Source organism: Symphodus melops (assembly GCF_947650265.1).
Source record: "Symphodus melops genome assembly, chromosome: 3".
In the NCBI taxonomy this organism is placed as follows: Eukaryota; Metazoa; Chordata; class Actinopteri; order Labriformes; family Labridae; genus Symphodus; species Symphodus melops.
In genome coordinates, this window is record NC_136693.1 from 27,450,717 (window position 1) to 27,522,290 (window position 71,574).

Here is a 71,574-nt window from a genome sequence, read left to right on the forward strand (position 1 = left end):
CCGTGCACTCAATCACTTAACAGGTGATGTCAATTGAGTCAGTTTCAGATTTTATGCGGAGGACGTCGAGATTCAGCCTCCCACTTCCTTTCAGCCACTGTGGCTGCCACTTGCTCTGACCCTGTTCCTTGCTCTGTTGTGGATCAGTTTTACATTATATTGTCTATATGACCTAATTTGTATTGCCCAGAGCAAACACTGCGATAATAAAGCTGTGGGCACAGCGGAGGATTACTGAGTTGATTTGCTCTCGATCTGACGGGAAATCCCAGCCAGAGGTTAGACAGTACCAGTGGTCAGCTCGGCTTATGTGTCAGTGTGAGTGGTTTACAAATTTCACATTTCCCCACTTTCATCAGTGAATAGACATATTCCAGTTGTTTTTATGGTGTCAAACTACATATTTAAGATCCCGTGCTTGATTTCTTGATTGGTGCGAGAGGTGAAACGGGAAGGATCATTTCAGTTGTAATACCTTGTTGCTGTCTGATTGTCGAACAAGAATGTTACGAGCACGGGTCAAGGAGAAGTGAAAGCCAACAATGGGAATCTGATGCAAGGCACTTACAAAATGAGTTCAGATTTTAAAGTTGCTGAGTATTTGAACAGCCCTCTCCCATTTTGACTCCCTATATTCTGCTCTCCTGCTTGTCTCACTCGTTCTAGACTCCCTCCATCCCTCCTCTTTCTGTCTCTCACACCTCTTTTTGTCCCTTCATTCTCCCTCCCATTTACGCTTTCTTTCCCATCATCTCTGAATTATTCTTACCTTCCCTCCTGCTTCTCCTATAGCCGTCCTTCCTCTCACTGTTAAGACGTGATCATCTGTGCTGAAACAGTGTGACAAGCTGCTAGAATAACATGCTGCTTGTTTTCCTCTTTCTCTCCCTCTGTCCTCTCTCACTTCCTCTCTCACCCTCTCCTCGGTGCCTCTCCTCCTCTTTTTCTTTCTGGCAAAAATCTGCCATAATCCATATCATCATCATAGTAATTGTCAGCATTCACCCTCACAATGCAGATTGCAAATTGAAAAAAAAAATGTGTGTGTGGATAAAGTTTAAGTGTGTAATAGCAATATTTATAAAATGTGGATGTGTCAGTTCACACACCCGCAAAATGTCTCTGCTCCTAGTTTATCTCATTGTTTGAACAGGGTTGCTTTAATTAGGACAGGCCTGTCTATCCATATGTGTGTGTGTGTGTGTGTGTGTGTGTTTGGGTGTGTGCATGTGCAAAAGTGGATAAAGTATGTAAGTGTGTGGGGATGTTACCATAGTGCCCCCATGTGGAGGATCGTGGAAAAGCCTTGATTCTATAGTCTTGTTTTCAACACACACACTCACACACTCCAATGACACGGTGTTATATTTGGAAACACAATTTCATGCTATCAGTACTGGCTAGCTATTCCATTTAGATACCAGCCGTCTATATGTGTGTTTGTACGTATGGCTGTGCGTGCGTGAGGTTGTGGGTCTGTATGCTGCATCTGTGTCGTTGACTGCACCGGCTGCCTGAGTGCTTCACACAAATTAGTCCTTTCCCAAGTTTATTGAAATTAAAAGTTGGGTTGTCATGGTAACATCCGGGATTCTCGGTAATTATGTTGATTAAAAATGTGAAAATTAATTAAAAAGTCAGGAAAATGATCTCACAGCAGATGATCAGCGAAACATCAAAATGATTCAGATCTCTCTCTCTCTCTCTCTCTCTCTCTCTCTCTCTCTCTCCCTCCCTCGCCCTCTCTCTCTCTCTCATTCAAACACGCACACACACTGGTCTCACCCTCTTTCTGTCTTTCTCTGTCACACTTCAGAAGTCATTTTTTGCCACGCAACACTGAATTATCTGCATTCATCTCTCTCACACACACACACTCTTTGTCTCAGCTCGTTTCTTCCTTCCTTTCACATTCATACACACGATTGATGACATGATGAGACTTGTCTTCGTGTCTAACAAACAAGATAATAGCAAAAATAACTGACACACAAGCCCCACCACCACAAGCAGCACTCCTCATACTGTATCTTCCTCTGTTTCATTCAATCACTAAACTCATTCTGCCCTTGTTAACAGGCATGACAAGGCTTGTCTCCCCCCGCCGGAGTAGACGCATCAGCGGCAAAAAGTAACACAAAACAATAGCAGCCTCGCAGTCTCACTTCTCTCTCAGCCTCTCCATTATGCCGGTTTTCTCATTCTCACAGTCCGTCTCCTTTTTCTCGCTCTCTTTCTCTCTGACAGAACGAATAAACAGGCTCAGCAAAGTGTAATCTCTTTCTTTTATTAGCAACAGCAAACATAGAAACAACAAATTTACCCTCCTCCTCTCCGTCAGTCCCCACGTCTGCTTTTCTCCTCTCATCAGCTTTAATGAAACACAAATCTCATCAGCCATCTTTTCATCAGCTCTGCCATCACTTCTCCTTCCTGACCCACTGCTCAGATCTGTGTGTATCTGCTTTTGGCTGATGACCAGGAGAACTGTGCATAATTGATATTTAGCTGGAAGCTAGAGCGCATATAGATTTTACCCATATCTGTTGGTGCTTTAAGTTGGAGTCAATATTCAGCAGAATTCAGTTCAGACAGTTGTCAGCAGCAGTGTCGTTGTGACTCTGCTGCTCCATGCCTCCGGTTTTACTAAGTGGTGATTCATTGCAAGCTGATCTTCAGCAATATCTCACCATGGTGATGTTAAAGAGAACTGTGTGATATATTTGCATATAGGTTGAGGTGTGAGCATTATAACTCCTTTGTTCACTTTCTCTCTGTACCAGCAGTGTAACGTGTTCCCTCTGATAGTTAGCGTCCCTTCAGAATAGAGAGCTGAGAATAAAGTGTGAACTCTCCTCTTGTTGGATGTGGCAGTGATCCGGGGCCTGTGTTGTTTTGTGCATCAACATCCCAAAAAAATACACGAAAGGACTAAAATCTTCCCGAACATGGTGAAACAGTCAAACACATGTCATAATGTCTTCAGACTCTTGACATGGCTCGGCCCCGCCGTCTTCAAAGGGTGACAGGGGTGTGAGGGGTTAATGAGAAAATTCTTGTCATGGCCTTTAAAAGCATAACACGTTGAACACCATCAAAAATAATCAATGTTGAATGTGTTTGATGTTTATGTTGAAAGAAAGTGAATTAAGTTGTATTTCTTTATGAATCAGTCTCTGTTACATCAGCTGTGATACATTTATTTAAGCCAGACACGCATAACATTTTTTCTGAATGTGTACACACTCCGTCCATAGAAAGAACACTTTGAATCCAGGGTTGAATTTGAATACATTTTATTTTTCATTCAATGTCTTTTCCTACATTTTTGAATTCAGTTCATTTCAACTGCATCAAACTCATGTCTGAATAAATTATTTTCTGATAAGAACTAGCTTCTCTTTTTTGTCTGCATACAATGACATCTTAGTTGTATATCTTCTTCACTTCTTTTCATAAATCTCTAATCTCTAATTTTCAGCTCAGTTAATTTAATGATTTATTTTTTTCTTCACGATAACAAATAACAGACTGTGTGGACTACATGTGTTTGAGCACGTTTCTTCCTCCCTGTTCATTGTCATGCTTTCTACTTCCTCCTCGTGGGAGTGGGGCTCTTCATTCCTCGTCCTGCTGCAGCCTTAGGAGGGGCGGGGCTAGGAGAGGAGGGGGCAGGGCTGGGAGTAGGCTGGGTCTTGGGCTGAGGGATCTCAATGGGGAGTTTGGGTGGGATGATTGTTTTGGGGGTCAGTGTGGGTTTGGCCTCAGGAAGTTTCTCTCCGTGGCGGTAAGCGCTGACCTGAGGAGGTAAAAAAGGGACAGAAAGTTCAGAGAATTCAAGGAGCCACATGCAACTCGGACACCTGGCAATGAAAGTAGGTACTGCAGTTTAATTCTTAAAGATTGAAGAGAGTGGTCTTCGCATACCCCCTCCTCCCTAGAGTTGATGCGCATGCAGGTTGTTATATCACGGACACAGGAGTTGGATTGTTTAACCAACCCTGCATGGGTCATGAAATCTTTCTGCGTTCTAAGCTCTACCCATTTATTCTATTTTTACTCAGTTATATCTGAAGCCAACTTCCATCGCTGCAACATCGCTGGTTTGCAGTTTTTCTGACAAATTGAGGGATGTCCAAAACAGATGTGTGAAGGTGCCATTAAATCACCAACTTTCTCTGGTCAAAACCAAAAGAGACTTACCGACCAGAGTCTAAACTTAGAAACAAGGACATACTGGCTGTTGCCTTAATGTCTGATGATACCATTAGGTCATCTGCAAAAGTTTAGGTCATAATTTAATTTAGTAAATATTTGACATATTGTAAAATTGTGTGCACATTGTAACCACTAATCTTTATTTATACATTTTTGTGTGTGGGTGTGTGTGCGCTCAGTGGGTGTGTGTAGATAACCTGCTATGTTTGTTACAGACATATTTTGTATTACAATTTGATGTTTTAATTATAACCGAGGGACTGCAGATGTAAACTAGCTCTGAGCTATCTCTGGTGCAATACATCAAATGGCAACATGTATTTAATATTGTACATGGTCCCTTTACAAATAAAGTTAATAATAATAATAATAACATATTGCTCCTTTAATCTGATAAACAATTTCCATATTTGCATTTTCCTTTTGTCAACTACGAAGCACACACGTTCAAAAACAGCAAAGATCTTAGACGCATCATTTTGGTTTTGAATAAAAAATATCCCACTTAAAGATGAACAATAAAACAGAACAAATCATTGGCAGGCAAGCATCCCAAGGTCAAGTATCAGCTTTGTGGCAGCTCTGAGTTTCACATCACAAACACATCTCACTATCAGGCCCCCATGAAAAGACGAGATTTGTGCCGCAGATGGTCGGAAACATTTCATGGCTCTGAGTAAATCCTGTAATTTGTGGTACACAGCAGGGACACTCACCACTATATCCACAGACTCTCCTCCGTATTTGTTCTGGACAATCATGGTATATCTGCCGGAATCCTCCATGGAAACACCTTTGATCGTCAGACTGGCAAACTTGCCCTGGTCCAGGGAGACCACGTACTGAAATATCAAATCAAAAGGTACAAAAAGTGAGGGAGGCAGCACAGGGATTTTTAGCATGATTGAACATTAAAACTCCTGTCACTCAAACAGTTCTTAAAAAGAAAAGTTTAACCTTTAACTCAAAGGAGCAGTTTTAACTGTAAATATTCCCCGAAGCAGAAGTAGAGCATAGCAACTGTCTGATGATCCAATCAGGTCTACTGTCTCCACAACTCCACTCAGCCCTGTTAGCTCAACTCAAACGTGACCAAATGACAATTATAACGTAAGCAATCAATACTTCTTCAGACCGCAAAATGAGACGTTAAAGCCTTCAAAGCTCAAGCACACTTTTCGTCTTCCTTCTTCAGACACCTGTGACATGTTAATTTGGTTGAATTGTTCCATGTGAGTGGTGTCAGCATGAATACGATCTCCGCTCTCATACCTGCCCACTCATTGCAAGGTCTGGGCATCAGTAGAGTTTTATGAAGTGGCACTTGTTGCAGGGTAATTACATTTCAATTTAAAAAAAAACAAAATTGCTTTAATTATGAGATATTAACAGCCGGCGTACAAAATCACACGGGCAAAAAAAAAAGGGAAGCCATTTGCAATTAATGGCCCTTTGCTAATTAACATGTTATAGGGTGTCGGATCCATCTATAGGAACACTCTCAGCTGAGTTTCATTACTACATTTTCAAAGCTTTGACAGATGAAAGTCAGACACTGTATTTGAAAGAAACAGTATCATCATATTATAATTATTTGGTGAGTAATATTGACAATTAGTCATTTCTGATCTGCTTCTACAAGAAACGCCTGCTCCTATTCTCTTTATTGCACTATTCCCTTTATCTGTTACTGTTTGTTTTCCTGTTCATATCTTCAGTTAGCCTCCGTGATAACTTTGTAGGGGAGACTTACTCCTGAGGTTTGGAAAACACATCACCAAGGACATCTGTTCTTGTTTTCGACAGATTATTAGCAGGTGAGGGGATGAATAAAGGAGAGGGCAAACTTCAACACATATTCCACCTGGACCGAGGTTTCTCAAACTTCAATCTTCAAAGCTGTGAGGAGCCGCAGGACACTGATGCTCTTTAAAGAGCCGTCACAGACTGGGGGAAGACTGTAGACTTATGCTGGTTGGCAAGTAGGTCAATGACTTATGAGAGAAGGATTTGTTCCATTACCGACCCAGCAGGTTGCTAATAATAATATTGACCTCACCTAAAGGCTGTGGATGTCTCCTGTGAGGGATTGAAGCTGGTGATTAAGTGTCAACAAGAGCACATAGAGGCCTCTTGATTCCCTTTAACCTGACCATCTCATCGTATATACGGAGGCTTTATGGAGATTTCCAGCCGTGCAATCAGTCAGCTTCCAACAAGAAACTAAACAGTGTCATTCGGGATCCATTTAATTAAGTCTGAGTACTAATTAAAACTGAATTGAGAGCATACAATAGCTTGTGTATCTCCACCTCGATAGATCCTCCAGTATTTCCTGCTTTTCTCAGTGCAGTGTTATTTTCTACAGCTATATACGTGTGCAACATTTAAAAGGTAAGACTCCAAAGTATGTGCAGAATATTTAAACACAGTCAAGGCCATTTCAGAGTAACAACAGAATCCAGCAGACATGCACTGAGTCTGGAAAGCCCTCAGTAGCACAAGACTGTAGTTCATAAATACACAGTGTTGCAACTGCATCAGATTAATAAGGTCATTAATCACGAGGAAGAAAGCAGGGACTGCAGGGCTTTCACTTGGTCTTGATAAGACCAAGTGAAGGCTTTAACAGTAGGGCTCGGCAGATGTGGAATTTTTGGGGCCAATGTTGATATAAGGGAGAGAAAACAATTCTCATTCCGATATATCGGCTGATACATTTCCTAGCTCTATGTCCAATCTGCAGAGATGGATAGATATAGATACACATTTATTGCGTCGATCACTCAAATGTGGATAAAGTGTATGTGCATCACTGCTCACCTGGACGGGCCAAGTAAATTTTATTCTTTCTTTACTTATTTATAATATCTCTACATGTGAGCGAGTGCAAGACAGAGTGCACGCGTGTGCGAGGCTCTGTGCAACATATTAACTCCTGTTTTTCAAAGAAATCCCTCTCGCCTTCTGCGATGAGATGAGATAAAGCAAAGCCATACACCCCTCTTGTAAATGCACCTTTCTTCAATCAAAACTGAAGTGCCTCATGGCTTGGTGTTAATAATGTTAATTTACTGATGCTGATGCTGATTCAGTGCAAAAAAGTGAAATTCATTTAGAGGGGAAAACACATTTGATCTAAATACAAACCTATTATTCAAATATTCCCTAAAATAAGAGTAAGAAGAAGAAAAAAAAGTTTGTTGATCGATCCCCTGCGTCTGTTACCTGATCGTCAGGTTCCACCTCTGAGCCGTTCTTCAGCCATGAGACCTGAGGCTTTGGATCTCCACATACTGTACAAGTTAAACTCAGGGTCTACAGGAGGAACAAAGATAGACAACTTAGACCCTCACATGAACACTCACAGAAGCTAGAATCACTCAGTCACACAGAGTAAACTGACCTTCTTCTCCATGATGGTGACCACATCAGGCAGTCCTCCAATCACCTTACCACGGTCTGAAACAAACCAGAGTGAGTTTAAGCCATCTTTCCTCTTGCTCAGTTATTGATGGTAAACTTTTTGCAAACTTCAAAAGAACAAATAGAAGCAACCGAGAGAAAAGTTCTCAGTTGATTTAGTTCAATTCCCAAAGTTTTTCAAACTATAATTGAATCCTCACAAGATTTTGAAACTTCTAAAGGGTTTAGAAAAGAGCCACTCTATTTGTTACCATTTGGCATTTGTTGACACGTTAAGGCAAATGACTCAGGGCTATGTTCTAAAAATGTCAAGAACTATTTGTTTTATGAATCTTTTTGAAAAAAAAAATTTTTTGTATAATGTTAAAAATAAGCTTCTGAAGAGTTTCTGCTTTTCTTAGAAATAGAACTGCTGTTGTAGATATTCAATAACAGTTCAAACATAAGCGATGCTGGAAAATGAGAGTTGAAGATGTAGAACAGAATTTTTTGCTTTAATGTCAAGCATCTGGACCAGCTGTGCTTTACACAGAGTCAAAGGAAAATGATACAACATGAACAATTCTAAAGGAGGCTGGAGAGAAATGCTCTCAGTAGTACACAGGTTTCTACTCGGCTCTACAGGATTAGGTGGGCTTGCTGAGCGATAGCCTGTGTAGGACATGTCAGGTGGAAACAGGAACTTTTGTACATGGGGGGGTGAAACATTGTTAACCCACTTTGAGAAAGGTACCAGAGTTCATAGGGAAGTCGGCAGTTTTAACATACAGTATGAGGAGACCAGACATGAACGTCCAGTACAACAAAACATGACTCTGCAGTGATGAAGGAAGCGGAGGTCACAGCTACCAGAGGGATAGCTAGACTCAATGATGAATGTGAGAACTGTCGGAGGTTATAATCCCACTTTCTCACTCATTGCCTTGACAAGTTCTAGGAATGTGCCGATGCAAATCAAGAAAAAAAAATGTACAAAAAGCTAAGGAGAAGGTAAAGACAAACTTACTTTTCTCAGCATAGGCCTCGGCTCTGAAACGCACAGAACGAGAAGTCAGAAGCCTCTCTCACTTTGTCATTCAGCAAAACAAAACAGTAAGATAATCATGTGTCATACAGTACGTGTCCGTCCTCGTCAACACATAATAATTCCAATATTTTTAAATGCAATCCTCTATTGTAATGCCAGGTTTGTTCCTGGTCTGTTTCCACTACCTGGCTCTGCTCACTGACCACACACAAAATGTTTGTTCCATTTTTGTGTGCATGGCAGTGGTCAGATGGTTTGGACACAAGGCATTCTGGGTTTAGAGCCAAGCCACATTACACAGTAGTTCAGTCAGGAGTTAACAGAATCTTTTCTATGGGAAAAAAAAAGATTTTGCTTTGTAATAACTGGGTGAGGTCTGTCAGAGCAGCATGAGAGGAGCAGAGGTCAGCCACAGGACCAGATGGCCAGGGGAACTCTGCTCTCCTCCTGGCATGTTGATGCTCAATCAAAAAGGGCAACAGCGTGTCACTTGTTCCAATGTGTTTGGAAAATCTTGTGCTTAAATGTCTCTCTTTGAATGTTAATTAGAAGTGGGATTTGGACCGTTTCCACTCTGCATGCAGTGTTTAGTGTTCAGAGCTTCAATCGATTTTTTTCTAAATGGATTTGTAAAATTCAGTGTGTGGAGTTTTCACTTTTGCCCAATTAGCCACAGGATCAAACAGTATCTCTGCTACCTGACAGATTCTATTTTTAACATTGATTTCTATTTCAGAGGACAGCAAGCATGAGGGGTTTTGGATTCACTTCTTTTTTATGTCCTGAGAGGCTGACGTTTTAGACAGAGAGGATCCTTAAGCTGATCTAGTATTAGTTCAGTTGTAGCTCTATATTCTGGAAAGGTTTCAAAATCATTAAATGCAAATGTACAGCAAAAAAAGTTAGTATGAATATTTTTTCATCTAGACTAGGCTCTCAAAGTCTTTGGAGATATAGAGGAGGATTAGCAAAGTTTAATGTCTTGATCCTTCAAATTGATTACTTGAAAAAAGGTGTGTTGGGCAAGCTTGCATCATGCAGTATATAAGGTAAAGGTAAGTTGTGCGTGCAGAATTTCAATTTTTGAGCTGGTCTGTGGGCTTTACTTTATTAATGTCTGTCTAACCGGACCTAGATTCAAATATTGGGATACAATTGTAAATCTATTTTATTTCTAAAACCGATTATTACCACGCCATAAATATTGTCTCAGTAAATGCTACTGAAATTATTGTGGGAAATCATGAAGATTATTTTGAGTCACTTAATATGAAACATGAAGGAAGAGAGTGGTGTACGTTTTGTGAGTCTCTGAATAGACATTTAATCAAATAACTGATGAAATAAGATGATTAATACGAGTGTAGTCTTACTTGAGCTTCTGGAACTCAGCGTAGGCCTTCTCATATACTGTAAATGAAACAAAGAGAATTTTACGTCTCAGTGTTCAGTAACTTTATTGTCATTTATGCACTTTTTTGAGTAAAAAAACAATCTTAAAGGTCACATATTATACTGCTTTTCAGGAAATTTAAATACGTCTCAGAGGTCCCCAAAACATTTCTATCAAGTTTCTAGCAAAAGATTAACGCTGATCCCGTATTTAATCATGTCTATAAACCCCTCTATTTCAGCCCTGCTCAGAACAGGTTCTTTCTGTGTCTGTAGCTTTAAATATGTAAATGAGCTCTGTCTGACCACGCCCCTCTCTGGAAGGGCTCGGGTGGCTCGGGCTTTCTCGCTCCATGTCTTATAGTTTATGGTAAGAAGGCAGATTTAGAAGGCAGAACAAACACCTAGCTGTTGGAGTGTCACCCATCTGGGGGAGGAGCTACTGCCCTTTGTGATGTCATGAAGGAAAAATCTCCAAACAGCTTGTCTTAACAGGCAAAAGAAAGAAAATATGGACTTATCTCATAATTGGAGCGTTTCTAGACGGTTAGGAACACTTTTTAGTTTTAGAAAACCATAGGAAAATGTATTATGTTTAATATGTGACCTTTGACAACAGCTTTCAAAATCCAATCTCTCTCTTTGTCAAGAGAAACCCAATTTGGACTGAACATAATATAGACTGGTGTTGTTTCAATCCTTACTTTAACTGTTTAGTCTAAAATAAATAAGGAGGCGAGGGAAGATACTGACCGTCACCGCTGAGGTCCAGTGTGCGTTTATGTGAGTTTTCAGGGTCGGTGATCACGATTGAGTACGCTCCTTTATCCTTCTCGGTTGGTTCAATTACCTGTGAATCAATAAACCAAATTCATATGCACCAGTTGAATTGTGAAAACATTTATCAGTTGAGGCCTCTTTACTGAACTTCTGTTTTTTGCCAGTTTAGGCGCCCCCTTGTGGACAAAGTAGTATCTGTTATGTCTCTGTACAAGAGTAGGTAATGTTATCTAACTTAACATATAATCTGTAACAGTTAAACTTATCCCTTTGAATTGTTGCCATGGGAACTGTGAACAGAGTCTGTTCTTGCAGGGTGCCTGTCACCGAGCACTTGGCAACAGTTACAGAAAAATAAGTTAATAGAAATGATCCATTTTCTTGCTGATGGTCTCGTTTGCTCTTGTGGGGCATACGTATTCATTTCAGTCTGTTTTATATCCAACTTTATTACTCCTCACAGGAGCTTTTATATACACGTTAATACAGTTGAAAGCTTCTTTTGTTATAAAAGTTAAAGGAAGATAATATATTGCTTTTTTTAAAATTAAGTTTCTCAACTTTAAAATGTTTCCTGCTATTATTTCTTGGCTCCGTCTTCTTATCTATTTAGTTGGACTGTAAGTTGCCCTGGTATCATCTCTCGAAAGGCACTGGGGGAACTTTAAAGTGACACTGATGAGAAAACAGTGCCACTGCTTCTTAAATGTCACACATTCAGCCACATACGACCCGCCTCAGAGACATACAAAACTGTGCAGGACAACACAATACCTCCATTGTTGCCATAGAAGGGGTTCCTCCAATCGCAGTCTTGTCACTGTGGGCGAGTTTAGCCTCACTGAGAAGAAGAGTGCAGAGCGGAGGTTAATGGTTACTGTGTGTTTGTTTCTGTTTATGTGAGTGTGTGACGCTTCAGAGGTAATGGGAATTCATGTTTACATGCCCATTTAATGTTACACATGGGATATCAATTTCTCTCCTTCTGTGGCTCTCTCTCTCTCTCTCTCTCTGCCCCCCCATCTCTCTCTCTCTCTCTCTCTCTCTCTCTCTCTCTCTGCCCCCCCATCTCTCTCTCTCTCTCTCTCTCTCTCTCTCTCTCTCTCTCTCTCTCTCTCTCTCTCTCTCTCTCTCTCATACACACACACACAAACAGAAAGGGAGACATGGTGAGGTTAAAAATGTAATCTCCATAATTTTTGTTCTTTGAATAATTGAATAACACAAAACTCTCCGCTCACCCCTGTCATACTTCTCTCTTTCTCTCTTCATTGTCTCCCCCCCCCCCCCCCCCCCCCCCCCCCCCCACACACACACACACACACACACACAATTTTAATCTCTGGGGTGTGGCAGAGTGCCTGTAAGTGCAGGAGAACCTTGCTTCTTTACAGAAAATGATAGGGGTGTGATTTTGTCACAAAGCAGGGCAATTTTACTGCAATAACCAGGATAATGAAAACACTTGCCAAAAGCCATCACCAGTTTTATTATGTGGCTTATTGTTTTTGTCTTTCCTGGCGATTTAGCTCAGGAGAAGAGCACAATGATGTGTTTTTGTGGTCAGCATTTCATAACATGACTTAAAGATACTCCTTTTCCTCTTGAGAAATACAGCTAAGACTAAACGTTAAAGTTGTTGTCATTCTTATTCCCTTCTTCGTCTTGGCAGTTGTTCTTGTTATAGAAGTAGCGGTTGTGTTATTTGAGATATAAATATCATTTCTCACCCACGATACCAGACGATGTTCATCTCTGAAGTGTAGTACTTCATGTGACACTGCAGTTGAATGCCCGTTGCCGTGCAGTTAATCACCAGCTCGGCTGCACTGGCTCCTGGAGGAGGGGATGGAGGTGATAGAGGTTGAGGAGTGCACATTTGAAATCAGAATCAGATACATATTTTCCATCTGCACCTGGATAACTGGCATCTCTCTCTGTGACTGCAGATCAAATGTAATCCATTTCAAGTAAAAATGTTCAAAGATCAATGGTTGGAAAAAGACTAACAAACCAAGTGTTAAGCATTGGATTACACACAAGATAATTACTTTTCCTTAAGACAAAGTGACTCAGATAAGAAAGGAAAAGTGATGTGTTGCAGGATGTTGGTTTAAGGTTACAGGGACTTTTGTAAAACGACTTGTTTATTCAATGTGAGGACGAGTGAGTGTTCTTTGATGGAAACTTCGCAACATGGTTATATCGAGATCAACTTTGTGGAGATTATAAAACACACTTCCTGAGGGTGAAACAATGAAAGGACTCCGACAAAAGTCTAATTTCACGAATCTGTGAGTTTGTTCAGAAGATGGCTGAAAGCTGCACTATGTAGATTTGGAAGTGAAATTTGGAGAAGTGAAACAATCCTATACATTATATATGTTCTGAAATAAATAGACAAACTTTATTCAAAGGAAAAATGGGTATAGAGTCATAAACATATACCACAGAATCTGTACATTTTTCCAACTTTTTATGTCAGTCTAGGCTACTGTTTGAAGAAGAAAAAGGAGAAACGGGTATTTTGATCAGATTTCATATTCCGAATTTAAATTTGTAATAAATCTGGTCTTAATCTCCCAAGATGATTTTTGGGGATTTTGCAGAGCAGCACTCCATTCATCATCACTAAATGAATTATTAAGGTCAGTCTCCCATGTCTGTTTAAGGCTCCCCGTGTGATCTCCCAACCTCTGAAAAGCAGAGTAGTATTTTGAAGCTTCCTTACAGAGAGAGAGTCTGGTTGAGTAGCTGTCTTATTTGGAGGTATTGCCAGAATTGATTCTGTGAAATACCATATTATTCATTCAGAGAACTAAAGGATGTAAGTACAAATCCATCATACATATCTCCCAAACTCATATCTAGCCCTTCTTCACGTCTTCTCTGCAGATGAGTAATAATGGGATGATTTTTAGACTCAGATTTCATATTCAGAGATTCCCCGTCACTGGTTGCACTGGAGCTATTTCTAATACTAGTGTCAGCATCAGAACAATACTTAGTTTACAAAGAAAACACTTCTCTCTTCATGCTCCCTACAGCTAGCTTTGAAAGCAGAATAGTAAAAATGAACCACAGAGCAGACTCTGTACTCTGCATTCAATGAAATGCTTCAAACATCAGAGGCTTTAATGATTTTTTTTTCCAAAGCTGTTATAGCTAAAAAAAGGGGTTTCACACTCCACTATGTCTGTGTGGGACTTTGCTCACTGCACATTACAAGTGTACAAGTGTGTCATGCACCTGGTCACATCAGCATGGTTTCCCATTATCACAGTGATGAACCCTCTTCTCCTGTGCTGTAGCAGTTTCTGCAGAGCTGTCAAGTGAGTGTCTCTTAAAATAGGAGTAAGATGCTCCTCCACACTGTCTCTGTGACAGCGCCATGGAATTTTAAAGTGATTTCTCCACATGATGGCATGATGGCCAAACGCTTCCAGCATGACATCTTCTGACACATGCTGATAAGTGTGTGTGTGTGTGTGTGTGTGTGTGTGTGTGTGTGTGTGTGTGTGTGTGTGTGTGTGTACGGCAGTGGGATTTTAAAACAGAAATATATCAGCCTGTTGATGGATCTAAACGTCTTATCACTGCAGCGTGAATGTCCCATGTTTTAATTTGGACAGTTTGGACTCCATCCCTTCAGTGGGTATAGCAGATGATGAGGGGTAATGTTTAGGGCCGTTTTAAATGTGGACGTCTGTTAGTGAGATATCGATGTATGTGTATTCACCTCCTTGTATGTGTGTAGGCGTTTGTGTGTGTATGTGTAGAAGGCAGAAACCCACCAGCCAGCTGGCTGATCTTGTTGATGGCATCCTCAAAGACTAGAAGAAGAAGAAGAAGAAGAAGAAGAGAGAAACATGAGGTCAGGGAAAAAGCCAGGAGGTATACTGCAATGCTGCCCTCTGGTGGCTGCATTTAACGTTTAGAAATGAAAGGCTTCGATTAAAATGACATTTTTGTCATTCCCACTCTGAGTGCGACAGAGGTAAGGAGGATTTATTGGCATAAACAAATTAATCATGCATCACTACAGCTAATACTGCTTTTAATATGTGGCAATGAGTGTATGAACAATAAACTGCAGGAAGATGTGAGGTGCTGTATCTGTAAGCTGTCTTTACCTTCCCTTTTGAATAAATACTTAATTAGCTCTTTCACCGTAGTGGTAGAAGATGATTTAAAAAGGAGTGTAATTCTCAGCTCTTCCATTTAAAAACACTCTGAAGCGCACACTTGAACGGCTGCAGAGTTCAAGCTTACAGTGCAGCACATTTCACACAAACTTTTCCAAGATGTTAAAGTGCATTTTCTGTGGAAAGAAACACATCCAGGAGGTGAGCTAGCTGGCACATGACAAGAACTATTTTTTATTCAAGAGTTGGAAAAACAAGGTTGGGGTTAGGAAGTTTGTTAAATATTCATCAGTTTACCATGTGCTGCTTATGAATTTAGATCTTATATTTTTCTCCCTGTCTCGTACTTTTTTAATGAGCATCAAGCTCTTTTCAGATTAAACTCTGAGACCTAGCGAACTGCTCCTGCAAAGGAAAGTCTTTATGATGAACGTAAAATAAATGTTTACCTTTTCCGGAGATGTCAATTTGGCTCATATCTTTTCCTCTGTCATCACTAATGGTGGCCTTGTATATTCCTGCTGTCTTCAGTGAAAACTAGAGAAGAAACCACAGATGATATCAATTATGTAGCATAGGGAACCTAAGGAGCACAAACTTGTTGAATTAATTAAAAAAGTAATTATTTTTTTAACAGGATGTTCTTGTTGTTGGATCTTTAGAGATGCACTAACATTTGTATAACAAATAAAATCCCACCTGGCCCGGACATGGTGGAGTAATTCTTGCAATTCTTGGTATGTACTTTTAAGCGTTGAAATAAAAGAACTGTACACAATGTTAAAGCATGCAGAAGATTCAAACTACGAAAGTCTAATTACCAGTTTAATTGGCAGTTTGCAGACTCCTGATCCCAGGTCAGGCTTCACATCAGGGATGATCTCCGTGTCTTCTTTGAACCAATGGAAAGCTGATTCCTTCTTCAGGTTGGCAACCTGCAATAAAAAAAGGAATCCCCAACATTGTTGAAACATGTCAAATAATCATCATTAACAAGATAGTCTTTTGTAGCTTCTTGAATAGATCATCAAATCCTGATGGTTGCCAGACATACAGTCTGAAATGGACCCAGGCCAAAAGTTGTATTTTGCAGCCTCACTATCAATTACTCTTTAAAAGTTACTTATCAGTTCTGAGCTTTGATGTGTTGCAGCTTATCTTTTCATTGCAACCGGGGCTCTAAACCAGTTGAAGTGTAACAGATCCATTAGAGATGTTCTGTGGGTAATACCACCTGGATAAATTGACTTCAGTTCAACCTTAAAGAAACTCAAAATGAATGCCATTAATAGAGACTTTTTTTTGGTAAATCTTGTAATGGGTTTTAAAATGTGTGCTATGCAACAAGCCGGTGGTGTGTGTGAAGTTACATTTATGAAATGGTTCATTTAAGGTCGCATATTATGCAAAATACATTTCACCATCTCGTTTCTGCTTTTTGCGGATGATGATGTGGTCACGTTGGCTGGAATGAGGATCGACACATCTAAATCTGAGGACAAGGTTCCCGACCAGAAAAAGGGGGTTTGCCCTCTCTTCTGGTGAAGAGGGAGCTAAGAGGGATACGAGCGGCTGAAATCGGCTTCTTCCGCAGGGTGGCTGGGTGCACCCTTAGAGATAGGGTGAGGGGCTCAGAGTCGAGCCACTACTCCTTCACATTGAGAGGAGTCAGCTGAGGTGGCTTGGGCATCTGGAACAGATGCCCCCTGGACGCCTCCCTCGGGAGGTGTTAGGGGCATGTCCCTCCGGGAGGAGGCCTCAGGGTAGACCTAGGACACGCTGGAGCGACACTGTCTCTCGGCTGATCTGGGAACGCCTCGGGGTCCCACCAGAAGGGCGAGGGAACTCTGGGTGTCTCTGCTAAGATTGCTGCCCCCACAACCCGGCCCAGATAAGTGGATGGATAGATGGCACTTCACCATGTTTTTTTTACTACTAATGGTTCCCTAGTCTATCTACAAACCTCAATATTTTCTCAAAAGTCCATCCTCTCTGTCTTTTGCCTGCTCCACTTTTCACAAAATGGAGATTTTCCCTTTATGACATCACACTGAACAGTAACCCCCCCGACATTCCCACAGCTGTGAGTGTTTGTTCTGCCCTCTGAGTCTGCCTGCTCACCGTAAAGAATAGGACATGTTGCAAGAAAGCCTGAGCCACCCGAGCCCTTCCAGAGAGGGGGCGTGGTCAGACAGCTCATTTAAAGCTACAGACACAGAAACAGCCTGTTCTGAGCTGGGCTGAAATAGAGGGGTTTATAGTCATGATCAAATACAGGATCAGAGTGGATTTAGAACGAGCCACTTCACACACATGTTTTAGGGAGCTCTGAGATGTGTGACCTTAATGATTCAAGCTTCAAGACTTACCAATAAAGCAAAGTTGTTCCGCAATGATTTTTTAGAATAGAAAATAAGAAAGGCTGTTGTCTTTCACATCACTAACACTAACTACAAATGGAGTCTTGGCTGCGAAATGAGTTATGCTTGATTGCCTTCAACGTTCAAGCACTTAATTTACCCAATATGTTTGTTGTATCTACATCATTCTTACTAACAAACAGCTTAAACAGCTTCAGATCTTCTCAAGGGATATGCACAATATTTTGATTTTGAAATGGCTTAATCATATACTTTATGCCAACAGAGCCTGGATAAAATCCTGACAGTGTCATTCTGTTTTTTTTTTAAGAGAGGCAAATTGTCACAAAGCCTCAAAAGAACTGCTAATTATCTGCCCAGAGGACGGCCTCCTGTTTGTTTTTCGAGCGTAAATATTCAATAACTATTGAGCTTGTCTGTGTTTACCTTGCAGACCAAAGTGACAGAGCAGTCATCTCCGATCTGCAGTGACAGGAACTCACTGAAGTGGGGACCTGTGGTGGACAAAGGAAGGACATGAGCGCAACACAAACTCATGATAAATTTTAATGTATGAGCACCTTTTCAAATTCATCATGCAAAATACCACTGCAGCCTTCATGTGCACCTACAGTAGCTGCTTTAGACTCGTCTAAATTTTACACTGATTGCGTCATGAATTCATCTATTTGAAGTTAGTTTTGAATGTAAGTTGAGTTTAAGTGATGCTGTTGTGTTGGGCGCTAGCCAAGTCGTGTTAAGCTCATACAAGTTTTCAAGTTGATGGTGTTTTGTGTTTCCTACCCTCCTTGACTCTGATGTACTCTCTCCTCTGGTATTCAGCTTCAGCCAGCGCTGCCTTGAAAGCTGCAAACACATAGACAGAAATACATCACACACACACAAATACATAAAACCAGAAGATAATTGAAGATCAAAGTGTTGCTAGTAGATTCTTTAAGTAAGCTAATTGTCTCCTGCATGAGAAAATAATGTATGAAAACAAAGATGTACATTTTCCTATGTTCTACTGTATCCTCATTTCTAACATACACACATAACTAAGAACTATACTTTCTATTCAATATTTCTCCATGGGAACTTGTTCTTCCAGCTTCCCACTGAAAAGTAAGGACCAAAAATAAGGAAGTGAGTCCTGCACATAGCTTTTTTTCCTAATTGTTTTAATCACTGTTGAATTTGTAGTGCCACAAAAATGTGGAAGTGGATAAACTTTTTTTTTTTTTTTTTCAATTGTTCACTATTCGCACAGGGACAGATTGTGGTCATTTTCAGCAGGGTTTGCAGGTTTTTTTCGCCCCGTTTAGAGACAGACTGAGGATAAAAATAGTGTGAATTTCAACCTGGCCTCTCTTACCGTCTCCAATCAGAACCAGTGAGCTCTGTCCTTTGCCTCCTCCGTCTGTGATCTGGCAGGTAAATGTTCCCTCATTCTCATCAGTGAAATGGTCCATGATGAACTCAATGATGCCGGTAGTGACATCATGACCCATCTTGTTTGGCTGCAGAGAAATAGAGTTAAATGCTGTAAAAAGGCTTAAAAAAGAAGCTTTGTGAGAATGGGTGAAAAAGTTTCTTTTCTTTAGCTGTGATTATAGAATTAATATTGCAGCATACAGCTGACTGAGTCATGCACAGTGTAAACCGACGGTAGACAGACAATTATTTCTGCTTGAAGCCAGAAAATCCATTTTAGTCCATGCTTTAAACTAGTATATCTTACATCAGCTCCAGACAGTTCCTTGTTGTTGGCAAAGAATTTGTAGGTGACTTTGGGAGAAATCTCTTCAGCCTGCAGCCAGAACCTCATTCTTCCTCTCTCCAAAATCTTATAGGCCAGCTCTGATTTCAGCGGTATGACTAGAGGTGAGACGTGAAGAGGAGAGGAGGCAAACGAACAGAAGACATGAATATTGGTTAGGCAGGTGATGCAAAAGCAGGTAAGACCTTTTTTGGATCAAATAAAAAGAGAAATGTACGTCTAAAAGAAGAAAGAAATCTGAAGGGTTCAAAGCGAGTCAGAACAAAGCAAAATGAGGCGCAAAAGGGAGAAAGCAAGAAGAGGAGAGAGTGGGTGAGACAGATTAAAGAGGCAGCAGAGAAAAAGTACAAGAGAGGGGAGATTAAAAGGGACAAAGAGAGAGATTATGAGAGAAGGAAAGAGTCAGCCAGAGGTACCTACTTGGGTGTCTGATATCATAGCTCAATGCGAGCATCTTTGCCAACTCTGAAACAAAAAGAGACAACGTATTCCTATCAGCCACGGGCACAAACAAGACACTAACATGAGTTGAACACTGCACATAGATGTCAATTTATCATCTCATTTGATTGTACCGATTCGAAGCTGGAGAAGTCACTACTGTACCTATGTTTAATCAGAAGAGGCTGATATTTTCCGAGACATGTTATGAGGGAAGACATTATTAATCTTTAGAGCCTAAATCTGGACCCATTTTGGAACTGCATTTTGGTATACAATACATTGACAGAGCCCTTTTGAAGACCTGTGATCTAGGAGAAAAAGATGAAGCTTTGTATTCTGGGAGTTGTCTTTTTTTCTTTTTTTCAGTTGGGCAGAAAAATCTGTAGGCCAAATGGGAAGCAATCAGTGAGAGGCGCATTGAATAACGTATTATAGCCTTGTAGCATAGTGGTGCAATAGCAGGAAAAGTATTGTGTAACTCTGACAGAAAGCCCTTTTACCATGTCGATGTGGCTTTAAAACACACACACAAACACACACACACACACACACACACACACACACACACACACACACACACACACACACTGCCCTGAGCTTGGAGAAATGACAATGTACTGTATTCATCAGATGAGCGGTGAAACAGTTTTTTGCCCATATAACAAATGTGTTTTGAAAGCATGTTCTCATTGCTTTCATCATATTTCAGCCTTCATACTGCCTACGGTTTTCTCAGTGCTGCAAACACTCTTAGTGCGTGAATTTGTCTAATTTCTCATAACAGAAAATATCTTATTGCTCTTATCATAAGCTACATTCACCTGACAAGTCCAGATGAACCCTTGTTTATTTTATTTCAACATATTAAAAGCTAAAAAAAGGAAACACATTGAACTTAAGTATCTTGAAATGTGTTATTCTAAGTCATTTAGATGCAGACAACTCATCTTAAAACACTAAATAAGGAAGTTTTGATGTCCTCGCTGCATGAGCAGATCGTTTTTACTTATTACGAGCAATTCAGGCTTTAGTTTTTCCTTTTCATATTTTGAAATAAGATCTACACCCAGACTTGTTATGCAGTGTTTGTTACCAATACTGGATTATAAGAATACATTTTAAACACATCTTCATCCTCTTAATGTTATTTACAATAGCCTCTGCAGATTCTTTTTAAGGTGTGAAACTCTCCACTGCACCATGTATGAAACCCTTCAACTGTTTACCTCGCATGCAAGAAGACTTTACGAATAGCTCCAATATATTTCCACATGTATCCTCTTCAATTTTCCCTTTTATTTAAAACAATATTTAAGATCATACAATTCCTCATATTCTTTAAGACAAACTCAGCAGCCTGTTTTTCTTGTTCCAGAATCCAAAAAAGAAATCAGCAGACAAACATTTAAGTATAACGCTCCCTCTGACTGGAACAACCTACCGATAAACATAACAACACTGCACCTTTTAAAGAAATCACTGCTACCTTTTCTCACAAAATCACACAGCTGCTTCTAATAGTAATGTCCTCTTGCCTCTTTGATATCATATCTTGCATTTTCTTGATGGCAGAATATTGTCACAAAGTCTGTCTGCCTCTGATGGTTTTGTGAGGGATATGTGGGTGGATGGGTGTGTGAGAGCCTTTATGTATGTATGTATGTTGTGTGTGACTGTTAGAAGTATCACACTGTACTGTTGTGTTTTTTTGCCTTTTCTGTAAGTTTCAACTGTGAAAACATGCACAAAAAAGATTTATCAATCACAAATTGTTGATTGATGGTTTATTAGTTATAGAAAGACGTGTTGGCATTCCTCACATTTTGAAAACTGGAGTCTGGCTGGGGGGCTGAGCACCAAGGACAGACAGCGATTGTAAATGTTACCTTCAGCAGTGATGGTATAGCTGGATGACACTCCTGTTGTTTTGGTGACAGAAACAGAGTATGTCCCGAAGTCCTCTTTCTCTGCATTCTTAAATATCAGTCTAGACCTATGATGCAGGGGGAGAGAGAGGCAGAAGGACAAAGACAGACAGATTTTTTTTTTTTTTTTTTTCAAAATGCACAATTGTATTTGTTTGAATGTTTGTGAGGTCTTACTGGCTGCCTTCCGTCTTTATTTCAATTCCTTTGGAGAAGTCTGTGATTTCTTTGTAATCTTTCTTCCAGATGAACTGAGAGCCCTCGCTCATTTGGCAGGATTCAAATGACAGAACAATGTCCCCAGACTTTGCATCCACAACACAGGACACCTCCTGGGAACCTTGAATCCGCAGAGAAAAACACACACAAGTAGGAAGTCATTTTTTTAATTTGAAAGACCCTGAAGAGACATATTTTGTTTTCAGATTTTCTCCCTTTCCACCTCTAGAATTTTCAAAATGAATTCATCACTTAAACTAAATAAAGACATGTGTTGACAAGTCTTTTTCTAGTCATGAGGTTCCTTGTATGATTTTTTCAGAAACTGAATTGAAGAAGACGGAAAGGGTGACAGAAATCTCCCACTGTCTGTGAGTAGATGTTACCTTCAGGGGCCTTGGCAGTCACGGGGTCAGAGGGCATTGAAGCCATGCCCACTCCTGCAGCGTTGACACCACGCACTCTGAACACGTAGCTGGTGCCCTCCTTAAGACCCGTTACCTAGGAAACACATTAACATAAAAAGAAAAACAGTGTCACTGTATGGCCTGTTGGGTTCGTTAAACTTGGCATCGTTGTGTATTTCTACTGCATCCTGAGGACATTTTTACTATCTCTATGGTGATAACATAATTGATCCAAATTCACATTAGGTCATAAAACCACAACTATTTTGCAACCAACCAGTATTTTATTGATCTTTAGTCACTAAACATGAATCAATCCCAAACATTGGATTTTTCTGATAACTCTTTCTCTAATATTGCATCTCCCAATTTTTGCGATTTTCATCAATCTTTGGAAGTCTTTAAGTCAGCTGTAGCTGTAACTGGGTACCTTTTAATATTAACCACTAGATGTCAGTGTCAAACAGTTCCATGTCAGAGTATTACTGCATTGTACATTAGTGTGAATGAATAAAGGACCATAAGCTGGTAGAGAAAGCAGAAAGCAGGCGTTTTAATGGGTGTAAAACACATTACAGTGAATAGGAGTCAACAGAAATCTTTGTGGAGACTCATTCAAAATTAACACATGCTCATTTCCATCAAGAGGAAGTGAGCATGTTCCTCTGGCTGAAGCTGATGCATTAAACTTAATAGTTTTTTTCTTGCTGATTGTGATTTAAAAACGTGAGGAGCGCCGTGTAGCCTAGCGTTTATGTGACACTGTCCATGTACAGAGGCTGTAGTCCTCATCGCGGTGCCATGGGTTCAAATCAGATCTTGAACCTTTTCTGCATCATAATCCCCCATCCTCCCCTCTCAACATTTCCTCTCTCTTCAGCGTTAGAAAAGAGGATTTATTTTGTTTTTGTTTTAAAAAGAACACACAAGATATAAAATATGGAATATTCATGATCAATATTTTTTCAACAAATTATCGTTTAGATATAAGCAACTTTTACAAAAAAATTCAATCAATCAGTCAATCTGTTTGTATTAGTAAAGCTTCATTCATGTTGAATGTTATCTGAAGACACTGCCAGCTCAGATCGAGCTCTTTATATTACATACAGAGACAACAACATTAACTCAGTGTGAGTGAAGCACATAGCAATAACTGCATTCCAAGTTGAGTTTTCCATTTGCCTTGCATCTTATATGCAATAATATATGGCATTGCATTCAGATACAAACAAATCATTGGTAATCCTGGAATGAATGAACCCCAGTATCCTGACCCCATATTAAAAAGGCTCTCACCTTGAAGAAGCGATGACTGACAGCATTCTCATTGGCTGTGGTCCAATCAGAAGAGCCCTTCTTGGCGTACTCTACATGATAGCCTGTGATTGGTCCAGAACCTGTGTAGACAGGTTTCTGCCACTCGACCACCACAGAATCATCTCTCACTTCACAGAAGGTCAGGTCATATGCAGGGCCTACACAACAGACAGAAAGACAGATTAGTACATCTGATTATGGGAACATTTTAATGAAAACATTCATCCTTCAATCCTCATACTTACGACTTTTAGGGTGCAGACATGTTTAGGACATATTTTTGTGTACATTTCAAAGTTTGTCAATGATGAGGACCAAATCAGTCAGAAGATCAACTAACCAGGCTCGGGCATATTCCAAGCCTCACAGGTGAAGTCAGCTGAGTGTGTGGAGGCTGGTCCAAGGCCAGCCAGGTTGGCTGCGTACACTTGGAACTGATAGATAGCTCCCTCTGTCAAGCCCTCCACCTGTGACACAACACACCAGTCATCCCTGTGTTAAACAAACTGGGCAAACATAGGAATAAGGACGCTATTTTGGCTGCATTTGGAGCGGAAGCGGTTTGATGCAAATAGGCGTCGAGGGGTAAAAAACGACTTTTTGTGTGTTTGTGCTTTATACCTTGTAGAGTCTTTCTGTGACTGGTGGGATGTTAATCTCCCTCCACATGGTTGTTCCACTGCGTCTCTTGTCCACATAATACTCCTTGATGTTTGCTCCTCCAGAGAGAAGAGGCTTCTTCCAGTTCAGAACCATCGAATGTCCGTCACAGTTGAGCAGTGCGACGTCGTATGGAGCAGAGGGGTTGGCTAAAATGGCAGGGCTGAATTTTAATACTTATCTGCACAATACCAATACAGCAGCAAAGACAAAACAGGATCACAGTCCAGCACAGGATATTAAGAAAGTAGGTAATGTTCATGAATCAGTATTATCATCAGTAAATGAAAACCATTACTGACTCAAGGCAGCTTTAACAGTCAGAGGTGCAGACTCCTGGGATTCATCACTCAGACCCAGCTCATTGATAGCCTGAACACGGAACATATAGGTTTCTCCTGTTGTCAGACCGCTTACCACAAACCTGTGGAAACACAGTTTTTAAAAACGTAGCATCAAGTTATAACACAGGCTTTCTCATGAGACTTTGCAGGTTGAGATCACGTTCTTTGTAGTGTCTATAACCGAGAGAATGGTTTCCACCTGCTATCAATCAAATGGTTTTTGAACAGATGCAAACACACCTGGTGCTCTTGTGTGGTTTGTGATTGGCTGAGGTCCAGTCCTTGGACCCCTTCACACACTGGTCAATGTAATAGCCAATTAGGTTGTTCGGTTCTTTTGGAGGAGCCCATTGGATGAGGACAGAGGTGTCTGTTTCTCTGGTCGAAATCACCTGACCGGGAGCAGATGGCACACCTGAAGACAGGATTAAAAGCATTTCGTAAAAAAAAAGAACAAATCATCTATTGATCTGTGCAATAGTAAAAGTAAAGGGCAGAAACAGACCTTTAAGTTCGAGAGTGTGGATAACTCCAGTCGGCTTGGATGGCTCACTGGTTCCGTAGATATTGGCAGACAAAACTCTGAACTGATACTCTTTGCCCTCTGCCAGGTCAAAGACAGCGTAACGGGGAGATCGGATCGGGACCTGAGTGTTAACACGCTGCCACGCACCACTGCCTGCCATGCTCTGTGGGGGGGAGAGAGAAGCAGGCCGTCTGCAACTTCACATCCACACATGATGAGCTTGGATCTATTGCTGAGCTTTGGTAAAGTCTGTTCCCAATATTCTGATCTGAAGCAGATCTTTAGGACGTTTGTAAGAAAACCTTTTAAACACACACCAATGTTATTTAATCTACAGTTGACAGATGTTAGTGGTAAATATGGATCAGTGTGTATAGCAATGGCAAGAAAAGTATGTAATGTGTTAGGCTACTGGTAAGCAAGATTGAGCATGCACATTGTGATCCATGATTCAATTCTACTTCTGTTTCTTTGTCTTTTTTGTCCTTTAAAACAAAAAGAATTCAGTGTAAATGTAATCAATCAAACTTTTTTTTAGTTTTCCCATCTTTGAGTAGTGTGACTGGATTAAGCAGGCAGATGACAGTATGTAATGATTTGTTACCTTCTCCATGTAGTACCACATGGGAGCAGTGCTGGCGTATGCAGGGGCTTTCCAGCTCAGAACCACATATGTCCTGTCTATTTCTGAGGCATACATCCCTGATGGAGTACCTGGAGGTTTTCCATCAGCTAGACACAAACACAAAGTGAGATGACGTACAAATACACTCCTGACTGTTGAAGATATGAAGTAGTGTTCATGTTTGAAATAACTTACCTTCCACTTCATCATGGTAAGACACCACATCCAGTTTTCCTCCAAGTTTTATGGCTAAAGGAAAATAAAACAGAATTAAGTTTGAAAGTTTCTTTTTTTGTTTTTCCAATGGTTCCATCAATCCATCAAATCACAGGACACACTTCTTAAAGTCTTCACATGATGAATGACATGTCTCAACACTAATCCAGTTCAACCTACAATGGAGCCTCTCAAACTCAGTTGGGTCCAGTGCAGCGATGGGATCAGACATGCGGGAGGGTTTGCTGATTCCTTTCGAGTTGACTGCTCTGACTCTAAAGTAGTAGGAGTGTCCTTCAAACAGCCCAGACACGGGGTATTTACAGATCTTGATGGGGTGGTCATTGCATTGGGTCCAGTTTTCAGTTCCAACCTCACATCTAAAAATAGTGAACATGAAGAGATTTGAACAATTGTGTTGAGAAAATGTCCAAGAAGCATACAGATAAACACACAATATGTTAGTATGCATGAACTACACAGGATTATCAACTTTTATTTTTTTAACTCTTGGTTTTATGACTTCATGGTCTCATCTCGTGTTGCGATGACCCCACTAAGACACACCTGAGACCAGTGCTGGTGCTCTGAGACTGAGACAAGACCAAAGCATTTTGGGTCAAGACCAAGAAAACACACCAAGACCATAATATCACTGAAAACTTATCATCATGTGTGCAGCAGACATGTCACCTAATTAGACCGTAACTCAGGTCTGCAGCCGTAACCATGGGACAACAATCAAATGATGAATCAATTGAAGATGGTTTTTTGTTTTGTTTTGGGGTTTTTTAGATTCACAGTAATGTTGTTGAAAAATAACTTTTCAGTGGTCTTGATTTAAAAATGAAAGTCCAACAGTCTGAGACCGAGAGAAGACTGAGAACTGAGAGACTGAGAACTACAAAACGTCTTGGATTTCTTGGACTACAAAACTAGTTTTTACGCGTCAATTAGGTACACAAGTGACATAAGTTTGCATAAAAATCACAACCTAATAGATTATTGACTGAAAAGAAGAAGTTAAAGTTGTGTCCAAATTTGCCCCTGGAGATTTATTTTTTTATGAAAAGAAACATTAACAAAGGTGTTTTATTTCAGTATGTGATGGGTAAAAAGTGCCCTCTTTTGTTACGTCATCACCACAGTGTTATCTATCACTTTGTCCTTATGTATACTGTTTATATCAGAAACCCCTACTTGTCCACAAAGTATCCCAGGATTGGTCCCTCTGTGGTGGTGTTTGGGGGCTTCCATGACACAATCACGTAGTCTCTGTTGGCATCGTGGATCTTGATGTCCATAGGAGCACCAGGTGCCAGGGGGACCGGGGGAGGACCATCTGCACAGAACACAGTGGCACTTTTACATTTTATTGATCACAAGAGTAAAGCAGCAAAGTAATATCTGTCAAATTGTTTCAAATGGCTTGGTGCTACATTGACAACAAGCCAGTACAGGTTGTCTTTGAATTTGACGATACAGTTATTTGGCTCACTTCACCTGAGACAGAGACAAATGCACTGTGCTCTGCGGAGCCTCCTTTAGTGACCATGCGCAGTGTGTAGAGGCCCTCATCGTCTTTGTAGAGGTTAGGAAGAGTCAAGGTGGAGATTCCTCTGCCAGTTTCAATCTTCACCCATTTGGAGTCAAACAGACGTGTGTCTGGAAGTGAAAAAAGATCCTGAATTCAGGGACGCGTTTTGCATAACTCTTATAATCCTGCATTCAGAATGACAGCTGAACTATATCTCTGTAAATTATACATGAGGTCTCACTGACTGCATAGTGATTTGGATATATTAGAGTAACCTTACAATTAGCTTTCATACCTTTTAGATTACATTACACCGTTGTGCCATGCATACAAAGGTCAGACACACACACCAGGTAAAAGCACTTAAACATTGGGGTTGTATCATTAACTCAGTTCACTATAATTTATTAGCAATTAGAAAAATGTCACAAGCACATCAACATTTTTGCTCTACTTTGCCTCCAGCTACACGACTTTATTACAAGCCATTATAGAGTGATTACGTAGTCGTAAAATTCTGCTTTATAACAATTACCATCTCTATACCACTGAGCTTCAGGCTGCAGGTTTGCCAGGTTGGGGCTCAGAGTCATGGTAGCAGACAGGGTGGCAGATCCTCCCTCAGTAGAAAACACAGGGCCAAACTTCTCCAGGAAAGTGATGTGGATTTTAGTGTAGTGGATCTTGGGAAGCATTGCAGCTAATAGATTAAAGAAAAGACAAGAAACACTCAGAATGGGAGAGATACTGTGAAAGGGGAGCGATCTTGTTGTTACTGGACCTTAGAGAGATGTAATCTTGATGCTTACCCTCGTAAGGCAGCCACGCATATGGGCAAGACTCATCCTCCAACTTGAACCCTAGGTGGTTGAAAAAGAAAGGATGTAAAAAGTGGAAAACTGACAGCATATTGTGTGCAGTCATAGATGATGATGATAAATAATTGAATCTGTCGTGATTTTTTTCGTGTTACATTTTTTGTATTTTGTTTGCTTAACTGTTTGTTTCCCTTGTGTGAATTTTTTATTGCTGTTTTTACACGTTTTGTCTTTAGTGTTTCTTTGATGTATTTTGTTATTTCTTATCCTCCTTGTTCTCTTTGTCCTCTGTGTTGTACTGTCACATTCTTCAGTCTCTGTGTCTTTAGTTTCTGGCTTATTTTGGAGTTCTTGTCCTCTGTGTTTCTTGTCTTACTTCCTCTCGCTGGTTTCCATCCGTTCTGATTGTTCTGATTGTTCTGATTGTCTTCACCTGAATCATGCGTCTCACCTGTGTCTGATTACCCCTGTCTGTTCATTTTCAGATTCCCTACCCTCCTTTTGTCAGTTCATTGTCAGATCTTTCCCCTCTTTGCTGATTTTCCTTGTGGTGTTTTTTTCTTCTTCTTCCCTTCCGTTTTTGGGTCTTTTGATGGATCTTTTGTTTTCAACCCTTTTCATGTTTTGTTCAATGAATAGTTTTGCTACACTGCACTGGGTTTTAAACTTGAGACTTATGAAATAACATTTTGAAATGGTAATGACATAAAACCAGCTCATTGCTTAAGCTGCAGCATGGCCCCTTGGCCCTCTTCAAGAAGTTTATATTCTCGTTCAGTCACTGTAGGAGTTTTATAACTGGATATAGAACTGACTGAGATCAATACTAATGTCTTTATATGACCTAAAACATCATCAAGATCGCCAGCATAAGGATTGGGTTTTATTCCCAAAAATGAAATTGCAATATGTCCATAGATAGATCTTGCACAATACTATCGGAGTGATTGATTTAATCACACAAAAAGAAAAGTCTGCTGCTTATAAACACAATAGTTACAAGCCTATACATTGATGCACCAACTGTAGCAGCCATGTTGGATTTTAAACTCGGGCGAGTGAATGTTCTCTACGATTAGACATTTTACTGTCAGATTCCCACTTCCTGATGTATCAGACTGGCTACTTGATATTTCAGATTTCCAAGATTAAACGGATCGCAGCGTTACTCACAGGAGCTTTAAGTTCTACCATTCCATAATACATTGTGCATCCGAACGTTTAGTGTTTAACAATCAAGACCCAATTGAAAATGTTCAAAGTTATGTAGGACTAACTGCTCTCTGTAGTGAAAGCCAGGACTTAAGGTATTTAGATTGACCAATCATCACTACAATAAATACAAGCCAATCAGAGAGCAGGACTTACTCTTGACGATGATGGAGGCCTGACTGGAGGCCTGTCCATGGAGGTTAACAGCCACTGCTGTGTACTGGGCCGTGTCATCAGTAGTGCATCTATGAATACACATTGATAAACATGTGAACCAAACAAACATTTTCTCAGCAAAGATGTTTTTGATTATCAAACCTTGATGTGATCAGAAATAAAACAAGTCTATATTCACTGATTAAAAGTCATAAACGTGTAAAAAGACCACAAACAGATAGACTGTATACCCACATAGATCTTTAGTAATGGGTCTAAATATGGGTTTATGTGAGGCATTGGAAGCAGGGCCTGGTTTTCACACGTGTGTAATCTACTGCGCTGAATTAGCGTCTATTTCCCACAAGAATGTTTTATGTTGTCAGAGATTATCAGAAGCTGGGAGAGCACTGTAAAGATTGAGCAAAACCCTGCTCACATTTACAGCAGAATGTTAAACGGTGAGCGCAGGGATGTGGGATCCTTTTGTTGAATTTAGCAGTGCATGAAACAAAAACTTTGGATAGATGTGGTAATACTCTGAACAGACTTGGAATTAGACTTTTCTTTTGGAGACCGAGCCACAAAGCTGTGACATAATCCTTTCTTCTTTGTGAATGTTTCAGTTATTTCTAGTCAAAAAAAGAAATAATACTATGAGGACATACTCACAGGCCATCTTATTTACACTGCTGAAACATGTATGTCCAGATTAAGTTGCAGAATGTTATAAATCACAGTCTGTGTCTCTTTTGATAAGCATACTTGTTCTAAGTCATATTTATTCCCTTGTTTGTTGCCTTTAGAGCATTCAGCTGGGGCCAAGATAAAACCAAATTATTTACAAACTTCAGTGCACGAGGTCACACATTCTTGACTTAACGTGTGAGGACTTCTGTTCTGCATGTTTTAACGCTGTCTTTCAGACTGAAAGACAGCGTTAAAACAGATTTTGGGACGGTTCAAGTTTACTTCGGGACGGTTGAAATTGTTTTTGGGGACATTTCTGGGACGGTGGTGAAAAATGTTAGTCTGGAGCCCTGCTTTAAGTCCCTCTCTTTATCTCTGCCTCACCCTGATGCTCCCCTCTCTCTCTTTTCTAAGACCTCATGTAACACTACTTAGTCATATTACATAAAGAATTTCTGCCTGTGCAGACGCTGTAGGCTGATGTACAGTAGGCGTAAAAAGATCACTTGAACTATACTGAGCGAAAGAGACTCCAGTGAGAAAGCACACAATTATTTTTGAATATTTTTGAATAGATCTCAGTAAATCCTCAAATGCAGCGACAGTCCAACTGTGTGTTTGTGTATTTATGTGTGTGTATGTGCATGTGTATATGTAATAATGTGTGGTAGATGAGTGTGTATACAGGAATGCCATGGTGTAAGGATTTAAGAACCAGCTGGGGGGGGGGATTCTGCCTAAGTTATGAGCCCATCATAAAAATATGACAAGCTGCTTGTAATTTGAAATTCAAAGGAGCTTTTTCTCTCAGACCTGTCAGCCTATTTTTGTAACTTGGATACTTCCTTAGTATCAATCCCTGACAGGCTTCCCACTTCAGATTCAAAGCATTCACTTAAGGAGATTTCAGAGAGTGAAAGAGTGTTTTTCTACAAGGAGTAAAGGCTGTTGGCTGAAGTGTGTGTTTGTAACAGACAGATGGAGCTAAAGTTGACTGGAATCCAAAGAGACTGATGACTTTAAGAATCCAGGGGTATCAGGTAGCACTGAGGTCAGCACTCAAACAGCTGAGCTTCCTAGGACTGAAGGCAGAGCAGGATATGTCCACCCCGTCCCTTCCCCCTCGTTTCTGTAAGTATGCAGCCAGTCAGCCGACTCTGACGTTATGACTCTAGTTGGAATTTGTGTGATGATCCCGAGGGGACCGACAAGAAATCAGATGGTTCAAGATCATGGTCGTAACCAGCTACAAGGTCAACGAGGTCTAGACGTCTGTTGGATGCTCCACTCTGATCACCCCACCCTTGATTTGGGACGGAAGTGTCAGACCATTCACTGTACAATGAGGTAAAAAAAAATGAAGTAAAAAAAAAAAGTGTGAGTTTGTATCGATTTGGTGTGTAGCTTGAGTTAAACTTTAAGGTATTATTTATACATTAATTAGCGTGCCCTGAAATGCCCTGTTAAACCGTGGTTACGGCCCGACTCAAAATGATCAGAAGCCCAAGTTGACAAAGTGTAACAGTGAGAAATGCATTAAAGTTAACTGTAAGAGTGAAAAACATACCATTTTTACTCAAATGTAAATGAAGTGCTCCGACTGCTGTAGTGTTTACATTAGCATCGATGCATTGCTTTCTTTAGTCGAGCATGACACTCTCACAAATAGTTTCTGCTGTACATATAAATGTGTTTATGTTTCCTGCAAGATCTCATTTGCACGTTTTTTTTTATTTTGCACAAATACAGTTCAAGAGCATCTGAAAGAGAATCCCAAAAAATGTCAAAAAAATGAATGCAGCAGAGAATGAAATTCATTTGTCCCTTCTACGTACCTTCAGAAATGTTCTGCATGAAAGCTGCTCTTTCATTTTTCTGCCTGTCAAAAGGTCATATTTTAAAATTCCTATTTGAAGTTGGATGAATATTTTGTCTTTAGTATTTTTATTTACCCTCCTCCACACTTACAGTCACACATGAAATTTTCCAAATGTTTTGTATGACGTAACTTAAAACTGCGTTTTGCTAAAACTGTCTTCTGGCCTCTACAAGATTTTTTTTTTTTTCTTTAACTTATTGTACCTTGGGATCTCCAGAGAATGGACTCCACCTTTGGATTCAACCAGGTACTTTCCAGAGGACAAATTCAGGATGACATCATCTTTATACCTAAAATATGAAAATGACGTGAACACCATCAATACATGTCGAACATTGATAAACAACAATTCCAGAAACCTTCCCAATATCACTAACAAGATCTGCTGTCATCTCATTGTCTTATCTATGAGATAACAGGTGAAAGACCAATATAAATATACAGTTGACATACTCACACTAACCTTATTTTGACAAGACCTGATTTACTTGTGGAAAGGAAAAGACGTTTTTAGTTCAGACTGACCATTTCACCGTAGGCGAGGGGAAGCCCTCAACAGTGCACAAGATCTTGACCGAGCTGTTTTCAAACACAGTGTGGGATCTGAGTCTGGCCAGGAAATGTGGTCCCCTGATCATGGGCTGCTCACGCACATATTTGTCCAACATCTTCGCCGCAATCTAGAAAAGAAACCCAGAATAGCAATAAATAAAGGACACTTCAAAAGATTCACTTTCACACTCCAGCATTTCATTCATTTATTGTATTACTATAGTATTTCATATCACAAAGCCACACTTTTTTCCTCCAGTTTCAAGTCTGCATAGAGAAAGTTGTCCACAGATTCTTACCATCTCTTGGATGTGAACACGTGTTTTGTGCTCATATCTTTCCTCCTTCGACTCAGAGCTAAAGACAAACAGTGAGTCAGTTCCACTAACAGATTCAAACAAAGAAAGAGTTGATGAATGAAAAAAAAAAAACGTTTTGTCACAATCCCATCTCCATGAGCAAAGACAGCAGCTGCAAGCCAGCTCACTTTTCTCTTGGGATGCATCGATAGTAATCACAGTCTGATACTGATCCAAACATCGGATTGTGACAGTGGGGTCAATTCTGTCAATTATGTCAACATACATGCAATACATCTGGTGTACAGTAAGCAACTACATGTAGCAACTTATATATATATATATATATATATATATATTTGAATCTCTGAATGTATGTATTAGATTTTGTTTTACGAAGTAAATTTGTCATTAAGTCAAGAGTGATCGATGCCTCTTCATCAAAGTGAGGCATAAAAAACACTAGTATTCAGTTTCTACTTGTATATTGAAATAGGGACCTCAGTCAAATGGTGCAGCCCTACTTTTATCTGCCAAGCAGTTAAGCAGTTAACCGAAATGAACAGAAACAATAAAATCAATCGTGATTTGATCCATCACTTTCATACAGTATTTGTTTGAACATGGTTTGTTGAACCCCAACCGGCATTCATGAAGACTAAAGAAGTGGTACAGTGACAACTTAAAAGGGAACCTGGCTCACTCTGGTATACACTGCAGACCTAAATCACATAGAGACATGGGCATGGATAACAATGATGGGAGTTTAGTATTTCTATAGATCAATATTTTACTTGCAAGTTGTGATTAATGTCACTATGTGAGTGACATTAATGTGAGCGACACAGCTGTTACAAATATAGGACACTAGAAATAAAAGATGTCTCTAAAACACAAAAAGTCGAATCTATAATATATATATAATATATATATAATATATATAACGCCGTCTGGGAGCTGTGGATTGGCCTTTTGGCTGGAAGCTAGAGATTGTCAGCAGGAGATACACAGCCAGCCGTGAAAGGCTTTGAGTGTGTGTCTGTCATCACTGTTCATTCATAAAGCCTTCAGGCCTGAAGTCTTTCCACCACCAGAAAATAAAGTCGAGTGTCCTGCAGTCCAGAGAGTCGTAGGGATCTTGAAAGCTGGCTGCAACAGACAAAACAGTTTAAGACCGCTGTGACGAGAATGAGGCAGGAGGGGCAGGAGAGGTTCAGTACGAAGGGACTTGTTGCATGTGTAGGGGGAAAATGCTTTAAATAATAAGGTTTTGGTTTACAAGTGGATGGCTGGTTGGGGTACAACAACCATTTACCATTTACACAGCATCTGGGATCTGTGGTTTCAACCTTAATGACAAAGACACAAAAAGCTGATGTCAGCTGTGGAGGACCATATTTAAAGTGCAGGAGAATGTATCCCCACTGCTCCTGAAATGTCCAGGACATTTTAGACATGTCCCTCAGTGGGAAGTTTTCCCTGTCAAACTGGGTGTTGGGGGGGAGACAAGATGTTTTAAGTGAGCTGAAAGAAAAACTTCCCAATGGATTTGTGGCCAACTGTTCCGCCCGCCTTGACCATTTCAGGACATCTTCAAGAGTTGTGTGCTTTTGTGAATAGATTGTAAAAAATCTATATCAAATCCATGATAGCTCAGAACATATAAAAACAAACAAGCTTCATATGTGAAGAATCAGTTAGGACAATACAATCCTGAAGAGCATAAAAAGTATGAGTAAGAAGAATTGTTATTGAACCCTCTGTTAATGATTACGTAGTCTTCAAGACTTGTCCGGGTGCTGGTTTGCAAGTTATGAGCAAGAAGACTTTAAGTGGTCAGTATAGACATGAAACACAGCAGCAAGAAGCCTGTAAGTAATCACACAAAAACAAAGACATATATTAAAATAAATGTGGATGGTTCTTCTCCCTCTGTGTCCTACGTAGACATTACATCCATCTGGAGTTGTCTTGGTTTGTCTTAACTTGATTCCAAATCAATCAAACATGTTCTACTTTTTCGCCTGGATATACTGTGTGGCTTTCAAAGAGTATGGATGAGACATCCCTCATGACAACTGAATTCAAGATTAGCCTGAGTTAGTTTGTTTTTCAGGAGAGCTTAATGTTGAACTAGGGCTGGGAAATATGTTGAGTCTTTAAGACATATCGATATACTTTCTAACAAGATACAAGGTAAAAGACTATTGTTCATTTTGATATAGTTTATGCTGCATAAAAATAACGTCATAGGTTTCTTCTGCAGAGACACACCAGTGGGTTGTTTTCTCGTCCTTCCTCTGCTCCTCCTCTCTTCCTCTGAGCACGGCTCAAAAAACACTACTATATAAAAAGACAGAACTCTATGTGTTATGTTATGCAGACAAAGAACATGTATGTATCTGTTTTATTGGAGTTAAGGAGCAGCATTCTTTTTATTTGACAAATGAGTAGTTTATTTTGATATAATTTGTCATGTAAGTATTGACGTACTGTGGGACATTTGGCCTAAAACTGACTTTCTTTTTGTTGTTTCTTAACAAGAAAAACATATGGAGATATATATTGGTAAATAGCCATTCATCTTAATTATATCAAGGGGTAATGTAGTGCTCCATATCGCCTAGCTCTATGTTAAACTGTTCCTACGTTAACCTTGTCTTGGTTTTTAAACAGGGTTGGTTGCACATTAGTTTGCGTTTGAAGCACAGCAAAGGTTACTACTGTAACACATCTACTGTTAGCTTTATGTTTAAGCGCAGGATTAATGTATGACATGTACCTGCTGTATTCTTTAACCACATAGCGGCTCTGCTTGTGGTGGTATTCATGGTCGTAAGTCCCAGGTTTGATCCTTTGTGACATGGTGACACTGTAGACACACACAGGCACAGACTGACATGGTAACACAGTACAGTAAAGATCTTCACTTACCTTAGCTTTTACCGTACTTCACAATATACACAGTAACAACAAGTACACACAAACACAAGGGCCTGACACCCTGAGATACTGTTGAAATAAATACAGATGCAAGTTGCTGAAGACCACAAAAGAGGGAAAAAAAAGAGGGATGATTATTCCAAAGAGCGTTTGGGGCTTTGAGAAACAAAGTGCAGTATTTTTTCTCAGTTAAGAATGTGATTCTTTGCCACATTGTGCAGACAGTATGTTTGTGTTTACTGCTTCATCCCCCGGAAAAAAGAAAAGCCGACACTGTCACACACAACCATAGAAGTCAGCTTCAGGACTGACAAGGTGACACAATATTGATTTAAGACTCCAGAAACACGGACACACACGTGTACACACACATAAACAAAGGGCCTGTGAGAGGACTATTGTTGGTCCAGGAATGTGTAAGAACTGTTGCTGTCAGTACAGCTGAAGCACCAAATATTTTATGTAGATTGAACCACTCCATATTCAGATTAGATTTAGATTACACAAGAGGACTCTCCACCTTATTTTTGCTCTAAATCAAACATGGTTTCTTTCTGTGAGCCCTGTTACTGCAAAACTCAGTCTATTTAAAACTTTAAACATTTCTAACTGAAGTGTTTTTACCCTCAGATAATAAATAGCCCATCCAGTTTTTGAGTTTTTTTTAACAGTTTGTTTTCCTATAACCAGTGTAGCCAAACATATTTTACAGTACACAATCCAAAGCAGCAGCAAAACAATCTCTTACATCATTCTCACGTCGTAGCATTTCACCACAATTGCCTTGCATCACTTTATAGTCCTGGGAGACCAGAAATAAGGTCAGAGGAAACTTTAAACCACTCTGCAGTAGTTCCTCAACCACTCTGGAGGCTCTTGAAACTTGCTCCACTGGCAAAGTAACTCATGTTTCCCCATCTTTGAAATACTGTCCAAAGCTTCAGGGCACCATATCACTGAAGTCGTCTTAAACTGACTCGTGCTCCAAAACTGCCAATCAAGAAGCCTCTCTCTCAGTTACTGTAGATGATCGCCAGGCCAGCCATTTACCCTCTACAGCCGATAATGACGCTATGGTTCCTGATTGCATCATATGGTTGTAAAGTAGAAAAAATATTGTTATTGTAATGAGGGCGCAATTAATAGCAATTTTGTTGTTATCCCAATTTTTGAATGCTTAATAAACAAATCACAATAAATGCATTTAACTTGATAAATACAATTTTTATTTTATCAGCAATGCTTTCTCACTCTGCATGTTTACATTGTATTAGTTTGACAGAGGCCTGGGTGTAATGGCCATTCTGTTATACTATTTTGTTGCTGAAGCTCATGCCTGTAAACAGTGACCCTCAGACTATTTTTTTGGTATGGATTCAAGAGAAACATTTATGTGTTTAGGTGTTATGTAAACTAGGTGTCATCATACTGTTTGTATTGTTCTTATATTGTGCAGACTTAATTTGCAAGAGAAAAGGTTTAAGTGTTACACATGACTCAATGATCAGACGAGCAACATGTCCAACAATGGTGCAGAAGTGCAGCATTAATCCAAAGAAGTGATGCATGTGCAGTAAGTTAAGTTTATTCATGCAACTTCTGGAGAAAATGTAAGCAATAGAAAGAAGACAACGTTCAGCCTCTTCAGAAAGAGAACGACTCTCAGGGAAGCCGTCACTGCACACCAATCATATTGTAGAACTGTCAACCCTACACCGCAGTGGCTCTCCTCTGTCTCTGCCAGTCCAGCAGCCAACACTGTTACAGCAAAAACTGTTGCCAAATGACACCTAAGACTCTGCGCCTGTAACTGAAAACCTCTTCAATTCTCAACCATAACCGCACAAACCTCTGAAAATATCCAACTTCATCATTTACTGTTGCTAATTGGACACAGACACTTGTTGTAATGCTGTAATTATAATCCCTTGTCATTTTAAATGTTTAAAATGAAAGATCAAATCAACACTTAAAATATTAAGAGTCTCAGATCAACAAAACAGCAATTTGTCCATTAAAGCAACACTGGCAAGTGTCAAAAACAAATGTGTCTGTCCAGTATAAGCCCGTTTAAACCAATTAGAGTGTCATAAACAGAGTGAACCCTGCTGTCCATCTGTCCTGTCACAAACAAGGAAATCACTGCAATTATCCTCAAAACAGTGGTTAACTCATTTATTCCACATATTCTCCATAATTGACATGTCAAATCACTCTTAGGCACTCTGATATTAGGGTCTTCTCAGAGCCCCAATCTTCTGTCCATTACTCCATCCCATTGGTCCCACTTGGATTTCAAACAAAAGTAGATTAACAAATTGAAGAATCCTGAGAAGGAAAGCGAGAAAATTAAATTATGGTTTTTCTTACCCCTTGAGGTTTCCCTTGCAGCGACTTCGGTTGTCAGCCTGAATCCACAGGGAGACAGCCTAAACCAAGAACCAGGCCAACGAAACCACCACCCGTCTCCAACCGACCCCCACCTGCCTCTCCCTGAGGCCTTATAAGGAGAGAGAGCTGCCTATATATAACCAGTATCCTTCAAGACTCAGGGCCACTACAACCAGTCATCTATTTGATTAACAGAGTTTGACCATTACAGTTTTTATGTGGAAGCCTAGTTAGCCTAAGTTTTTTTCTGGCACATTAGCTCAACAGTTGATGGTTAATCAAGTACGTAATGCAGAAAAACTGACCATTGAGACATTGCAGGAAACAACCATTAAAAGCATTTTAAGCTTGGCAATACAGGAGGCAACATGATTGGCTCTCTGAAGACGCACAGTCAAATCACAAAATGTTTGAATAACAAAATACATGTTTTTGACTGAATTACAGTCTTCATGGAACCGCCACTGGAAAACCCTGACAATCAATGTAGTTAATGTTGCAATGTGCATGTCTATCAATAGTAAACCATTGTTAAACACATTTAAGTCATTCAAGGGGGAAACAGCACTAAAGTCCTGTCTTTCTCATTATGCACTGTGAAGCATCTTCAGGCACTGTCGCATGCTGAACTTTGGCCAGAGACTATTTATAAAAGTAGCTACAGTTACAGCTCGACTATTCCTGACACAGTGGAGGAGCTGTGAAACACATTTTACATCTGAGGCGAAATCACGATGCGAGAACATGGAGTTACTTTTGAGAAAGAGTGTGGCAGGATGGGGTGGTTGAGAGGAGGAGGGGTGTGATGTGACTGAGATGAAAATACCAAAGGGAAAAAAAGAGGCATGCAAGAAGACAAAGGAGAGAGATGTGCGTTGACTGTTAAATGGATGTGGCTTTCTCTGATGAGTGCAACATCAAATTCATAAAGTCTTGGCATATTTAATCTTGGAATTGACCCAAGAAATAGGAAATTAAATTTTTGTTCTACATAGTCAGCTTTTTGCAAACTAGATATGGACGAGTTGGATAAATACATAAAACGATATGTAGGCAGCCAGAATAATGTGACTTGTGAGGGTCCTTGAGACATACATTTTCAGATTGCATCTAACATTTTGTCTATTATTTATGATTCATATTAATTTAAAGGCACAAATCTATGACAAGCTTAGTAATACATGCCAAACAAATAGTTATAAAAAGAGTCATAGTTGGGCCAACAGGACCCCCTGTATTGAAAATGATAGTCACATTAGACCTAAGAGTAGGACATAGTGGTTTATCTTTAGTGCTTTAAATGGACAGATGTTTATTGGTTTTCTTTTCACTTTTGAATTTGTTTCTTCTTCCTTTTATTTTTGTTTGATTTTTGTTTTGAAAACAAGGCAGGTGGGGTGCCTGTGGATTAGTGGTTTGTGTGCATGCCACATATGCAGAGGCTGTGGTCCTCTGGTAGGGGGAGCGGGGTTCGGATCCAACCTGTGGCTCCTTTCCAGCATGTCCTTCCCCACTCTCTGGCTGCTCTCCCTGGTTTCTGACTCTATCCACTGTCCTTTCTCTAAATAAAAGCCCCAAAAAGCCCAAATATAAACCTTTAAAAAAACTAGGCAACAGGGCAGGCTTCTGTCTGTGGTGGAAAAGAGCCCTCTGGTGGTACACTCTGTAACCAAAGCCTAGAGATAATTTTGGTTCAACATGCAGATAGTTTAGCTCCTGGTAATCCAAGGTTACAGGGTGATGAGGTGGTGGAACATTTTCTGCATGTTAATCAAGTAAGAATTAGCACTGCATGAAGAATCATTGCTGACTATTAAATTGATGTTTCTGTTTTGCTGTATGATTAATCTCATGTCAGCTGTTTAGATATAGGGACTTTTCAGACACCTTTCCACATACTGAAGGAAGTTGAACTGAGTGCACTAACTTGCCTAACATAGCATTTTATAATGAGTCATCGTTTAAAAAGTGCCACTGGGCATTTCTCACATTAAGCCCTGATTAACTATATATTATGAATCTTAAATTCACCACACTTTACAAAGACAAATATCCAAATTAACATTTTATCTGCTCCTGAATAATAATTAGCAGGCACTCAGTTAAAGGTTTCTCTAATCCAAATGTGTATTTCAGAATACAAATATCTCTGCAAGAAAATGATGTTAACTTATCATGAAGAACATATACGCATGATTTTCTCCCTGGATTGACACTGACCATCACTTGAGGGATTTTGACAGAAAAAAAGACCATAGGCTATTGGTTGTTCACTCTGGGCTTTGTAAATCTTTGTCACATGACTTCTGTTGAGACTGCACAGAGAAGAGCAGCGAGCAGCGATTTTACAAATATATTAATGATCTTAGTAAAAGTGGTGATATAAAGGAAATCCTGGGATAAAAGTCACAGTATCCATGTTTAAAATACATGGTAAACAGCTTAATCTAAAGCTATGGATGGTTTAATTCACAACTATTGCTTGTTAGAAAACATAGCTGATAAAATAGATGACATATTATAATCTTATTTTTAAGCCTTTTCATTACAGGTTGACACACACTGTTGCCTTGCACAGTTTTTATATGGCATGTTCTCTCTGAAAACAATAATTCAATAATGTTCTCAAGTAGTTTTGTAAACATTTTTTTTTTTTTAAAAAACCTAACATTTGACTAATGTACAGAAAAGAAAACTAAACTCAAACCATAAGTACATAAAGCCCACATATGTGTGAGACTATGGTTTTGTTATTCAATTCTTGAGAACAGGGGGATGATGTTTTTTATAATCTTTATGATAATTCCTTAGTTATCAAAAAGCAAATCGACACAATGACCCCAATTATGATTATAAGTGATCTTTATATAAACACACTGTGTATAAAGCTGCATATGCAGACCAGGTTTCACATGCAGACCGCAGTGCTTTTGCTTCCTAAACTCGACGACAAATCAACTACTTGTTAGTCGGTGTGGTCTGAGAAATAAACCAAGGCACCCAACAGTCTCTGCACCCAACGCGTCACCACGTGATGACGCATGACGTGTACGCTACGGCGTTTTTGATTGGCTGAACAGCCATGTACGTAGTGAATCTACAGTGGGACACAAACAACAGACTGGGACGTATACTGAGTCATGCACTAACATAGTTAGGTTGTTTTCATGATTTGCAGCGAGACGCTCGAGACACCAACACAGAAGTTCACGTCACGAGGTAAGACAAACCTTAAATCCTTAAATCCAGAAAAACACCACTTGCAATTTGCAACCTCGACCTCTTTTTACGAGGTTTACCTAACAGAGACTAACTTTTATACAAACTGAGACGTGCACTGTATTTTTCGATGAAAGCTTGAAAGAAGAAGAAGAAGAAGACTGCTTTTAAAGCCGTCTGTCCCAGAAATGTTTGTCTATTCCTCTCATCTCGATCGACTCTAACAAGTCCCACAATTTCTCTAAACGTCTTTCACAACTGTCCATGCATGTTGTACTTTATCCAGTGTGTGTTATTGTTGGACAGTATTCATGTTTCCTTTGTGTGCTGCACTCTGAACTGAAGAGACCACTCTGCAACATGCAGCCTTGAATTAGTTACAATGTACAATATATGTATACAGACTTTTTTGTTGTGGTCTTTCTCCTAAGGGAGACAATGAATGAAAGCAACTAACTAAAGAGGGCTCTGTATGTGTTCACAGATGTATGACTGCTTTATAAAAAAATTCAGGGAATATTTATGCAGGCAAGAGGACCAAACTTGACTTTGGAGTTGTTTGTCTGTGAGGAACAGAAAGCTCTCTTTATGCTGATTAATCAATTGAATTGTCACGTGAGGTTTTGTTCCCCTAACTAAAGCCAAAGTGTAGGCGTGATGATTGTGCATGATCTTCCCACAGACACTAATGTATTGACCACATTGGCTTTCACATTGTTGTTGAAGGAAGCAGGGTTTTTTTTCTGTTGCATTATTCTAACCCGCTGTTAAATAACCTCATCTATTCTCTCCTTTCAGGTCAGACATGAAGCTCAGCTCTCCTCTCCTCCTGCTCTGCCTGGCAGCAGCTCTGTCCTCTGCCTACGTGGTCACACATCATCATCATCATCATCATGACAACATGTGGACCAAACTGATCTTGACTCATCACTGGCCCAAAACCTTCTGTAGTGTGAGTTTTGTTTTGTTTGGTTTTAACTCAAAAGAGAACCTTTAAATGGACAAAAGTTTGTTGTATCACTGTTGGAAAAGCACAGAGAGTCAGAGAGTCGTTATGTTATTCATAGAATAAGCTCTTAGCCAAGATATAATATGATTATATATGATTCCAGTTGTTCCTGCAGCAGCAAAGGTAGCTTTAACCTCGCACTAACAGGCATGTGTTGAAACAGGTTCTGCAAGTCTTTTGAATTGCTCTATGTTGTGACAAACTCAGAGTGGTGTGCATTTTCCGGTTTTTGAGTACGATTATAACTTATGTCCAAAATCCTGGTATTTCATTTTAACACAATGTTGCCCAAATTCCGTATTACAGAGTCGACATTAAATCCATGAGCACCATGTGACGTCTAAGGCTGAGTCATGAGAAAGGCAGTGTGACTTCAGTGGTTGGATTAAGCAACATTTTGTTCTCTCACTGAGGGTGCAACTTTGTCCACTCTGCAAGTCACAACACAAAAAACCCTTCCCTTTTGTTCTTCTTGACTGAACCTTTCTTTTCTTTTTTTTTTTTCTTTTTAAACATCCCCTGTCTCTTCACTTAGAAGACACGAAGAGTTACAATTTCTCAGATGTGGATTCATCTGTAGCCTGCCTGTGTGTGTCAGGTGTAAAACGTTTTGGCATGGTTTTCGTCCTGCAGGGAAACATTCTGTTCGGTGTCTCTCTGTTTGTGGTCCGTTTGCTGGAAGTCTCCTTCATGATTTCAACACTTACGTTTTCACAAGTTTCCATCAGAACGTGTTGGATGGATTTACCAAACTGCAGGCTACCTGCTTTAGCTGCAGGGTAATAACACAACTGTAGTTCCTCTTTCCACTCAGCAGAGTCACAATGTTATTCTTGATGGGAACGGGAAGAACTTTTCTCGTTCAGTTAGCAGTCACCATAAATAAGTAAAAACAGGACATAATGCATGACGAGTCCTGTGAGTCTTTTTTGTTTTTGTGTTCAGACGGATTGTGGCGGGGTTCTCTTATTAAACACCCAAAAAAAACAGTTTGAAAAACACACAGGCGTAGTCGAAGACTGTGATTGGTGGATTTATTTTTCACCGGCCTCCACAAGTGCACAATATTTACAAAAATGTGAAAAATCCAAAACAAAAAAAAAATAGAAAAAAAATATTTACAAAAAATATTTACAGAACAAAACTCCAACATGAATAGTGAGCAAACAAACTTTTCTTCCTCTAGCTGTTACCTCCTCTGTAACTTGACGTCCCACCCAGAAGGTCTCAAACAGCCTTCCTTTTAAAGAAAAAGCCCCTCCCACCGGGCATTATGATTTGCATAATTTCTAAACCGTTTACATTTTCTAATAAATAAATGGAGTTTCCACATGTAACACCTGTGGATGCCTCACCACTAACTTACCCTTTTTTTTTACCTGAACCTTTTAATCCCCAGACAGCCACATTTCTGTCAATATATTTAAAACAAACAAACAAGCAATCAATAATGTCACGTGATTGTGATTCGGCGCCACGTCCGCCTATTTACCTGGCGGAAATGTACCGCCTCTGTTTGGATCAGAACGGGACGCCACGGCGCGTGCATCCAACACCCTGAATGGTGAGTGTGATGAAAGTTGATATAAATGTATGACACCCATGGGCGCGCTATGGAACGGGAAGGGAAAGGAGGAAGATGATATGTGCGTGATAAGGAGCATTGGCAGAGGGGAAAGTTTGGTGCGCGTGTGTGTGTCAGTGTCCGTGTCAGCGTGTGTGTGTCAGTGTCCGTGTCAGCGTGTGTGTTGGTGTGTGCGTCTGCACTCAGTGATGGAGCCGCTCCGTCACATGGATTAACAAACATGTTGGACATCATTTTCAGATGGAGCCTTGCCAGTCAAACATCAGCTACTGGACACTGCACGGACTCTGGTATGTTTGGGTTTGGTACAAAAAGTTCTGTGATAGCTCATTTGTTTAACTTGTGTTTTTTAACTTGTACTCACATCTAGACACTTTACTCTCTGCTGTTTCATGTATCTAACTTTGTAATTTTGTATTCTGACTTTGTACTCACACTCTGATACTTATTGTTCTTTGACACTTGATTCTTTGTTGACTCTTAACTTGGTTAAATGTTTCATTTGTTTCGTTCATTTACTGCTCTGTGTGCCCTTGAATTGCCCCCCCGGGGACAAATAAAGTTTTTTGAATTGAATTTGTTGTGGGTAACTTAACAACGAGCACCTGAGATCTCTTAATGGGATTTTTTTTTTCTCCAGGCCAGATAAAGGGATTGACTGTAACTCGTCATGGCATTTCAACTCCTCTGAAATACAGGTTTGTAATGTTGTGTTTCATTCACGAGGGTCATAAGACGTCCTCCTTCTGCTGTTAAATCTGTACCCCGCTGATGGCCCAGTGGCAGTGTTAGGATGTAACATTACCTGGTTAAATAAAGGTTAAATAAAATAAACAACATTTTCAGTAGCTTTGCAGTTTTCTGAATCAAAAAGCTTTCCAGGTGCGTAGCTGTTTTATTGATCAAGTAGTGCAGTAGAGTCCAGGCAAGCTACAATCTCCTCACAACAAAAAGGAGGCGGTCCAAAGTGAAACTGTTAAAGATGAGTTGACGCCAGGTGATTCCTGAACAAGCTCTGATGCAGTTAAACCATCCTCAGGTCAGTCTGCACACACACAGCTTACTACAGAACATGAAGGAGAGCGCAGGTGCACAATACAGAAGAAGACAGCGGCGAAGTTGGATGTTAGATCAGAGGAGGAAGGGACAAGTGGAGACAGTGAAGACAGCCGAGTCACCCCCAGATTAAAGTTTGAGTTTGTTTATGTGTAATGTTTACGTCTCACACTGTTTTTACTCTCAAATCTTTGTATCGTCTCTCACGTGAATAAATATTCAATGACTGTTATCTTGTGTTAAACCAAATTCATTGAGTTAAATTAAAACAGTTTTTCGACCTCTCTCACAGGGTGTCGAGGTGAATGTTTTAGTTGCTGGTTTGTTTGAAATGTTTCTAAAATAAAAAGTAAAGAAGTGAGCAAACTTTGTCTTTACAGCACCTTAAAATTATTATCATTAGTGTAGTCAATGAAATTAACTCGGATGTAATGATCTAGGTTAGCCGTGTTGCTGTAGCTTAGCTTACTATATTTCTGCTCGACGTAGCTTTAGTAACTAGTCACTTAGCTCACTACATGTTGAAGTAGCCTCCCCATCACTGCCTGCTGGTTAAGTAGTACCAGATGTGCGGAGCCTAAAGTCCAACCCGAGGCTCCTCCCCTCCTGTTATTCCCCACACTCGCCCTGACCTCCGAAGACAAAAGCCCAACAATACATCAAAATGATCTGTTATTTACTGTGAAGGACTTCAATGAGAAGACTGCATTCCTAAGAATATCAACATGAGGGGATCTTTTAAAACACTTTTTTTATGACGTGAATAGTTATTTTGATGAAAATAAATTCTTTGTTGTTTTCAGGATCTGCTTCCAGACATGAAGAAAAGTTGGCCTGACTTGCTGAAACCCACATCCAATGAATTCTGGTACTGTATCTCTCAGTCCCTCTATTTGTTCTGTGTGTCAATCAAACCTCTGCTGGCCTCTGATCGGCTGCAAGCATTTATTTCCAGGTTTAGCCAACGTAACAATATACAGCCACTTCTTGTTTCCCTCCTGTTGTAGAGCACACTGTGTTCATGTAGTTGATGTCCAGCTCTAGAGCGCTGACTTAAATACTAACAGCTACAGTGTTTAACGGTGTCTTTGTTTTAAAGTTGTTTAGAAGCATACTGCTCACATACTAGGATCATTTTCTAACTTCTCTAAAGTCTTAACAATAGAAATGAATGATAGTGGTAGAATTGGGCTCCACCTGACATAACGGGCTAAATGGCGATAAGGATTTTCATGCTGTAGATTCCCAAATGAAAAACGATCACAGTTTAATTGTATGCATGTTTCAACAGGAAGTACGAGTGGCACAAGCATGGAACATGTGCAGCTAAAGCCGATTCTCTGAACAGTCAACATAAATACTTCAACAAGGCCCTGGACCTGTACCATAAAGTGGATCTGGACAGGTACGGCTCATCTGCAGGACACGCATCCGTCTGTGAAAACACAGAGTCCTTTTATAGTGGTAGGAGTCAACTGTGCAGTTCTGGAAATCCTGTCATTTTCACCATAGCCAATTAGATAATTAGCCATAAGGTCATAACCATCTGGGGTGGACTCACCCCGAGCGTGAAACGACGGTTAATGCTCCTGTAGAATCAACACCACATCTTTTTGTGTCATTATAGAACTCTGCAAAAGTTCAACATCACCCCGTCCGAAGACTACTACAAGGTACGTCTATTTCATTTTAATACTTGCATGTTTTTTTTACATGAGCATCAAAAACACTTTGTACTGTATTTAAAATCTATGAAGTTTAAAATACGACAGTTTTAACTTCCTTCTCTTGAATGTTTCCGTCTGAAGTTATCACAAATCGAAGACGCCATAGAGAAGTTCTACAGCGTCAAACCCAAGATCCAGTGTGCCCACAAGTCAAGGGTAAGAACAAGAAATCATGTTTAAATCAGGTGTACTTTGTGTGTGTTTACAAGTGTGTGTGTTTTGTATTAAAGCTGTGTGTTTTTGTGTTTGACAGAGAAATGAAGTCCAGGTTCTGGGGCAGATTGAGATCTGTTTTGACTCTGACTTCTCCCTGGTCGACTGTGAGAGACATTTCACCAAAGACGATGTATCTCAGGGTCAGGGGGACGCTCTCATGGATGTTGACAGGCCGTCTGGGTTCATGGTGTGTCAGCATGATGTACCAGTTTACTACCCGCCTCTTTCCACAAACACACACCAGTAGTTGCTCAAACTATGATGCAACACACACTACACCCGTTCTTTCACACCTTCAACGACAGGTGTCTTCTTTGTTTACCAATCATGTGTACTGTACTAGAACGCACACACACACACACAAACAATCACACACACACACACACTCATAACAGGCTGAACATTGAACACCATCGTCTCACTGATAGTGAGAGTCTAAAATAGCCTTCATCAGTTAAGTCCAAAAACATTTTGAACTGTAAGTCCATTGTGGCTGCGAGTGATGCTTGGAAACGATGCACCTTTTAAATGGTCCTTTATATCCTGCAGATCCAGGACATCCAAACACTCCTCTAGCACCTCGTGCTTTAACGGGATTACGGGCCTTTCTGACCTTTAATAGTAGATCAGTCCAGTAGTGCGTTGCGTGTTTTTTTCCACAGCTCAACAGGGGGGCATCATGGGAACTTGAGGTCAGACAGGCAGGCAAACAAGCAGATTAGTCCTGAATGTCTGTTTGGCAAACGAGAGAAGTCTCTCGCCATTTTTGCAAGCTGCTCGTACTTAATGCAGAGATAGGGTCCGAAACCAGCGTGGATTTGATGACTCTGTGTTATAGCAGTCATTTAAGGGCCATCTCTTTTTGTGCCAGGCTGACCTGAGTTTTAGCAATCAATAAAAGGTTGAAAGAATACTCAATTTTATAATTGAGTTAATCCAATCATTCAAAGAGCTATGTGAACAATTGTTAAATCACCAAATAAACAATAATGAAGTGAGACGGCTTCGTTGGAAACCACTGCTGCTGTGCACTAACATCTGCCTTCCTTTATAATCTGAGTCATTTTACACGAGAGAGAAATTCATCATTCTAATGTTTGCCAAGTACACAAACATCATTCAATGCTGTGCCATCAGACTGCTTCAGTCTGTGTCTTTAATGCAGATCTTAAATCAAACAGACTGTGCATTACACACACAGATTAAAAGGTAAATACAGTTTATGATGTGTGGAGTAATGTTTCAGTGGATTTTAGACGTATCTAAGGCTCATTACTCTATGTACATTTTGACAGACTATTTAATCTCAAACTGGTATGTACAGTGATTGACTTTTATTAGCTCTGTTTGGCTGAGGCTTTTTATTGTTATAGTTCAATCAATGAGAGTAAATGATTAGTTAAATTTAAGATGCACTGGATGTCTGTGTGCAGAGAAATGACTGCCATGAACATTTGTACTGTCATTTTTTTTTAATATCAATAAACTTTCAATAATTGTAAATCTGCTCTGTCGTGATCAGTGAGTAACTTAAGGTATTGATTACAGTGTATTCATTTGTATTTTTAATATGTGGTATCAAAAGTTGTTGCACACTATAAATAGAGCGTGTGAATAAATATAGAAGAACTGAAAACGGTGGCATCAGGAGGCTTTCAAGGTGGTCATATTTCTATTTCTATTAGAACCACATCTCAGTCTGTGTCCACTCCTCCTCGGTGTGGATAAATATGAATGTTATGATCTCCTTAGAGAGCCGTAATCCCACCGGTACAAAGACACCAGTCCATAATCCTGAATCTCCTCCCACAACACAGCGCTGCAGATTTACTAAACACATCTGATTACACTTTCAATAGTCCTGACATGGCCTGAAACTATGTGCCAACTATTTTCTAAATGTAGCCCAAATCCTGTAGAGCGGAGGAAAACAACACCATGAGCTGTGTTTTTAGTTACGTTCCAAGTTTAGGGATCACAGAGTGTTTGAGGTGAACTATCCTTCAGCAGAAGAAGCATTTAAAACATGATTTTAGAAGAGATAACTCTGCTCATAAAGATTTGAAGAAGGTGGAACAGAAGTATAAATCTACCCTCAGTTCCCCATCCATTACAGCCCCCCCCCCCCCCCCAAATTTGTAGGCTTGGTAATTTCCACATCTCCCCTTCTATCTCTCCCTCTCTGGTTATGTAACACTGCAGTTGTGCAAAGCTGCTGATGTGAGGGATTCAAGTACCTACACACACACACACACACACACACACACACACACACACACATGCCCGGTGATCCTCCAGACCATGCTGTGCTCTCTGTGATGGCTGTCCTTGTTTCTGTCATCATTATTGATACTTTCATTGATTGCTGTCCTGAAAATATAATTCTGATTTCCCATCACTATGTGAACCCAGACTTGTCTATATTCTCTTAGTGATGTGATTTTTATTTTGTAATTTATTAAAAGGTTTAATTGTGTTAGTCTCGCTGTATGGTATTGACAGTCATGTGGTCGCAGGGGAGAAGGGACAGAGGACGAGGGAGACGGAGAGGTAGCTGGGTTACACCATGTGACCTCGCCAGCTGTTGCTGTACACCAGTGGGAGAAACAGGGAGGGAGGTGAGGAGCAGGAGCAGGGACGGGGCAGCAAGAGAGGGAGGGGTCGAGAGCTCGCTGGTACACAATGTGACGGATGACAATCCCTAGTTCTGCAGAGAGAGAGGGAGAGAGAGAGAGAGAGAGGCCGCAGGGGATGAACACACACACATGCCCAGGCAGAGATGTTAAGAGGAAGCTCACACACACACACACACACACACACACACACACACACACACACACACACACACACACACACACACCTCCTGATTCAGCGGAACTGATTTATTCGTCAACTCTCCCTGCAGACTCGTGCAGCGAGCCTGCTGCATAACAACACAATCCCAAATCCAGCGGCACCTGCCTCTTCCGCCAACCTGTCGTCAGTCTGCATAGATTAACAGCTCCGTTACAACTCGGTCTGCGTGCTCTGGCGCTCACTGCAGATGAGAGACGGAGGGGGGGACACGACAGGCTGAAACCCACCAGAATCAGACAAGCAGCGAATTGATGATGGAGAAGCTAAAAAACCACGACTGCTTTGAGGATTGGCCAATGGATGAAGCGCTAGACAAATAGATTCCCACAACGGAGAATTAAAGGGACTCTCTTTCTGCGCTACTACCTTAGGACCTCCTGCAGGGATATGTTCATCATTATGGGATAGATGCACAGGTCTGCCTATTGCCATGGATACCAGCACGCGTAAATTCACAGTGCGGAGATGGTTTTCTATCTACCTGAAGAACAAGGCAGCGAGGAACAAGAACAACACAGGCTTCTGTCAGCTGGAGGTAAGATAAACTGGAGAAACGTTCATGCAGGAGCAGAACCAACTTCTACCAACTGTACACATGAGCACACGTGTCTGTATGGTGTGTGTGTGTGTGTGTGCGTGTGTGTGTGTGTGTGTGTGGGGGGGTGGGGGGGGGGGGGGGGGGGGGGGTGCGCGTGTGTTTGTGGAAATATTAAGGCCAGAGGAATAACAAAACAACAACAGAAACAGTCTTATTTCAACAGGAGGAGAGAGGAGTCTGTGTGCACATAAGGATGGGTGTAGGAGGAATGTGTGATATTTTGTGGAGTGCTTCAGGAGTCATTGCAGCATCCTTACAGCTGTTGCTCCGCCTGCCTGTCAAGAATCCAGAAAACAGAAGGGCAGGGAGACACTGTGTTTTGACTCAGAGAGAGACAGAGATAGGCTACATGGAAATGCAGGCAGACAGACAGAAATGCTAACAGGCAAACAAGCAGCCAGGAAGGCAGGCAGGCTGATGGATAAATGGATGCAGACAGATTGATTCAGTGGACCTCCACAGCAGTGGGTGTCTATTTATAGCCCAAACAAACCAGCAGGGAGGAGAGAGAGAGAGAGACAGAATGCTGTTTGCAGCACATCTTACCTGTATGTGTGAGCTATAAATAGAAGACACACCCACTCTCCTCCTTTGGTCTTTCATGTTGTGATAGGGGACAAATCATTTTTGGATGATCTGCTATGGTCTGCCTATGTGTGTTTCTCTTCTGAGATAGTCCATATCTGTGTCCTGATACTTTAATGCCTCATGTTGAGAACTTCTCCATTTCTCTTCCTTGGATTGGTCAGGATGCAGGATCAGCATACGAGAAGCTGGAACCACAACAACCTTGATTAGTATCATTCCACTTGTTAAAAAAGGAAACAGGAATAAAGCACTTGAGGCAATCTTTGACTCTGACTGACTCTGACATCGGCTCTGAAAACTGTGAAAACTTTTCAGCATGTCACACTTCACACCACACCCCAATTACCAACACCACAGCAGTGTCATGGTGTAGAAAAAGCTTTATTAGGAAGGCTTTGACTTTGCACTTTTAATGTGTGAAGTGCTTTGTTACCTCTCGTCTCCCAGAGGTGGTTTTTCACTCAGATCAAAACGCTCACCCAAGAGCTTGAATTATAGCCATCCAAAAATACCAAAGTTCACATCTTTATATTAAAAGTCTTTATGCATGATGTATTACATACTTTACATAATATAATCCCTATTGTTTGATGCAGTTCCATAATGCAGAATTTTAACCTTCAATTATTTAACACATTCACACAAACTCTCTTGTGAAAACTGAGTCAAAGCAAGTAAAAAAGAACCCTGTTATGGACGGAAAATCTTTTTGATAGAAAATGTTTTGCCGTCATGGATTAAGCAATGCAGGCTCCAGAGCGGCACTGTTGCTTTGTTGTCATGTGAGGAGTTGATCTGCTGTCAGGTTTGTTTCCTCCTGTTTTTCCCTGAGGATGAACTCGCAGTTCTGCTTGGTTTTATACATCTGCAGAGAAACATATCCTTTTATTTTATTCATCTCCATGAAATGTGAGGAGGTTAATGTCATTTATAATGTTTTTCTAATGCCTTACTTAAGCAATCACCCTCTCCGTCTGATTCTCAACTTATAAGTTGGTGAAAGGGAAACTGCTCTGTAATAAAAAAATGCATTTTAGAGGCTGAATTTAGGAGCTAATAACCAGCTTTTGATGCAGGTACACTGTAACAATAAATCGCAGGGATAGCAGCAAAGATCGTGATGTCATGGCGAGACAGATCTGTAATTTGAATATTTTTAGCACCATATGGTCAAAGTCTATATTATTACAGTTTGTCATAAAAACATGCACACTGTGTTTGTTTTATTTCTTAAATGGCCTAAAAATGTGAAGTACTCAATTCCATAAACCAAAAGAGCAAAGCTAAGCAAATCTGTGCAAAATAATCAATTGTTTGCTTTATTGGTAAATTAAAATATCATGTAATTTAACTAGAGAATACACAGCAAACAACTGCATTTACCCTTTTCAATAATGAACTCCTGATCGAGTTTTAATGTGGAGTGTGCAGCTTAATACTATTGTGTTATCGTCACACTGACCAAGTCATGCCTCATCATGTTGATCATAAGAGGAACAAAGTGAGACCTGAGCCAATGTCTTCCTAACAACAAGATAAATGAACTACCAGGGTTTTATGTGTGTATTTAAAAGAGTGATTTAACACATGTTATGGATAGCCTATGTATATTGCACCAACATTTTATTTAAACTGTTAATATGTTGTGAAGTGTATTTTACATTATGACTTTTCAGTCTCTGTTAAAAAAAAAGTCAATTATGTACATAAAAGGTAAATATGTCTTTTTTGTTTTGTTTGTTTTTTTCAGGAGGACAGTATTTTGAAGGAGATTGACATCAGCCACCATGTTAAAGAGGGCTGTGAGAAAGCTGACCCCTCTCAGTTCCAGCTTCTTAAAGTGCTGGGACAAGGCTCCTATGGAAAGGTAAAGAACACACGTCTGTTACAAAACAGATTTTAGCATTTTTTCCCCAACCTATTGGACAAGGTTGCTGGGAAAGGGACTCTAGGGGAACAGAGATGAGCGATGACAGAGCCACCCGAAAGATTAGCCCCGACCCTGAGCTGATGCTAACAGCAAGACGTAGGCTGTCCTCACTTGCCCAGCTGGCGACGTACTGTAGGTCATCACTGAGGCTAGCTGCTGCAGAGGAGCAGCACTTCCTTAGCTGTACTCAGTGTTTAAACAATTCACACCCCTTCAATTCATTTCTATATATCTCGACTGTAACGTGTATATTATATGGCCAAAATTAAGTTTACTCAAGTTCATTAAAATACTGCCTGACCAGAAATGAGCATTGAAACGTTGAAACCAAAGAATAAGCCTTAACACTCGACCCTGTGCTGCTGCTGACAGCCTCCTGGAGCCTCCGTCTGGAGGCTGTCCTTATTTGTCCCCAGCTGGCCCAGTAGGTCACCGAGGTTGTGCTGCAGAGCTGCAGTGCATCTTCCACTTCCACTGCGCTCAGTGGTGATAATATTCAAATCACATATATGTTGTCTGTATATCTAGACTGCAAATCAGACATACAAACATTCAAGGTAAACATTATAGTTTTAGATATATATATGTAGAGAGAGAGAGAGCTGTATGGCTTTGCTCACATTGTTTATCCATGCATGTTTGTGTTCAACATTCGAAGAGCTTTATCATCTGAAATATGATGTTTGATGTAGCACTGTGATTTATTTAGGGACCTCATGTAAACTTGAAAAATAAAGCAAAAGTAGAACTGACGTCTACTTACTTTTGGCCATCATGTTTTGTGTGTATTGTCAGTGTTCCCTTTTAAAATAAAAAATAAAGGACCTGAGGTAGAAGTGCATGGCCACCATAAAGCTTTTCACATCGGCCAATTATTTATAGAAGATAAAATGTAACTAAAACAGAGTTGTGAAACTTAAATCAATCTAATAGACTGTACGCTGATGTTGCCATACAGTACATTTTTAAAGTATAGCTAGCAAAGGGCAACTTCACTGGGATGTTTAAGTTCTTTTAAGCATGACATCCTCTAGCTACTATACAACTTGTCGGCTTCTTCTCCCTCTAAGTTTCAAACTTGGCTCTAAGCAGAAGTTAATAAAGTCCTGGGTGTTCTCACTGTGCCTACATCCTCTTGTTCTACAGCTTTTGGTTAATCTCAAATATGTAACCTGAATGTTGATACCAGGATGATGCAATCATTTTAAATAATAGACCTAGATACTTTAGTGTTGCAAACACTTACTGGAAATGGGGAACAAACAATTCAGGGACATGACCGCCCACTGTGGTGTAACATGAATGAAAATGAACTCTTTACCAAACAAGTGAGTCAGCTCATTCGTTCTTAAGTCCAGGAGACTCTGTATGTTGCTGTTAGCTCATTTCTACAAAAAGGGGCTGAAGATCTGAAACCTTTTCCCCTGATGAACATTTTCATTTTACTTACTATTGAACAGATCTATCTATAATCAGTTATTTTCTTGTTAAGCAGTTGACAAACAACAGAGTTTTACTGATCTGTAAAGGCCACATGAATCATCAGTGTAACCATGTTTTGTGTTGAAGGGTCAGGAATGGGCAGATATGAAAACCATGTCGCACGTGAATGTATTTTCCAAAGCTCCAGCAGGCACGTGACGTGAGGTCGGGTTGTTAAGCTAAATGGTAATTGTTTACATAGCTTTCTCTACCAGCGCTTAAAAGGCCTTTGGAAAATCTGTGTAAATTAAAGCTTTTGTGTGTATCACAGTGAAGCATTTAGCTAAGTCTTTAATGAAAATGGATGTCCACTGGCACTCACCTCGATTAAATTGCTAACAAACTGTGTGACTTGTAAAGGTGGGTGGTGCGGTGTGGTCTATCTTTTTTTTAATTATCCTTTATTAATTAATTTAATTTAATTTATTTGTTTATTACCAGGAATATTCCCATTGAGATAAAACATCTCTTTTCCAAGGAAGTCCTGGCCAAGAAAGCAGCATAACAACATAAACGTTTTACATTTTTTTGTTTCACATTTAATATAAAATACAAGACACAAAATAAATCACAAAACATCATTTGAACCATCAGCAAGTCAGTGCTCAGCAACCAGACATGTACGGTCTTGAATCCTTCCTTTTGAAATCGTTAATGGGGATTTTACCACCCATTGGTACAATGGACAGTTTTCCATCATGTCCCGTATTTCATCGTTCTGTATAGTGTAAGTCAGAAATAAAGCAATCACTCTTTTGATAGTGCAGATAAGATGTGTTTGCTGATGATGCTTTGCTGATTTAACTTGTTTCTTTTAACATTTGATGAAAATATATTGATGGTAGTGTATAAGAACATAATTTATCTCCATGTTGCCAAACTGTCTTAGATTGAGAAAACTTGATTATTTTTTTTAGGAGATCAAAAATTCTCTCAATGAGCTGAAAGTTACTGCTAGCAGTTTCACAATAAAGTAGTTTAAAGGACAAAATATGTAGATGCAGCTAAGAAGAACTATAAAGTATGGTACCTCCAACATGTCCTGGAGGTCTTCACCATCATTGCTGCATTGTGTTGAATAATATTTCTGCAAATGGTTAGCCTACTCTGTTTAGCAACTCCACAATAACTTGACTTAAATTCTACACTTACAAATGTTCCTATTTATAACGTGTCTGTAGAAATGTTGGACTATCAGTTTAAATGGTGATAATGGTTGGGATCTGATGGTTGCAGGTGTTTCTGGTGAGAAAGATCAGAGGACTGGACAGAGGACAGCTGTATGCCATGAAGGTCCTGAAGAAAGCCACACTGAAAGGTAATCATCAGAAAATCTGAAATGTAAGATTTAGTGAGTAAACTGTTAATACGTTGGCATGTAGCCATTGCTTCATGTAGTGATATATTTATATATAAAGCCTCCTCGATGAGTCATAGCTAGGTCATGCCCCATCATTTATCATATCAAGAAAAAGATTCAAATCTGATCATTTTTCATTTAAAAATATTTGTATATGTTAATGGTGATATCACATTCAAATCAAACGGAAACAAAGAGAGATATGTGATCGTTTCCGTTTGCCCTACATTGTGGAGGATTTGTGGTAAAAGAGGTTAGTTTGTGCTCGAGAATCAGATCAACTGTTTTCGCGTTAAATGGGATTATTGTAAACGAGGATGTACCGCGGAAAAACAGGTTGAGATGCCATGTGCTGATTTAGTGACTTTGAACAAGGCTCAATCCTCTTAACCTGCACCTCTGGAATTTAAAAAAGTTATGGTTGCAATCTGTCAAGGCAACAGATGCTGTAGAAACACTGCGACCTGTGCTGTTTGCTCTGCGTAATGAGCAGACTCTCCATGTGATGAGAGTGATTCAGTTTAACGTGTTTTAATCAAGTAAAAGCTGATTCAGCCTACAGAGAGCCTACTGCTGCTATAAGAGGCTTGTCTTGATTTATACATGCAGACAGATATAAATAACTGAATGTTATGTCGATGAACAAACTTCTGCCCTGCTGTGTCCTTCTCAGTTCGGGATCGTGTGCGGTCTAAGATGGAGAGAGACATTCTGGCAGAAGTGAACCATCCATTTATAGTTAAACTGCACTACGGTAAGTCTGACTGTCTGAAAGTCTTCCTTTAGATGGTCATATGTTAACTGAAATATAGAGTCCTGACACGCACAAGAACATTTGAACATATGCAGTAACTCCCATCCTAAAAACACTCCATCAGCTACCAAACAGAATCACCTTCAAAGTGCTAAATTAATTTGTAAAATACTTTTTTAATCTCTGAGGGGAAATTCAGGTTTACACTCTGTTACTGAAAGACAAACTCCTTAAACTCACACACACGCACAAACAGGACCTGTGGTCACGCATGACAGTAGTGGAGAGATGTCAGAGTGGGGCTGCCACTCAACGAGTGCACCAGAGCTGTTGGGGTTTCAATATTTTGGGTCTGCACCGGGACTTGAACCAGGGACCTTCCAGTTCCCAACAAAGTCCCGACAGACTATTGCCACCCCCATAGTCCACAAATTGATCAATGGTTTATTTCGCAAATACATTTCTGACATGCCCACAGACTGTAACCCTAACAGGGCTCTTAGTTCATCAAGTGAAGATCTGTTAGTCAACCCAGAGACTTAGATCCAGGTCCAGAGAGTGGGACTTAAATCCCTGTGGTCCTTCTCTCTGGATCAAACTAATGCTAAACTCAAACTCTTGTCCCATACATACAAATATTTACTCTTGTGTACGTATGTGTGTGCAAATGTGCTCACTTGGTTGTTTGTGCAGTGTGTCTTTTTTTGTTTTTGATTGCCATGTGATGTCTCTGATGAGCGTGTGTGTGTGTGTGTGTGTGTGTGTGTGTGTGTGCTGTTGTTTCATGGTTGTTGAAATAAATGTTGGTTTCTTTATATCAGTATAAAGCACATTGAGCTTACCTGTAATGAAATGTGCTTTATAAATACACTTACTATTCTATATACATTTCTTTAGACACACACTGTTTTATTCATGATGATGGATAGAGGAGTACAGAAGAGTAGTGTTAAATAGCTTTCAGGTGAGCAGCATAAGGGGATGTCATTTTTTAAGGGAGGATTCTGAGAAAAGGAAACTGTGAAGGCTTATTGTTGAAAGGAAGGCATCACCTCTTTTTGTTCCGTTACGAAGCCTGAGAGTCGACGTATCTTGCTTTTGTTTCTAAAAGGTTTGGGATTATAACGACCCTCATTGTTCACATCTAAGCACACTCGATGACTCCAGGTATCTGTCCCGACTCCACTTGAACATATAGACATGTTGCCTCAGTTTAGAACTAGAACCGTTACAGTGAACACATCCGGGAAAGTCTCAGTTTTAGTGAGTTTTAGTGAGGCGGCATCATTTATGCCTTCTCTACAATGAACCCTAAATATTTGTGGTGTGCGTCTGTTTTTGCATTTGTCACATTTGTGTGTTTGTGTGTGTGTGTGTGTGTGTGTGTGTGTGTGTAGCCTTTCAGACTGAAGGAAAGCTCTATCTTATCCTGGACTTTCTCAGAGGAGGAGACCTTTTCACTCGTCTTTCTAAGGAGGTACGTCGACTTCTCAAAGCTGATGTTTGTCTTATCTCTTGATGTAATCCTGATTATTTATTATTCTTTATATTACTTTTATAGTTTTGCATCACTCAGTAGACTTGCCGTGCATTCTGTGTTTCAGGTCATGTTTACAGAAAACGATGTGAAGTTTTACCTGGCAGAGTTGGCCCTGGCCCTGGACCATCTGCACAGTCTGGGGATCATCTACAGGGACCTCAAACCTGAGAAGTACGACCTCACTCTTTCTGCTTTTCTGTTTCATTCTCAAGCTGATCTTTTGAGCAGATTTTAATGCAAATGTTCCCGACAGTATTCTTCTGGATGAAGAAGGTCATATAAAGATAACAGGTCAGTGAATCCAACATCAAAGAATTTCCTCTTTTAATTGAAGTCAATCTCTCTGCTTATGACTCCTTCCTGCCTCTGCGTTTCAGACTTTGGATTAAGTAAAGAAGCTATCGACCATGACAAAAGAGCGTATTCTTTTTGTGGAACAATTGAGTACATGGCTCCAGAGGTTGTGAACAGGCGAGGACACACACAAAGTGCTGACTGGTGGTCATTTGGGGTACTTATGGTAAGAATTGTCTTTTCGGTGACCGCCTCTCTTCATCATTTCTGTGCACTTGTTCTTCATTATGCGAGCATGTTTTGCTCTTTCTACTGGGCTGCAGGTTCTGTCTGATAGCGGGCATACATTAAAGGACTCTGCTCTTCGATAATGAGCCAGTGGACTTGTTTTTAATTTGGCTTTCTTCTGGCTGTAAAGCTGCACAATTACCTTGACTGGCTGATTAGGCTCCATCACTTTGGTACTTTGGCATCCTCAGGATTTTGCTCTGTTTTTTTTTCAGCTGGTGGCTTATCTTCATAATACTAAAAAGGCTGGCAGCTACATCAGGACACCAGGGAAAGTTATCAGCCCTGTTTGACCTTGGCTTATAATAGAAAGTATTATAACAAACAAGCGATAGCTTGGCTTTTCAGAATACTCTCTCTGGACTCTGGACTGACTGGAACAGTTAAGACACTTATCTAAATAGTCTTTTTTTCTGGGAATTTGGAGCAAAACAAATGTTGTTTCTCATCATAAGACTGGTATGACTTTAAGTAGTTATCACATTAAACTCAAAACGTATTCACAGGTTTATGAACATTCGTAGAATTTCCTATTGGGATCTTTGTTTTCCTCTTTAAGCAACATTTTTATAAATACAAAACAAAGAATACATTGATAGTGAACAGGGCTGTTTGATACAGCAGCAGATCACATTCCTGTTTATGAGAGTTGTGACACTGTTAACTGTGGTACATTTACTCTTTCGTGACAGTATTAATAAAATGTCTTTATACCACACAAATCATCGTAGGTTGTGTGTTTGTAAAAGACTCTTATCATCAGTTCAAAGGCAGCTCTTGTTCATATGTAGAGGAACTCAATTAACAAATGACACTTGAATCTACCTCTGTGTTCATTTACTCTGACGACTGCTATGATCTGTTTTCCAGTTTGAGATGCTGACAGGCTCACTGCCGTTCCAAGGAAAAGATCGAAAAGAAACAATGGCACTTATTCTGAAGTAAGTCAAAATCACACTCTCATATTGTTTGTTGTTAAGTTAAGTAGTTGTTACAAACTCCATGCAGCAAGTCTGTTATATAGAAATGGCTGGGCTGCTAAAAGGTAGAGTGGATGTGCCCTCTGCAGAGGCCATTTAACCACATCAGTGCATGTGTATTAGGCCAGTAGTGATAGCACTACCCTGCTGGCTAACATTTGCATCCTCTGCCTGGATCTGATCAGCATTTGGAGCTGACTGAAAAAATGTTTCTTTATAAGTTATAAGTTAAAAATGCCTGAGCCTCCTTTATGTTGTGCAGATCCTGGCTTTGGATTACAAAGTCCAACATTACTGGTCTAACACTTAAATAAAATACACCTAAACACAACGTTAACATCACAAACTCATAGTGGAACCATTTGAAGAAGGACAAGGGAGCGGGGTTGTTGCATTTTGAAATCAGGGACTATAAAGAAACGTTTTGTGTTAAAGAAAGGTATTTAGGTGGAAAACAAAAACATGTTGCCTTTGCTTAAATTTAGGATAAAGGATGTTTTTGCTAACCGTTAAGTTATGAGGCTGTGCTCCAGATAGCTTTCCCCTTATGGATGAGGTATTGATGTAGTTAAAGCTGATTTGAAGGCAAATGATATCACATTGGTCACATTATTCCAGTGTTTCTGATACTTCATCAGCAGCTGATTCTCACTTTCTGTTGATTAACTGACAAATCTTTTCTTTCTAGTCTTTATAAGTTGAGTCATTGTATCTGAATGATACTCTTATTGTCAGTGTTTCTGATTAAATCATTGTTTTTCTAGAAAATATGCTCATGTGAATCTCTAACAGGAAACACAATGATTAAGCTATCATCATATAATGTTTTTGTCTCTTGTCTGCACAGAGCGAAGCTGGGAATGCCTCAGTTCCTCAGTCCTGAAGTGCAGAGCTTATTAAGAGCACTCTTCAAGAGGAACCCCGCTAATCGACTAGGTAATGTTTATGAATACATGAGTAGAGCTGATGAAAATATCTCTTTAAAAATAGCGAGCAGCTACAGCATGGTTGTCACAGCTTCCACAGTCTCCATTTATAATCTCAATAATGTAGAACAATTAGCATTTATATCTGCAATGTCCAGGCAGGCAGGCCACATGGAAGTCCATTAAGAATTTGGCAGTGCACAGAAAAGACTGTTTCTCTGAATTAGTGTCATTATGTGTGACTGGCAGGAGCCGGAGCGGATGGAGTGGAAGAAATAAAAAGACATCGCTTCTTTGCATCGATAGACTGGACTGTAAGTACAACTTCTATCCTGAAGTCTGCAGAGCTTGAAGAGCTTTTAAGGATACTTAGTGTGTCTTTGAAACTGCTTCCTGTACTCTACTAAATGACACCTAGTTGTTTACACAGACTGTCAATCATTTTTGTGTACCTTTAATTCATGCAATGGTTTTTCCCTGGTACATTTCCCATGCTAGGTTTTTTGAGGTTGCACTTCTTAAATGCACTAATAATTTCAATCAGGAGCAACTTCAGTAAGAGGTAACTAAAATGTATTTATTTATACATGCGGTGTCTTTGGCGATTAGACACCATCATAATGACTGGGTGGGAATAGAAGAATGTGTGATCTGATGAGGAGTGGGTTTCTGAGGCTCTAAACTCTTCTGAGCTGGAATGGAGGAACAATCGCACTAAAATGATAAAGCCTCTATGGAAGAGAGAGAAAAGGTTTTAAGATTATACCACAGAAGGATGGTTAGTTGAGGGAAGCTGTGGCAGGCTCAGGTTGTATTATTACTTAAAGAGTAAACGACCTAAATCAGCTGATCAACAGAGCAGGGACACAAGGAGGGGCGAGGTTGAATTAAGAAATTAAATAAATGTGTGCGCATGAACTTACACTGAGCTCCACTTGTCTGAGTTAGATTAAAAAGCACATTAAAATATCTTGGGCAGTTTTTGGTATCCTTCCTTAAAACGTTTAGCTAACAATCATGACTCATGAGGTTTTTTACTGAGCTGTAAAAAATATTTTCTCTGCTGCCATTTTAGTCCCACTTGATTGTAAATAATCCTCTTATCTCTAAAAGCCTCTCTCACAGAAAGTTTGTCCATGCACAAATGTTCCAGTTGTGCACATCGTTACCTGCACTATCATAATCTAACCATGACATTCATTTATTCAACATGAGCTGCAGAAACGGGATCAATCTTCAAAAGCCAGCACTATTTTCCAAAGCCTTTATTTTTAAGAAGCTTTTCAAACATCACTGAATGGCGCTCTGAAACAATATTTGATTCCTGCTAACCTAAGAGCCCTTCTTGCAGATTCCCATCAATACATTAAAGGAAGATTGTGCAACATATTATACATAAATACAGTAGAAATCAAGTATATCGTCTGAGTCACGACTGTCTACAATGAGTGAGTCCTCCAAGCTGTACTGTTGTCGTAGCTGTGTTTATAACATGTTTACATGGACGGGACCAACTTGTGTATAAAGCGGTTTAAGTCAAAGACCAGGGAAAGGAAGGATAACATACTCTCTGTGTGTTTGGATATCACATAAGTGTGTTTAGATCTCTGTCTTTCTCTGTCAATTTAAGTGCAATATAAAGCTACAAGTTAACCACAGAGTGCTAACATTAGCCTGCTAACACAACAGTAAAGGACTTAAGTGATTGCAGCTCGAGCAAAGGACCATTCTGTCCGCAGCTTGCGCTTAATGGTGCTTAATTATGCTAGCTTCTAACTCATAACGCCTTCGTGCAAACGCAAGTGGAGAGGGGAGGCTTCAGAATATTGGAGGTGTCACCAAACAGAAGTTTGTTTGGTTTAATGCTGGTGCTCAAGGGCGACATCTACTGGATCAAAAACTCAATAATTAATACTTTAAGAAGAAAACCTGTTTCACCATTTGTGTGCTCACTCAGGAGGGAATATTTAGCCAATATATGTAAAGGTAATACATTAATCATTTATTGATCTTGGTAAATTGCTATGTATTTGTATTTTGATCATATTCAAGAGAATGATGTTCGGAAATAAGCAAAACAACAATGTATGACAGGACAGATTGGGTCTGTTGAAAAAGCTTTTGACAGATTTACTGACGTAAAGAACAGGGAGAGTGAAACATATCAGAGACGATTTTTAAGCATTCAGTTTAATTGAGAAATCTCAGCACCTGAACAGACTGATAACAGACACCACCTTACTTTCCTGTCTTGTGATATAGTTATTTGTGAAATCCAACCACTGTGCACAACAGGAAGCGACTGCCATTGCAAGGGTGACACCTGCAGGTCGTACTCTCTAACATACTGAGGAACAAGACAAAAACCTACAACAAGTTAGGATGTCCATGAATGCATTACACATGTGATTTTTAGATTTTTTTATTCATCACATCAAGTGAATCAGATACAGAGATGATTATTCATCATCTTTAAGGTCCTTTAAACCTTTATTTTCACTTTGAATTGGATTTTAGTTCCACTTATTTATTCTCCTCTTTCCTTATTGACTCGGTTTTTTTTGCCCTCAAAGTCAAATTTCAAGTTTCAGTGATATTATTATTGATGTGTAATTAATACATGCATCAGCCTGCAATGAGTTTGTTCTGGGATGTGAGACAAACGTGTAGCACAACCTCACCTTTATTGTTAACACTCGAGTGCCAGTGAGTTTTAAGAAGCAGCATTTCCACTGTCTAACTATGAGTGGGACCTCATTTGATTGCACATGAGCTTGTGATCAGAGCAGCTGTCGCTAAAGGTGCTGACGTTGATCTTTCATGTTTTCTTGTTGTTGTTTTTTTCCTGTAGAAGTTGTACAAGAGGGAAACGAGGCCTCCGTTCAAACCCACAGTTGGACGACCTGAAGACACTTTCCATTTTGACCCTGAGTTCACCTCCAGAACACCCACTGGTAACTTAACAAACAAAATCACACACATAAAAACATACGTTTTTATACACGTCAGTCGTGATGTATCCAGTGTTTTTCTGATGCATTGAAACTAGTGGGTTAGTGCATATTCGTGGTATTGTGAGTACATATTTGTGTCTGTGTGTTTTTGCCCATTCAGATTCTCCCGGCATTCCTCCCAGCGCTAACACGCACCAGTTGTTTCGAGGTTTCAGTTTTGTTGCACAAAATCAGAATCCGGAGTCAAGTGTAGCGACAGTCGCAGCTACTCGTCAGGAGTTGAGTAGCATCAACCCCATCGCACAGGTACTACCCCTCCTTTAATAAGCAGCTCACATCCTTACTCCACATACAATAATGTGACGCACTTCAGACTAATCAGAATTTACTTTGTGTTATTTCTTCATGAGCTAATTGCTTTTTTCATCAAGTGATTGGCTAATGTTTCCAAATATTACCCTGATAAATCAAAGTCATTAGTGTGGAAGTTGGTACTTACACGTATATGTATTTATTGCTTCATTAATGTAATTTAATATGTTTAATTATTTTACTGTTTTGACTTTTTATGTCATGTTTGCAAAAGCACCATGAAAACAGACACAAAAGTTACTATAGCAACAGACTGCTGAAAAAGATAATCACGCTCTCAAAGAACAAGTGACACGTCTGACCAGAACATGACCATGAAATATAAGAAAGGAGTGTGTGTGTGTGTGTGTGTGTGTGTGTGTGTGTGTGTGTGTGTTCCCTGCAGCGTCTCCGTGGTGATGTGGCCTTCAGCGACGTTTATGAACTCAAGGAGGAAGTGGGGCAGACAGTGATCTCTGTCTGCAGGAGATGTCTGCACAGAGTTACTGCTGTGGAGTATTCAGTGAAGGTAGGGTACATGACCAAAACCTTTACAACGACTTCGTTAGGTTTACAATAACAAAGAAAGGTTTATTCAGGTGGGTTCTTGTTGTTTTTGACAGATTTTGGGTTCAAAAAGTTTTTGGAATTGTTCATCTTGCAGCGATGCTATATGGGCTTTAAAGTCATCCATGTGGACATTTTTCTGTTTAGCCTTCAGTCTGTCAACTAAAAGTGCTTAGTGCCACTCTGGTCAGCTCAGAATATTACTCTCTGTTTGAGACATCATTATGGGAAAGACAGAGCTTTGTGTTAAAGAGAAAAATCATTCGAATAAAAATGAATCATCATTCACTTAAAAGCCATCAGATTCAAAAACTGAAGTTTTACCTGCAAGAACAGGTGGATGGCTGACCTCACAGATACAAAGAGTTTGTTTATCTTAAGAGAAATCCTTCCTGTGCCTTTTCCCATCCCCGCCTATCCAGCGTTTCTGAACAAGGAGATTTTTCCTTAACCTTGCTCGTTTGTAAAGCATCTCTAGATACACACTTGTTATGAATTGGCGCTACACAAATAATGACTGATCGATTGCTACTGTCTTTCACACAGATTGTTTGTGTTGGATCTTAATTAACCATTGACCAAAGTCAAACGATAACACAAACAAACAGATCATACTGTAGCAGCAAGACCAGAAGCTCCTGGCTCTCTCCTGCACGTTCATGTCAGAATCAATGAAGTCATGAGGCTATGAAGTTCTGTAATACGAAGTTTTAATAATATATACATATATAATGTAAATATTTTTTTTGTTATAGCAAACCAAGCTTCAACTTCAACTTTATTGGTCACCGAAGGGCAATTCATTTTGCAATTCATTATTGTTATTATTATTGTTGTTGTTGTTGTTGTTGTTGTTATTATTATTATTATTATTATTATTATTATTATTATTGTTATTATTATTATTATTATTATTATTATTATAATTATTATTGTCCACACCCTACAAAACCCAACAATATATAAACCTACAGTATGAAGTAATGTTGGTGACTATGGCTTGTAAGTGATGCATTGTGGGAACAGGCTGCACACAAGAAGCAATATGTGTGCATCCTTACAATGTCTACATCGAGATTCAGATGTTGCAAATAAGACTTTTCCTTTTCTTTTCCTTGTGTCAGATTATTGAGCGAGCGAGAAAAGATCCATCAGAAGAGATCGAGATTCTGTTACGATACGGACAGCATGCAAATATTATTACCCTGAAGGATGTAAGTGTAATACTCCCACCCTGAAATACACACAGAGCTGTTTCCTCATCTTCTGAACAGTTCCTCATGAGCCCATTGTGTGTGTGTGTGTGTGTGTGTGTGTGTGTGTGTGTGTGTGTGTGTGTGTGTGTGTGTGTGTGTGTGTGTGTGTGTGCCTTGTACCATTAGGTGTTTGACGACGGCCAGTTTGTCTACCTGGTTCAAGATTTACTGAGAGGAGACGAGCTGCTGGACAGAGCTCTGACCGTGCCAAACTTCACAGAGAGAGATGCATCAGACATCATCTGCACGCTGACCAAGACTGTGGAGTATTTACACTCGCAGGGGGTGAGACAGAGGGGGAAGAGGTTCTGTTTAAAGCCTTGATTTTTACAAAAACAGCTGCCAACAAATCCATCGGTCTTAGTTTCGCCTCTGCGAGACTGTGAAACTAAAAAGATGTTAATATGAGTGCATTTGTGTGTGCTTGTGTTTCAGGTCGTGCATCGAGACCTGAAGCCGAGTAACATCAGCTACTCTGATGACAGTGGACTCCCAGAAAGCATCAGGATATGTGACTTTGGTTTTGCCAAACAGCTCAGGGCAGAGAATGGTTTACTGATGATCCCATGTTACACAGCTACGTTCATGGCTCCGGAGGTAACAATTATAATATCTCACGCAAAGATTTAAAAACTCAAAGTCATCCCACCATGCAGTCTGTTCAAATCAGCCTCTATGTGTATGTGTGTGTGCAGGTTCTGAGGAAGCAGGGTTATGATGCAGCCTGTGACATCTGGAGCCTGGGGATCCTGCTCTACACAATGATTGCTGGGTCTGTTGAAAAACTTTTGAAATTATCAGCATTTACAGACTTTTTGAGTTGTACAGCTCCAAAATGTATTTTGCACATCATTGATGCTTATCACCTTCTTAACGGGAGGTTTAACCGTCTCGAGATTCAATCAGGGCTTTTATGTCATTTGTAGATTTTAGGAGAGCTCTCTGTTTCCTGATTCTTCCTCTGTTGAATTTCCCAGTGTAAACATTTGTTCTTTATTCTCCAGTTTCAGTCCGTTTGCCAGCAGCTCTGAAGACACAGCAGAGGAAATTCTGGCGAAAATCGGCAGCGGGAAATTCATCATCACAGGGGGGAACTGGGACCTGGTATCAGATGTTGCCAAGGTTAATGACATCCCTCTTGTTTATTTTTGGGAGACAGATATTTATAGGTCGTGATGCTAAAATGACTTTGCCTAAATGTCTTAACATGACCTTTGTTTCCCTGCATATGTTCAGGACATTGTGATCAAAATGCTCCACGTGGACCCTCACCAGCGTCTGACCGCTCCGCAGGTACGACAGGTCGAAAAAAGCGTTTGCTTTGGTAGGATAGGAGTCTTTCTTCAGGACTATTTTTTGTGCAAACAGCTAAAGTTATTTGCAGTGGAAAACACAGATACAGAAGAAGAAGATAGCCTACATACTTTCTTACCTCTTTATACAGAGTGACAGTAAACAACAAAGGAAATCCTTAGCTTTCTATATCAATATATTCCTTATCCCACACATTTCATCTCGGTCTGCAGTGTATTTAGTTAATGTAATGTAATGTAATTAGTTTTCTGTCTGGCCCTTTAGGTTCTTCGTCATCCCTGGATCGTAGACAGAGAGCAGCTTTCTGACACAGCTCTCTCCAGACAAGATGCTCTTACAGTAAAGGTCAGATCTGTGTGCATGATTGCGTGCAGTACAGTTCATTAGAAAATGATAGTAGATACTTGATATTGTCAGATGCTCTGTACTGCTCTGTGTTTGCATGATACCTCCTAATTGTAAGAAAGCCCAAGACCTCAGAGTGTAATATTTTTAATTGGTATTCACGATTTCAAACAACACTTTACATTTCAAGAAACCTGTGACGTGCTCCTTTTCTGTCCACAGGGTGGTGCTGCCACCCACAAGTCGGACAAATATCAATATCTTATCATGTATTCTGATGTTTTTCCACCAGGGGGCACTGTCTGCCACTTACTCAGCTCTGAAGCGCTGTGTCACTGCTCCAGTCCTGGAGCCGGTTCAGTCTTCCAGCCTGGCTCAGCGAAGGGGGATGAGGAAATTAGGAAGTCCCAAAGTTGAGTCTGAGACTCCAGTAAAGGAGCCCACTGAGCAATCCAAGTAAACCTCCAGAGAGGAGGAAAACGCACACACAAAGTGTTGGAAGTCGTTGGAAATCAGTTCCAAATCAGTCCATGCAAACGAACACGCGTGAAAATAATCTTATACTGTGAAATAATACATTCAGCCTGTGACTGTAAATAGATCAAAGCCCACTAAACTCAACTTTAATGAGCCTTATTTGAACCTTTCAGAAGCCTTTACGGTCACTGGACCACCAATTGTCCTGTAAGCGTTGCAAACATCCTGTATAAAAACATACCATGTAGATCAATCATCATGCTATATTTTTAGCGCAGCACCAAAACAACATTTTTCATTTTGATGATGGCAATAATATTACAAGGAACTAAAATGATCGGGTGTTTAAAGTAGTATATATGTGGACAATAACTTCTTTATGACCATGCATGTTTGGATGCAAGTAGAGCTAATGTATATTTCACAGACCACATCGAGCCTGCTGTAATCTCTCTATCTGTAGCTCCAGCAGCGAAATACGGGAAATCTACGTTTGGTCACCAATATTGCAAAAAGCAGAATTCAGTGACACAAGCAACATATAGTCACATTTTGTTTTATGTTATTAAGCACATACATGTAGCAGGAAGTGAAAGACAGTCAAACAATACTACCGTCTTCCACTTTGATTACTCTAACATTTATCCAACATGAGATATGCTGATGACATCTATGTAAACAGTTCCTCCTTTCGAGACTCTTACTGAGTTATGCACGTTACAAGACTGAAACCTTCTGTGAATAAAGCCGTCTAAGTCTTATTGTTCATAATATGTTTAATAATGTTACTGTGTATTTCCGTCTACCATAAACTCAGCCTTTGACTTTTACAAAGTTTATTGTTAAATGTATTATTCTTGTGAGCGATGAGGTGAATTATGTGAAACTGTTTTCATGTTTATACATAACATGTTCAAAATGTGGTTGGAATCAGAGTACTCAGTTTACCTGTTTGAACCAGGACTTCTGCATTTAGAGTAATAGCTCTTTGTTTTCTGCGTGTGCTTTGTCCAGTCGCTGCGCTTACTGTAGGCTCCTGTTCGCTGTCAGTGTATGAAAGGTGAGGTTTGTACATACTGAGGCTGCCCTGGACGTCTCCGAGAAATTATACAATCACAGGTACGAGGTCGATCTGAGCAGAGTGATTTGTAGATATGAGTTTGTCACTTTGTGTTGTACAGTACGGACCGTAGATGATTAAACCGACATCATGTGATGTGCAACCAAATAGCACTGTAGAGGAGTGACAGTGAATCTGTACATATGTCCTGTATATGTTGTGATGCATTGCACAACTGTAAGAAGAGGAGCTGGGATAGATGCATATAATGTTGTAGATATATTGTATATGATGGTGGTAGTGCTGTACATATTGTTAACTAATTTAGATTGTACATACTGTCGTGCTAAATCGCCATTACAAAGATTAGATTGTTTATAGATGGTGTTGCACAACTTTAGGCCAGCTGTGATACTGTACATATTGTGTTTGCAGATCAAATATTGAGATTGTACATAGTATATCGTGTTGTGCATCCATTGCTCAGAGTGTACATACTATCTTTACCTGGCCAATCAACACAATCATTGGCTAGAATGCCAAAGTTTTGCTAATAAAGTCAAAGAAATGAAACAGCATTCAGAGAGTGAGGATCTTTTATTGTAACGCACTTTAATGTTGATTTATTTTCCTAACTCAATCATAAGTGACATGAAGGCCTTATCTCAGTATATCAGGCAGTGTATATAAAATAACACATTTTAAGATGACTACAGGGCCTTTTCACAGCGGGCATCAAAGATAAAACATCGGTCACCTGAAACAGAAAGCTAAAGAGAATTCAGTATCTGTGACAAATTATGAGTAATGTAAAACGTGAGCTTTGTTAAAACATGATTGATGGGGGGCAATAGACTAGCGGTTAAGTTGTGCGTCCTGTGAACAAAGGCCAAAGTCCTCATTGCAGCGGCCGTGGGTTCGAATCTGACCTCGGCCCTTTCCTACATGTCAGCCCCCTCTCTCTCCTCCTGCCTCTGTACAGCTGTTGTGTCTAATAGGGTCAAAAATGCCCCATAAATATCTTTAAAACAATATGAGGCAAGAGAAGACTTAAAGATGCTAAGTCTGGTTAAAACAAAACGGCATTTAAAAGCATATCCAACAACATACTGTCATACAGGGAGAAACATATCTGATATGAAAATCAGTACTGCTGCATCAAACACTTATTTTAAAATGCATAAAAATTAGAAGTTGTTATTTTGTCGTTGAGTTTATTGAAGATCCACCTTCCTATCATCTATGTCCTCTTCTGAGCTGTGTGGAGCTGAGCAGGTCCCGTCTGTCATTAGGTGATAGGTGGGTGAGACTCTGGACAGGTTGTTGGTCCCACACTGGGCTGACGTAGAGACAAACAGTCATTGACTCTTTTCTTTATGAAGTTAAATCAAATTTGATAGATCAATCAAACTGTTCATTAACATTCAAATCAATTAAAAGGTGACCTCTTATAATAGTGTCTTGTAGCAGAAATATATCATAATGTATTTGTCTTTCAAAGTGTGAAAGCAGCAAGTTCTTCTCAAAGCCACTAGATGGCAACCAATCAATGCCCTCAATCTCTCTCTCTCTCTCTCTCTTTCTCTCTCTCTCTCTCTCTCTCTCTCTCTCTCTCTCTCTCTCTCTCTCTCTCTCACTCTCTTTTTATTTCCAATTCTCTCCAGAAGTTAGAGTTTGGAAAAAAAAAGAAAAGGAAAGTACAGAACGCTTTAATTTATATCAACCACCGGGCTCACGCTCTGGTCCATAAAAGCTTTTAGCAGGCGCTGAGATGATGTGTCAGGTGGGTGTGGCCGGCTCATCAGCCCTGACATTTAAGTGCAGTAGTGCTCAGAGCAAAAGGGAAGGTAGGATATGAGTAGATACAGATGACAAGGCCCCCTGCAAGGATGATTGCAGTGGAGTGACAAGAGAGGACCAAACAACAGACAGAGGAAGGAGAAGGTGTCGGGAGGGGAGACATGAAAGGCAAAAGACAGAAAAGGAGCTTTGACAAACAATAACTCAACCCAACAATTACAGCAGTGTCAGAATGTAGATTAGCGTTCATATAACGGAAGAACTAACTGAAATGAAGTTCTCACGTCTTAACAACTCTGTATGAGGCCATATTTGATTACAATCAAAAGGAACTTATCATTCAGTGTCAAGCAATGGCCTTTAATGTTTCATAAAAGTATGACAAACACAAGTCAAATAATGTTTAACAGTGATTTATACATTTTACACCTGGCAGTACTGTAACCATACAGCCAATGTTCATGTCCTCAATGTGATGTTCTGTGACCTTCCTGCAAAGAGGTGACGAGGACGTTTTGTTTTCGACGCGTTTAAGATGTTCTTCTGAAGAGGAAGAAAGAGTGCTGCTCAAAACAAAGACAAAACAACAACACCATCAGATCTTAATTAGAAATGTTTAGCCTTGATCTAACGTCTGCATGAAGGTGGGCAGTTTGGTCTCAGTGAGAAACTGTAATTAAGTCCTACTGAGGTGAATATGTTACAAGGTAAAAACTCCATTAACAACACATTTATCTGTAACCTAAGG

The 71,574-nt window shown here is 40.0% G+C and overlaps 3 protein-coding genes across 3 annotated transcripts; 2 read left to right on the forward strand and 1 right to left on the reverse strand.

Moving 5' to 3' along the window:
• Positions 1 to 3,279: 3,279 nt before the first annotated feature.
• On the reverse strand, positions 3,280 to 38,387 carry myom2b (myomesin 2b). The gene is made up of 39 exons (XM_079340044.1): positions 38,274 to 38,387; positions 35,743 to 35,832; positions 32,961 to 33,018; positions 32,635 to 32,789; positions 32,313 to 32,399; positions 29,541 to 29,629; positions 28,164 to 28,214; positions 27,890 to 28,054; positions 27,321 to 27,482; positions 27,018 to 27,159; positions 25,998 to 26,197; positions 25,797 to 25,850; positions 25,581 to 25,708; positions 24,956 to 25,139; positions 24,691 to 24,865; positions 24,409 to 24,530; positions 24,068 to 24,255; positions 23,787 to 23,913; positions 23,426 to 23,604; positions 22,106 to 22,220; positions 21,678 to 21,840; positions 21,462 to 21,568; positions 19,552 to 19,596; positions 19,093 to 19,229; positions 18,727 to 18,871; positions 18,153 to 18,215; positions 17,796 to 17,863; positions 15,810 to 15,923; positions 15,438 to 15,525; positions 14,638 to 14,676; positions 12,574 to 12,679; positions 11,618 to 11,684; positions 10,817 to 10,913; positions 10,045 to 10,081; positions 8,651 to 8,673; positions 7,625 to 7,680; positions 7,447 to 7,536; positions 4,935 to 5,060; positions 3,280 to 3,799 (listed from the first exon to the last, which is right to left on the reverse strand). Exons 2-39 carry the CDS (start codon positions 35,823 to 35,825, stop codon positions 3,590 to 3,592), a joined length of 4,245 nt encoding a protein of 1,414 aa, XP_079196170.1. The 5' UTR covers positions 35,826 to 35,832; positions 38,274 to 38,387; the 3' UTR covers positions 3,280 to 3,589.
• Positions 38,388 to 41,347: 2,960 nt separating this feature from the next.
• Positions 41,348 to 48,609, forward strand: rnaset2 (ribonuclease T2). Its single transcript, XM_079339923.1, has 9 exons — positions 41,348 to 41,513; positions 42,312 to 42,465; positions 44,348 to 44,397; positions 44,748 to 44,805; positions 45,967 to 46,031; positions 46,455 to 46,568; positions 46,791 to 46,836; positions 46,972 to 47,046; positions 47,144 to 48,609. Exons 2-9 carry the CDS (start codon positions 42,319 to 42,321, stop codon positions 47,351 to 47,353), a joined length of 765 nt encoding a protein of 254 aa, XP_079196049.1. The 5' UTR covers positions 41,348 to 41,513; positions 42,312 to 42,318; the 3' UTR covers positions 47,354 to 48,609.
• Positions 48,610 to 49,941: 1,332 nt separating this feature from the next.
• Positions 49,942 to 69,598, forward strand: rps6ka2 (ribosomal protein S6 kinase, polypeptide 2). Its single transcript, XM_079338852.1, has 22 exons — positions 49,942 to 50,497; positions 52,899 to 53,015; positions 55,797 to 55,878; positions 56,594 to 56,674; positions 58,072 to 58,151; positions 58,279 to 58,385; positions 58,468 to 58,505; positions 58,592 to 58,734; positions 59,667 to 59,737; positions 60,624 to 60,712; positions 60,952 to 61,016; positions 63,554 to 63,656; positions 63,817 to 63,962; positions 64,414 to 64,536; positions 65,699 to 65,788; positions 65,957 to 66,115; positions 66,266 to 66,427; positions 66,526 to 66,602; positions 66,835 to 66,952; positions 67,067 to 67,123; positions 67,409 to 67,489; positions 67,782 to 69,598. The coding sequence occupies exons 1-22, from the start codon at positions 50,393 to 50,395 to the stop codon at positions 67,947 to 67,949; spliced, it is 2,262 nt and encodes a 753-aa protein (XP_079194978.1). The 5' UTR covers positions 49,942 to 50,392; the 3' UTR covers positions 67,950 to 69,598.
• The last annotated feature ends 1,976 nt before the right edge of the window (positions 69,599 to 71,574 follow it).

Excerpts from the sequence above, each read along its gene's own strand:
- myom2b (XM_079340044.1), bottom strand. The coding sequence starts at position 35,825 with ATGTCACAAAGGATCAAACCTGGGACTTACGACCATGAATACCACCAC. Across the intron at positions 23,605-23,786 it reads TTGGAATATGCCCGAGCCTG|GCCCTGCATATGACCTGACC; the intron begins GTTAGTTGATCT and ends TCTGTTGTGTAG. Across the intron at positions 21,569-21,677 it reads ATAAAGACGGAAGGCAGCCA|GTCTAGACTGATATTTAAGA; the intron begins GTAAGACCTCAC and ends CCTGCATCATAG.
- rnaset2 (XM_079339923.1), top strand. The coding sequence starts at position 42,319 with ATGAAGCTCAGCTCTCCTCTCCTCCTGCTCTGCCTGGCAGCAGCTCTG. Across the intron at positions 44,398-44,747 it reads TGGACACTGCACGGACTCTG|GCCAGATAAAGGGATTGACT; the intron begins GTATGTTTGGGT and ends TTTTTTCTCCAG. Across the intron at positions 46,569-46,790 it reads CATAAAGTGGATCTGGACAG|AACTCTGCAAAAGTTCAACA; the intron begins GTACGGCTCATC and ends GTGTCATTATAG.
- rps6ka2 (XM_079338852.1), top strand. The coding sequence starts at position 50,393 with ATGGATACCAGCACGCGTAAATTCACAGTGCGGAGATGGTTTTCTATC. Across the intron at positions 61,017-63,553 it reads TTGCATCGATAGACTGGACT|AAGTTGTACAAGAGGGAAAC; the intron begins GTAAGTACAACT and ends TTTTTCCTGTAG. Across the intron at positions 64,537-65,698 it reads CTGTGGAGTATTCAGTGAAG|ATTATTGAGCGAGCGAGAAA; the intron begins GTAGGGTACATG and ends TCCTTGTGTCAG.